Source organism: Schistocerca nitens, chromosome 1 (assembly GCF_023898315.1).
Source record: "Schistocerca nitens isolate TAMUIC-IGC-003100 chromosome 1, iqSchNite1.1, whole genome shotgun sequence".
Taxonomy (NCBI): Eukaryota; Metazoa; Arthropoda; class Insecta; order Orthoptera; family Acrididae; genus Schistocerca; species Schistocerca nitens.
The window spans coordinates 1105048674-1105120762 of NC_064614.1; the positions used below are offsets into that span (position 1 = coordinate 1105048674).

At 42.9% G+C, this 72089-nt stretch overlaps 1 non-coding gene across 1 annotated transcript; it reads left to right on the forward strand.

The window, feature by feature from the left end:
• The first annotated feature begins 32773 nt into the window (after positions 1 to 32773).
• Trnat-cgu (transfer RNA threonine (anticodon CGU)) lies at positions 32774 to 32848 on the forward strand. The gene has a single exon. It is a non-coding gene; the product is annotated as a tRNA-Thr (tRNA).
• The last annotated feature ends 39241 nt before the right edge of the window (positions 32849 to 72089 follow it).

Sequence of the window (72089 nt, forward strand, 5' to 3'; positions counted from 1 at the left end):
TAGGACACAGATATCAGGAGGTACGACGGCATAAACATCGAGCTTCGTGCAAATGAAACTGCAGGGTGAAATTCAATAGAGATGGAGTGAAATATGTGTACAAAAACATGGTAAAAATGTTAAATGCAGGTGAAATATATTTGAGACGTGCGTACGCAGACAAAACAAAGGGTAAAAAGCTAGTTCCAAACCCGTGGAACGACTTCAACCAAATTTGGTATACAAATTAGTTACGATCTATAAAGGAATACAGTGATAGTGAGAAGCACAAGCTTCCTATTGGAGCGGGGATACGGTGGAAGAGAAGGGAAGATGGGGAGACGGACAGGGAGAGAGGAGAGGAGTGGGCAGACAGAAAAAGGAAAGAAGAAGAGATGGACAGAGAGGGAGTAGATGAACAGGGAGGGGGGAGGAAGCGATGGACAGGGAGAGGGGGAAGAGGATATGGACAAGGAAAGTGGGAACGAGATCGACAGAGAGCAGGACTGGAGGAGGTGGTCAGAGAAAGTATGCGAAGGTAATGAACAGAGAGAGGGGATGGTGGAGACGGACTATCAGAAAACTGTAATAAATACATACCGGTGCGTTTCTGTGAATAAATGTTCGACTGCTAGTGACACAGCAGAGCGTAGCTACTCCCCACATAAAATAACAGTGCTCCATACAGTTATCGATCAGCAGAAAGAAGACAGGCTTCCGCTTGCTTCCTGGGTAATGCAGAGGCAGGGACAATTCCTGCACAACTTCTGTTAGTCTGACGAGTCATACATCCTTGTTAATAGAGTGTTCAGTAAACAAAATATGCGGTTTTGGCTTACTGAACATCCAGTGACGTTTCATGAAAGGGGCAATTACGATGGAAAAGTGTCTGTTTGGGCTGTCATCAAGCGACGTATTAACCGGATCTTTGTTTTTCGAAGAAATGGTCAATTTCGAACAGCAGATAGGCATGCCCCGAAACTATTTCCTTTCTACTCTTTATGCCACTCCACTTCCGAGCGGTGGGTTATGTAGGTTGGAACCCGCATACACACAGGCACACAGCCAGCGTCGTTTTCGACTTTCTTGCGTAATAGCAGGAGCGACCCTGACGATGCGGAAAGACAGTGTATAGATTAACAACAAAATATGAAACTCACGACAGTATTTTAAAGAAAAACGATCTCGTACGGACACAATCCGTGCTTTCGAGAACATCGAGACTGTGGGAGTGGCTTTGACACGATGTCCTAGGAAACACACGAGGCGAACTTCAACCGAATTGGGCACCTGACGTCATTTTCTTCTGAGGATACTTCATGTTAACGTGAAATCAATCGCCTGCAAAATGACAGTGTTGCACAAACCGTCGAAAAATTACGGGCTATTCCAGCTCATCATGATGCCGTGGTTGATAACACACAGTTCTCTGATGAAGCGTACTTTCATCTGCACGATAGTGCCAACAGCTAGGATATCAGATTTTGGGCACAAGAAGCTCCTGATGTTGTACACAAGATTTTCTGCATGAAACGTTTGGAGGAAGAGTGCTATTTCACCGCTTTCCTCGGCATCTTCTGTATGGTCAAATTTGGGTACCTCATAGCCTCAACGTTTATCAGTGTAATTATTATCTGTGGGGATATTTAAAACAAGAAGTCTGTGTTCTGTAAAAATCCTTGAGATCTAGTGCACTGAGAGTGTGCAACACAATCGACGAAGATCAATTCTGGCGAGTAGGGCGGAACGTGGGAGCAAAATTGTGGGTTTTGTCGTAGTTTTCAATTAAATATACCAGGTAGCTCGTGAAATGCAATACATTGAAAATTGTTCATATAACTATAATAAACAAAACTTGCCGATTGTTTCTTTTTACATTTATCACTAGAAAGTGCACGTTCAGTGAGCGTGCAGTATACGTTCAGTATGTCCAGGTTGTTGACGTATCACCACTTCGAGACTAACATGTTTCTGACCACCCTACGACACAAGTCTTCGGTGACTCCCTAGAAAATTGTTATGATAACCGCTCGCAGTTGCATTAGATTGCGTGGTTTATGGCTGTATACTTTCTTCTTCAAATGACCCCATTAAGAAATAATCACAGGTATTAATCTCCAATCACAGGTATTAATCTCCCCCTCCCCCCATGAACCACGGACCTTGCCGTTGGTGGGGAGGCTTGTGTGCCTCAACGGTACAGATAGCCGTACTGAAGGTGCAACCACAATGGAGGGGTATCTGTTGAGAGGCCAGACAAACGTGTGGTTCCTGAAGAGGGGCAGCAGCCTTTCCAGTAGTTGCAGGGGCAACAGTCTGGATGATTGACTGATCTGGCCTTGTAACACTAACCAAAACGGCCTTGCTGTGCTGGTACTGCGAACGGCTGAAAGCAAGGGGAAACTACAGCCGTAATTTTTCCCGAGGGCATGCAGCTTTACTGTATGGTTAAATGATGATGACGTCCTCTTGGGTAAAATATTCCGGAGGTAAAACAGTCCCCCATTCGGATCTCCGGGCGGGGACTACTCAAGAGGACGTCGTTATCAGGAGAAAGAAAACTGGCATTCTACGGATCGGAGCGTGCAATGTCAGATCCCTTAATCGGGCAGGTAGGTTAGAAAATTTAAAAAGGGAAATGGATAGGTTAAAGTTAGATATAGTGGGAATTAGTGAAGTTCGGTGGAAGGAGGAACAAGACTTTTGGTCAGGTGATTACAGGGTTATAAATACAAAATCAAATATGGGTAATGCAGGAGTAGGTTTAATAATGAATAAAAAATAGGAGTGCGGGTAAGCTACGACAAACAGCATAGTGAACGTATGATAGTGGCCAAGATAGACACGAAGCCCATGCCTACTACAGTAGTACAAGTTTATATGCCAACTAGCTCTGCAGATGATGAAGAAATTGAAGAAATGTATGATGAGATAAAAGAAATTATTCAGGTAGTGAAGGGGGACGAAAATTTAATAGTCATGGGTGACTGGAATTCGTCAGTAGGAAAAGGGAGAGAAGGAAACATAGTAGGTGAATATGGATTGGGGCTAAGAAATGAAAGAGGAAGCCGCCTTGTAGAATTTTGCACAGAGCATAACTTAATCATAGCTAACACTTGGTTCAAGAATCATAAAAGAAGGTTGTATACCTGGAAGAATCCTGCAGATACTAATAGGTATCAGATAGATTATATAATGGTAAGACAGAGATTTAGGAACCAGGTTTTAAATTGTAAGACATTTCCAGGGGCAGATGTGGATTCCGACCACAATCTATTGGTTATGAACTGCAGATTGAAACTGAAGAAACTGCAAAAAGGTGAGAATTTAAGGAGATGGGACCTGGATAAATTGACTAAACCAGAGGTTGTAGAGAGTTTAAGGGAGAGCATAAGGGAACAATTGACAGGAATGGGGGAAAGAAATACAGTAGAAGATGAATGGGTAGCTCTGAGGGATGAAGTGGTGAAGGCAACAGAGGATCAAGTAGGTAAAAAGACGAGGGCTAGTAGAAATCCTTGGGTAACAGAAGAAATATTGAATTTAATTGATGAAAGGAGAAAATATAAAAATGCAGTAAATGAAGCAGGCAAAAAGGAATACAAACATCTCAAAAATGCGACCGACAGGAAGTGCAAAATGGCTAAGCAGGCATGGCTAGAGGACAAATATAAGGATGTAGAGGCTTATCTCACTAGGGGTAAGGTAGATACAGCCTACAGGAAAATTAAAGAGGGAAAAGAGAGAAAAGAGAGCCACTTTTCTGATAATAAAAAGATTAAATACAGCTGAAGCGGTTTCTTAATCCCCAATATGATTAGTCACAGCTGTGGTTGCCCTCTCTACAAGGTTCACTAAAATCATGGAAGCAAATGGCTCAGTATCGGATTATACATAAATTATGAAGGAAATAAGATAATTGTAATTAATAATATAAATCCTATCAGTAATAAAGGAAGTAAAGCTTTGAGGGCTGAAATACTCAGATATGTATCTGTGATTCGAAAACAATAATTAGTTTTAAGGAAATGAAGGAAAATCTGGATACGATTCAGGAACAATTGAATGTACACATTCGGGAATAAAAAATAGAAAAGGAGTTCATCAACAAGCAAGTAGCTAATTTTAAAGAGGAACTATTAATAAAGATAGATAAGAATATGGAAAAACTTGATATGAATGTTTTAGAAGCCAAAATAGGTTAAGAACCAATGAATTGTAACATAAAGCAATTGGCAGCAGATGCAATCACTTTAAGGGATGGGTCAAAAGAAGAGGTCGGGAAACGGGTTAGGGAGATTCGTCAGAGCTTTGACAATACAGATGAGCAGTTTAGGGAAGACATGTGTATTTCTTTGGGAGGAAACAAAATAACACAGGAGGAGGTAGAAAAACACAATACGATAGGAATGGGGGAAAGTATAGAGGGTTGCTAGGATAAACTGATGACCTTAAATCACAAACGGAAACTGTTCATAAAGATAATTTTTATATTGGCTGGAGCCACAGCCATGGTAAATCTTTTGAATGGATGCTGCATCCTTCTGACTGTAATAACTTTTATTTTATTGTTATACCGCCCAATTTCGGCCTAAGGCTATTTTCAAGTGCAAAACCTTATTTGTAGCCGGGCGCGGTGGTCTAGCGGTTCTAGGCGCGCAGTCCGGAACCGCGCGACTGCTACGGTCGCAGGTTCGAATCCTGCCTCGGGCGTGGATGTGTGTGGTGTCCTTAGGTTAGTTAGGTTTAAGTAGTTCTAAGTTCTAGGGGACTGATGACCACAGATGTTAAGTCCCATAGTGCTCAGAACCATTTGAACCTTATTTGTACATCAAAATACATCACACTCGTACGAATTACAAGTCCTTGTCAAAAAAGCATATGTAGTTATAGAGGCCAGATCTGTCATTAGTAAAAGTTAGAACATCTCTAAAACACCTAAATATTTTGCAGATTTTCATCTGTGCACCCTACAGCACTGCTGTTATATGAAACTGTTAACCAATAAATATACCTGCTGCATACCTGTCTATCTGTTAGAGATTCATATAAATATATTTAGGCATTGTAAAGATGTTCACACTTTTACTAGTGATAGATCTGGCGTATATGACCAGATGTGCTTTTTCGACAAGGGCTCGTATTTCATGCAAGTCTGATGCCTTTGACATATAAATAATGTTTTTGCACTTGCAAATGGCCTAATGCCGATATTTGGATCGTATAACAATAAAATAAAAATTATTGCAGTCAAATGGCGGCTACAGGAAGACGCTGCGGTGAAGCGTATAGGTGATCCCCAAGAGAGTAATACGAATAGTAATTCCGGGATATTTCTAGAAAAAAGCAGAAAAGACTCAGCCTTTCTCCCAAGGGAATTTTTAGATATATAGAGGTTAGAAAATGGGACCGGATGATCAAAAACGATACCATCGTTTAGGCCAGGGAATGGAGTGCACACAGCTTTATTCCTGATGTCATCTGAAAGAGTGTTACCAGCTAGATGCAGTGAAAAAAGGAGGCAGCGTGTGCAACAGGAATACTGAAGGATAGTGCACAAAACGCAGAATACTTAACGTGAGAAAACTGACTACTAGGAAAGAATTTTGCTGCCTATTGAAAGAGGAGCAGTGGAATGAGAGGAATCAAGAAACGTTGGCACTGGGACTATTAGATCCTTAATCATACTGCTAAAAATGGGAAGATTGAAAGAAATATTTTAAATGGCACTTCCAATGTGCGAAATTCTTAAAGGAATCTACTGACGAAGAGCAATTAATCAGGGTTCTAACAAACAGATTCCCTATATGCTTACAGGTTAAACGGCTCGCAAACAGATGTACAAAGAATTTGGCGACTATTTAAGTTACATAGGACAATTAGATACACTCCTGGAAATTGAAATAAGAACACCGTGAATTCATTGTCCCAGGAAGGGGAAACTTTATTGACACATTCCTGGGGTCAGATACATCACATGATCACACTGACAGAACCACAGGCACATAGACACAGGCAACAGAGCATGCACAATGTCGGCACTAGTACAGTGTATATCCACCTTTCGCAGCAATGCAGGCTGCTATTCTCCCATGGAGACGATCGTAGAGATGCTGGATGTAGTCCTGTGGAACGGCTTGCCATGCCATTTCCACCTGGCGCCTCAGTTGGACCAGCGTTCGTGCTGGACGTGCAGACCGCGTGAGACGACGCTTCATCCAGTCCCAAACATGCTCAATGGGGGACAGATCTGGAGATCTTGCTGGCCAGGGTAGTTGACTTACACCTTCTAGAGCACGTTGGGTGGCACGGGATACATGCGGACGTGCATTGTCCTGTTGGAACAGCAAGTTCCCTTGCCGGTCTAGGAATGGTAGAACGATGGGTTCGATGACGGTTTGGATGTACCGTGCACTATTCAGTGTCCCCTCGACGATCACCAGTGGTGTACGGCCAGTGTAGGATCGCTCCCCACACCATGATGCCGGGTGTTGGCCCTGTGTGCCTCGGTCGTATGCAGTCCTGATTGTGGCGCTCACCTGCACGGCGCCAAACACGCATACGACCATCACTGGCACCAAGGCAGAAGCGACTCTCATCGCTGAAGACGACACGTCTCCATTCACGCCTGTCGCGACACCACTGGAGGCGGGCTGCACGATGTTGGGGCGTGAGCGGAAGACGGCCTAACGGTGTGCGGGACCGTAGCCCAGCTTCATGGAGACGGTTGCGAATGGTCCTCGCCGATACCCCAGGAGCAACAGTGTCCCTAATTTGCTGGGAAGTGGCGGTGCGGTCCCCTACGGCACTGCGTAGGATCCTACGGTCTTGGCGTGCATCCGTGCGTCGCTGCGGTCCGGTCCCAGGTCGACGGGCACGTGCACCTTCCGCCGACCACTGGCGACAACATCGACGTACTGTGGAGACCTCACGCCCCACGTGTTGAGCAATTCGGCGGTACGTCCACCCGGCCTCCCGCATGCCCACTATACGCCCTCGCTCAAAGTCCGTCAACTGCACATACGGTTCACGTCCACGCTGTCGCGGCATGCTACCAGTGTTAAAGACTGCGATGGAGCTCCGTATGCCACGGCAAACTGGCTGACACTGACGGCGGCGGTGCACAAATGCTGCGCAGCTAGCGCCATTCGACGGCCAACACCGCGGTTCCTGGTGTGTCCGCTGTGCCGTGCGTGTGATCAATGCTTGTACAGCCCTCTCGCAGTGTCCGGAGCAAGTATGGTGGGTCTGACACACCGGTGTCAGTGTTCTTTTTTCCATTTCCAGGGGTGTACTTTACACGAAAAAGAAGAATGAGAGTGGTCGCAACGTGGTCGAAATGGTGATATTGTCAGGAGCCAGTATCGTGAAACAAAACGAATAAAATTTACCAACAGATGACAAAAATCGCAGAAGGAACAAAACCTATTTTAATTGACTTAGTAAAACGACAGAAAACGCATACTATCTTAGAATCGAGCAGCGACCTAAGTGTCCTTAGCAAGGAATTCTACCAAAAGATATGAGCTCAAGGTAGTTATCCTACTCATAGAGTGAGAGGAGTGCAAGTTATTGCAGTTACTAGAATAAAAAGTAAACCGATAAAGTAAGAAATACTGCATATACGACCATCGGTCATTGATTAAAAAAACTGTGTTCGCTTTTCCATATTAAACCTATGAATACTGTGCAGGTTTAGTTCTAACTATTAAAGCGTGCCGGCCGGGGTGGCCGAGCGGTTCTAGGCGCTACAGTGTGGAACCGCGCGACCGCTATGGTCGCACGTTCGAATCCTGCTTCGGGCATGGATGTGTGTGATGTCCTTAGGTTAGTTAGGTTTAAGTACTTCTAAGTTCTAGGGGACTGATGACCTTAGAAGTTACGTCCCATAGTGCTCAGAGCCATTTGAATCTTTGTTTTATTGAAGCCTAATAGAATAAAATTTGTCTGAAATCTTTTTCCCCAAATGGGGCATTAAAAACTACAGTGTGTGTGCCAGTGCTATATACATGAATGTATACTGGTTGGAGACTAGCTGTATTTTTTCCTGCGACTCCGTACGTACTCAGAATCACAGACCACAAAGTATGTTGTTCATTGTTCCAGTTGTTCTGTCTTCAAAAAGTATCAAGCTACATTTTTAACTCAACAGTACACCGGGTTCCAGCAACACCTAATCAATTACATCACACTAAAAATTCAGCGTATACTGTTAACGCGATGTGAATGTTCTAATCGAACATTGTCTTAAGAAGGTAGCAATTTTATTCACGTCATCCAGAAATAAATACCTCAACGCCTCCGTATCTCATGAGCGCTGCAGACCAGCTGTGTATGATTAAAATTTTATGCACAGTACGAACGACGACTATAATTAACGAAACATTGTCGTCAGTCACGGACATGTTTCTACCATCACCCGCTCACCTGGCTATCCAAGCCACATGCATATTACTTATTTAACGGTTTCCAAGGCATAGGCCGGCACGGTAGCTCAGCGTGTTCGGTCAGAGAGCCGGTTGGCCTCTGTAATAAAAAACTGAGTGGAAGGATCAACCACCGAACTTGAACAGGACGTCTTGCGACGTCCGCAACGACCAAACACAACGATCAAAAACGAAAAAAAAGGGACAAAAAGATTTTACTTGCAGTATTTCATATGATTATTGACCTACTCTACCGGCCATTAAAATTGCTACCTCACGAAGGTGATGTGCTACAGACGCGAAGTTTAACCGACAGGAAGAAGATGCTGTGATATGCAAATGATTAGCTTTTCGGAGAATTCACACAAGGTTGGCACCGGTGGCGACACCTACAACGTGCTGACATGAGGAAATTTTCCAACCGATTTCTCATACACAAACAGCAGTTGACCGGCGTTGCCTGGTGAAACGTAGTTGTAATGCTTTGTGTAAGGAGGAGAAATGCGTACCATCACGTTTCCGATTTTGATGAACGTCGGATTGTAGCCTATCGCAACTGCGGTTTATCGTATCACGACATTGCTGCTCGCGTTGGTCGAGATCCAATGACTGTAAGCAGAATATGGGATCGGTGGGTTCAGGAGGGTAATACGGAAAACCGTGCTGGCTCCCAACGGCCTCGTATCGCTAGCAGTCGAGATGACAGGCATCTTATCCGCATGGCTGTAACGGATCGCGCAGCCACGTCTCGATCCCTGAGTCAACAGTTGGGGACGTTTGCAAAACAACAACCATCTCCACGAACAGTTTGACGACGTTTGCAGCAGCAGGGCCTATCAGCTCGGAGACCACGGTTGCGGTTACCCTTGACGCTGCATCACAGACGTTGTCGAACTGTTCGTGCAGTTGGTTGTTGTCTCGCAAACGTCCCCATCTGTTGACTCAGGGATCGAGACGTGGCTGCACGATCCCTTACAGCCGTGCGGATAAGATGCCTGTCATCTCGACTGCTAGTGATACGAGGCCGTCGGGATCCTGCACGGCGTTCCGTATTACCCTCCTGAACCCACCGATTCCATATCCTGCTAACAGTCATTGGATCTCGACCAACGCGAGCAGCATTGTCACGGTACGATAAACCGTAATCGCGATAGGCTACAATCCGACCTTTATCAAAGTCGGAAACGTGATGGTACGCATTTCTCCTCCTTGCACGAGACATCACAACAACGTTTCACCAGGCAACGCCGATCAACTGCTGTTTGTGTATGAGAAATCGGTTCGAAACTTTCCTCATGTCAGCACGTTGTAGGTGTCGCCACCGGCACCAGCCTTGTGTGAATGCTCTGAAAAGCTAATCATAACCATTTCCATATAACAGCATCTTCTTCCTGTCGGTTACATTTCGCGTCTGTAGCACGTCGTCTTCGTGGTGTAGAAATTTTAATGGCGAGTAGTGTATTTGCTACTAATCATATACGGAATACATTTTGTAGACAGTATCGATACATACCACTCCATTCACACGAAAAATTGTACTGTGCTACCTGATAAACATTAAGATGTTTGAGAAACTAGCTATTCTTAAAACGAAGGGCAAATTACCCACATTTTACTCATCCACAAAGTATCAGGGGTGGATGGTGTTACTGTTGCAAAAGAATAAGCTGAAGAGATGTAGAAAACACTGTAAGAAACAGCGACGTGTAAGGATACAGGAAATTCATAAACTCCTATACGGAATGAAAGGAGACTACTACATAGACTCGTCGAATTTAAAACTGAAAAGAGTATGTTTATTTCTGGAGGTTTTGTTGTTGCTGTGAGCAGATTACTGGAAGTTAAATTACGAAATTGTGCTTTAAACAAGAATTAAAATAGTGAGAAACGCCTAACACGAAAACTCTTAACACGAAAAATCAGTTAACATAAACAATACCACGGCCTCGACAGAATAATATGTCGTTTCAAACATTGCTTTCTTTTAATATGAATCACAAATTGCTTAATACGAAAGTATTTCGATAGCAGCACGAACAAACGTACAAGCTTTCAGCAGCCGCGACGTCTCCCACATTTACTGACTTATTTTTCATTAGAATCGCCTAGGTGCTGCCATTATCATAACACTCTAGCCAGTTTTCGAATCCAGTGATGGATGTATCGAATTCGGTGGACTGCTGTGGAGAATAACGGTGCTTCGTGACAAACTAGTATCGCGTTTTTTATTTCTGTATGCTGCAAGCTTAAGACAGCGTTCTGAGGCTGAATTCCTTCCTGCAGCGGGTGAAATGACCAGTAATATTCTTGAAAAGCTAGAGAAGGTGTATATAGTGTAGTGGTTCGCTGTTCTAGGGAATCTGAAGCGTCCCGAGCGGGGTAGCCGCGTGGTCCAGGGCGCATTGTCACGGTTCACACGGCTATCCCCATCGGAGGTCATCAGTTCCCTAGACTTAGAACTACTTAAACGTAACTTAACCTACGGACATTACACACATCCATGCCCGAGGTAGGATTCGAACCTGCAACCGTAGCGGTCGCGCGGTTCCAGACTGAAGCGCCTAGAACCGCTCGGCCACATCGGCCGGCCAGTGATCTCATCTCAATGTCTGCACTGTCAGATTGCATACTGAGGCAACTGGGTGCGGTCAACTCCCACTCCCCTCCCACCCATGGACACCCCCCCCCCCCCCGTCCATCCATTCATCTGAGACAGTTGTGCGACGTCACACAAGAGAATCGCCGCCCTACCTACACACCTGAGGCAGTTCTATGCGGTAGAAGATACAACTCAATGCTCCACCCATGGATTACAGACAAAATATATGGGAAAAATGAAAGTCATCCTCCACCTATCTCTGTTGACCAATCGGAACACGAACAATTGGCGGTAAAACCCTCCCCCTACGTCCTGGACCGATAAGATTCAAGTTCCCCTCCTGCTCATCAGCCTTTACAGCTAGAGCACTTGTCTGGAAGGCGTCAGCTTGTACAGAGCACCAGAGAGAGAGTATCAGGTTTGGTACAAACAAATTATTGAATCTTTTCTCTATAGTTCAGTAGTGAAATCATTTGGAAATAATAACAATGTTATAAATAATTAGCCTATGGCTTATTAATAACAACTGTTTGCAATACAAAATTTTTAGAAAGCTTTTTGTTCTGTATTAACAAACTTTCTCTTTTATGGATTTATTTACAAAGCTGTTTTACAATAAATAATATTCTTCTAAGGACATATGCACTTTTGAAACTATCATGTATATTTACAAACTAAAAGCTGACATAGAGAAGGAGCTAATAATTGCGCTTCCCATTGAATCCGTACTTGTGAGTGTTTTTTTCCCACTCTGAATACAATAATTACATTTTTAATTATTTCATTTTGATCATTTCTGTATTCAGGATGAGGGAAATGGTGACTAGCAACAGCAGGTTAATAAACATCAATCACACAAACACACACACACACACACACACACAGACACGACACAGGTCACTCCCCATGGTCAAGGTTTAAGTCTCTCTTCGGCAGTGGTGAGTCGAGCACGTCTTGTTTGCGACTCGTCTGCTGTGTTGCTTTGTTTACTTCCACGTAGAGCCTTGTCTTCGTGTCCAGATTCACCGGGCATCATGGTGTTTTGCTGCCAGCAAGCCATAATTAAACGAACTTTTCATTTGGGTTTTGAGGGACCAAAAGCGTCGCAATACGGACTCGGAATTCATTTTCCGATCCTTAGTACCACTGTTTCCATGAAGCTGGCGAATAAAGAGCTCTGCACCGACTTCGTGCAACACCACGCTAACGATCTCAAGTTCCGATACTTTCATGCTTATGTAGGAGATTTTGCAGTTGACCACACTGGTTTTGGCCTCTGTAAGTTGAAGATTTTCGAACTTCCATTTGAGCTGCAGGGAAGCTGCCTTCCAACCTAACGACAATATCATCAGTCACGTTGCTGAAACGCGGGAGATGTTCGAAACCTACCGTGCCCGCAATGGTGTCAATTGGATAAAAACTGAACTGAGGAAACACGTGCCACCTCACTTGGTTATTGCCAGCTGCAGGGCTGTCGTCGTGTGTGACGGCCAGCAGCACACTTGTTCAGGCTGTGGCCAGGAAAGTCATGTCCTGAATGTCTCCGACACTGACTGGTTCAGACGCCGATTGGAGACGTCCCTTTCCAGGCGGCGCCCACTGTGTTACCTCTATCACACGCGTCTGCAGCGAGGCTGCCTGCTGCAGCATCCGCTCTGAATCAGTGGGTACCGACGTCGACTCCTCTCGACGAAGCGATGGACGTTCTGCCTGTCTCTCAACTGACGATGATTGTTGATTACAAAGATATGCCGACCCCCGCTTTTCTGCCGTCTGGCCGCATTTCGGACGGCAGCTATCCGCAATCGGACACCATCGGACACCATCGGACACGGAATGACATATTAAGAAGCATCTGTCACCGAGAAAACAGAAGAGACAGCGTCGTACCCCTTCTGATGACTGCCTCCATAAGATGTATGCACAGGATAACGACGCACTCTTCTCCAACGCCATAACAGTAGACGACACGACGTTTTTCCTGACGTCTATCTCCAATCAGCATCCACCTAAGGACACTGACCTGTCTCCACCTGGGTCTGATTCGGTTGCCCCCTTTTCTGTGTCTGACACTACCTGTGGTCGCACATCTGATAGTGTTCCACTGAACTGACCGGTGGTGTCACCGCCAGACACCACACTTGCTAGGTGGTAGCCTTTAAATCGGCCGCGGTCCGTTAGTATACGTCGGACCCGCGTGTCGCCACTGTCAGTAATTGCAGACCGAGCGCCACCACACGGCAGGTCTAGATAGACGTCCTGGCACTCGCCCCAGTTGTACAGCAGACTTTGCTAGTGAAGCCACACTGACAAATACGCTCTCATTTGCCGAGACGATAGCATAGCCTTCAGCTACGTCATTTGCTACGACCTAGCAAGGCGCCACAGCCTTTGATAATTAATATTGTGAAGCATGTATCATCAAGAGCGATGTTCTACAAATGTGGATTAAAGTTAAGTATTACAGCAGCTGCATCCATTTTCTAAGTTCTCATTTCCTTTTAACTGTTCCAGACCTCACGCCAATCTGCGTGAGCTTAATGCGTGCCTTTCGGCTTCCTCTCGTTGTGACTTGGCTGTCTTGCTAAGTCACAACATATTTGGCGACGACGATTTAACGGTCGTATTGCTCTAATTTACTTGTGTCATGGCTTCGCCACAATCTCCAGATGTACTGTCCGAATTTTATCGCTTGCAGAATCAGCAGACGCAGGCGTTATTGGATGCCCTTGGACAGCTCGTCCAGGGTCAACGTGCAATGCAAAACGATGCGGCAGCCGCCGCTCCACCGCTACCGCAGCCACAACACGCAGTTGCACCACCTTTTCGTCAATTTGATGTGGCACTGGAAAGCTGGACGGAGTGGTCACGCCAATTTGGATTCCATCTCGCCGCCTACAGAATTCAAGGTAATGAGCGGCAGCCTCACTTATTATCGTGTGTTGGCGTCCAGATGTGCAGAGTGATAGTGAAATTGTTTCCCCGACGCGACGTAGCAACTCTGTCCTACGAAGAAATTTTGTCGGCATTAGATGCCTATTTCAAGGAATCCGTCAATGTAGTTGCAAAAAGGTATACTTTCTTTTGTACCAAACGTACGGCCGGTCAAACTAATAGGGAGTGGGTTGCAACTTGGCAAGGCCTTACAAGGGATTGTGGTTTTGAGTGTGAATGTGGACTCCCTTATTCAGATACTATGGTGCGTGATGCAATTGCACAGAACGTTTCTGATGTTCGTATACGGGAGCAAATTTTGAAACTAGTCAATCCCTCCCTTCAACAAGTGATAGACATATTGGATAGGCAAGACACACTTGACTTTGCTCAGGAATCATTTGAAACTTCGCCAGCTGTGTGTCACGTTAACCGGCCCACCGGGCGAGCTGCACGGAACAGTAAACAGCCCTCGCGCTCGTCCGCGCAGCTGCCGCCAAGCTTTCAACCACGTGTCCCGTGGCAGCAAGCAAATGCAGTGCTAAAATCATGCCCGCGGTGTGCAACCAGACTTTCGCGTGAGAATTGCCCGTCACGCCAAGCTATTTGCTTTTTCTGTAATAAAAAAGGACATGTTCAGAGTTTTTGCCAGAAAAAGCTTAGGACGGACACTAAAAACCATTCCAGGCCCTTTTCTTCGCGCCGGAATCGAATCAAGAATACTCAGGCTCGTGAACCTTCGCCCATGGACATTCATGTAGTTAATTCCACTCCGCCCAGTGCCACTCTCTCTAAAAGTGACTGTGTGCGTCCCACAAAAAGTGTGCGTCGACGTCGCCGGAAATCACGTCAATTAGCCAGTGATTCTGTACCAGTGTCTGTTCATGTTGCACGAGACTGTCGCTCTTGTCGTCAGCAGGACAATAAACTTTTTGTCGACTTGGACATTAATGTCGACTTGGACATTAATGGCAATGTGTTCCCCTTCCAGCTCGATACCGGAGCTGCTGTTTCATTGATCAATACAGACACGTACAAACAACTGGGCACACCTCCGTTGCGTGCCGCAAATGTTACGCTAACTACATATTCAGGTCACAAGATCCCTGTGTTAGGACAATGCAGCCTTCTTGCAACATACAGGTGACAAACAAAACTTGTGTCTTTTTACGTCTTTCGTTCTTCTTCTGCAGTGAACTTGTTTGGTTTGGATTTATTTCAGTTGTTTAACTTGTCTATAGTCAATCAGGTCCTCTCAGTGAACCAGACTGTGCCTTCAGACAGTGTTTCTCGTCTATGTGAAGAATTTGCGGACATTTTTGCACCGGGCCTTGGTTGCGCTAAGAACTATACAGCACATTTGGAACTGAAAGTAAACGCGCAACCGACATTTTTCAGAGCGCGCAATGTTCCCCACGCATTGCGTGATGAGGTCGCAAGAACATTACACGAATTGGAATCACAAGGAGTGATTGAACGTGTGCAGGTTTCTCTCTGGGCATCACCCTTAGTAATTTTGCCGAAACCTTCCAGAAAATTGAGAATTTGTGTAGACTTCAAGGCAACGGTGAATCCACAACTAGTGATTGCAACTTTTCCTTTACCCCGCCCGGAAGATCTTTTTGACAAACTGTGCCCGGGTAAATATTTATCGAAGATGGACCTAGCAGATGCGTACTTGCAAATACCAGTGGACGCCGAATCCCAAAGCGTCTTGGTGGTTAACACGCATCTTGGTTTGTACCGATTCAAGAGACTGCCATTCGGGTGTGCATCCGCCCCTGCATTGTTTCAGCAATATCTGCAAACTGTTTGTGCGTCGGTCGCTACTGCAGCAAACTATCTGGACGATATTGTGATCTCCAGAAAGACGGCCGAAGAACATTTAGCCAATCTCAGAACATTATTTCAGGTCTTGCGACAAAATGGTCTTCGCTTGCGGAAGGACAAATGTGTGTTTTTTGCTCGTGACTTACCATATTTGGGACATGTAATCCATGCCCAAGGCATACATCCGAGCCCCGAGCACCTCCGTGCCATACAGGACTTGTCTTCGCCGTGGAATTTGAAGCAGCTACAGAGTGTGTTGGGAAAAATTAATTACTATCATCGTTATGTTCCCCATGCCTCTTCCATTTCAGCTCCGCTTCATTGCTTACGCCGTAAAGGTGTTCCGTTCGTCTGGACGACGGAATGCGAACGCGCCTTTCGCCAGTTGAAATCGGCGTTGCTTTCAAATACTTACCTTACGCCATTCGATCCCCAGAAGCCCCTTTTGTTGATGGTAGATGCATCGGATTTCGGGATCGGTGCTGTGCTTGTACACAAAGATGGATCGCATGATCGCCCTATTGCCTTTGCGTCCAAATTGCTCTCGTCTGTGCAAAGAAATTATTCACAGATAGAGAAAGAAGCCTTGGCTCTCGTATTTGGTGTTACTAAGTTTCACGATTTCTTGTATGGTCGTCACTTTACCATCATCACAGACCACAAACCTTTGACATCGCTTTTTCATCCGAACAAACCTGTACCTCCACGTACATTCATTCGCTGGTCTATTTTCCTCTCGCAGTACCGCTACGATATCTTGTATCGGTCCACTGCTAAGCACGGAAACGCCGATGCGTTGTCCCGTTTGCCTGTTGCTGAGGATAGAGCATTCGATTCTTCCGAACTTGCTTGCATGTTCATTAATGTGGAAACCGATGACGTGTTCGAATCGTTTCCGATTGATTTTCGTCGTGTAGCTACAGCCACAGCTGCTGACCCTGTCCTTGCTACCGTTTTGCGTTTTGTTGCTATGCAATGGCCCTTGTCGAAATCACGGATCGAGGATCCGTTGGTTCACCGATTTTTTGCTCACAAGGAGAGACTTTTTGTTCGACGTGGTGTTTTGCAGTTGCGTTCTGATAATGATCAGTCCCGGGTCGTGGTCCCACGTTCGTTACAGTCGTCTGTCTTACGGCTTCTCCACCAAGGACATTGGGGTATAGTGCGCACGAAACAACTTGCTCGTCAGCACTGTACTTGGTTCGGAATCGATGCTGCGATTACGAATCTGTGCTCTTCTTGCATGGCGTGTGCCGAACAACAATCCACACCACCGCGGAAATTCTTTGCATGGCCAAAAGCCACTTCCCCTTGGCAACGCTTACACATCGATTGTGCTGGTCCATTCTGGAATGCTCGATGGTTGGTTGTGGTCGATTCTTTCAGTAATTTTCCTTTTGTTGTCCGGATGTCTTCCACGACGTCATCTGCCACCATCCAAGCGTTATCCGCTATCTTTTGCATTGAAGGTCTTCCACAGACTATTGTTTCCGACAATGGCCCACAATTCATGTCCGCAGAATTTCAGTCATTCTGCAAGGCCAATGGTATTCAACATCTGACATCCGCGCTGTTTTCGCCTCAGTCAAAGGGTGCCGCTGAACGATTGGTCCGGACTTTCAAGTCACAGATGTTGAAGTTGAAAGAGTCGCATTCTCGGGAGGACGCGTTTTTGCTCTTTTTGTCTTCGTATCGCTCTCAGCCCCGAGATGGTCGCTCGCCGGCTGAGTTGTTGCACGGTCGTCCTCATCGAACCTTGATGTCTTTGCTGCATCCGCCGCATCAGGTTCCTGTGCAGCGGCAGACGCCTGCTTTTGCTCCAGGCGACGTTGTATACTATCGCAACTATCGAGGTTCACGGCGTTGGCTCGCAGGGCGCATTCTTGGCTGTCTCGGCCGCGCTATGTATTTGGTTTTGGGGGCCTCTGGTGAGGTGCGGCGGCATCTCAATCAGCTGCGCCTATGTAGTCGCACGGGTTCTGCCGCTCCCCGTCTGCTTTCAGCGACGGTGCCGTCCGGTCAGCGCCCTGGGGACCCATCTACTGGCTCGCCTCATCCCCAGGTGTTACCGACGCTGCCTTCCATTTTGCCCCATCGCGACGCGCCGCCGCCGCCGCCGCCGCCGCCGCCGCCTGTTCTCCCGCCGGCGACGCCCGCAGTGGACGCTTCGCTGCAACCGCCAGGCGCCTCCCTGGGTCACGCGCTGCCGATCGCTTCCCGTGACCAGCTGTCCTGCGACATGGAACTCTTGCCCGCTCCGGACCACATGTCGTCTACGCCCGTCGGGTACCCCGACGCGATGGAGGTCGACCCTACGGCCCCTCCTGTCTCTTTACGGGCGCATACACCGCATGTTGGCGTGCACCCTGGACTAGGTTTTCAGGCGTTTCCTAGCTCCCCTCGGAGCGAATGGCCGGGTGCGGGTGGCGCAGCCTCGCCTGTTGTTAGGCTCCCCACCTCATCGCATACGTCAACATGGGGTCCTCCCCACGGCGGGCGGAAGCCTTATAACACGACCGTTCGCCGATTTGCGGAGGAGGAATGTGGTGTCACCGCCAGACACCACACTTGCTAGGTGGTAGCCTTTAAATCGGCCGCGGTCCGTTAGTATACGTCGGACCCGCGTGTCGCCACTGTCAGTAATTGCAGACCGAGCGCCACCACACGGCAGGTCTAGATAGACGTCCTGGCACTCGCCCCAGTTGTACTGCAGACTTTGCTAGCGAAGCCACGCTGACAAATACGCTCTCATTTGCCGAGACGATAGTTAGCATAGCCTTCAGCTACGTCATTTGCTACGACCTAGCAAGGTGCCATAGCCTTTGATAATTAATATTGTGAAGCATGTATCATCAAGAGCGATGTTCTACAAATGTGTATTAAAGTTAAGTATTACAGCAACTGCGTCCATTTTCTAAGTTCTCATTTCCTTTTAACTGTTCCAGACCTCGCGCCAATCTGCGTGAGCTTAACGCGTGCCTTTCGGCTTCCTCTGTCTGCTAAGTCACAACATGACCCAGTGATACATCTGTCTCCTGAGCGGACTACATTGGTGCTTTGGATGGACGTTCTGGAGGTGTACAGGGCGATGGAACCCCTTGGTGGGATCGACTCTCTCCCCTCCACAGTGATATTTCCTTCCACAGGGGCCTAACAGTGAGCCGATTTCCATCGCCCGCCCTTCTGGCTATGACAGCTCTTTTCAAACTTATGACATAGCCACTGTCGGGGGCGACGAACTCAGGATTTCTATTTCCCCGTTTTTCGAGAATGTACTGCGATACCGTATAAGAAGACAGAGCGTCAGACGACGGTGAATCGTGCAGAGGCACTGCTCACTGGCCTCTCTCGACGTCGCGTTGAAAATTCTACAGTCAGGGCGGGCACATATGACAGATTAGTGCAGTAGCGTCCGTCTACATACCACGTGATAGCGGGACGGCGCCATTTTCAGAGAACTTTGATTAATTTTCTTACCAATGTTGATGGGAGGGGCTTAGGTACCCAACATTATGTTACGCTGTACTCTGCACAACGTCACCATCCTGCCAACATTACTGCGGCCTCCTGGCTATTCTTTGGCTCACTGCTGCGAATGCAACCTTGGATCTGTTGGCTGACGTCACGGAAGACATAGTCCTTGATGCTGTCCAAGCAGGTTTTACAAACAAGTCGCCCACGCCTGACGGCCTCCCACTGGAGTTTTATCGGACATTTCGTCCCCTAATGGCGCCGTTGTTAAGCGGAATTTGTCGGGAAGTTATGTCGCCTGTCGTGCATATTTCAGATGTTTTCCTCAATGGTCTCATCATTCCCATCCACAAACCGTAGGGTACATCACGAATATGCGATAATCGCACCGTGACATGGCTCAAGACCGACACAAAGGTCTTCATCCGGCTGATGTGAGGCTTCAACGGGCGGCGCAGTACGTGGTTCCCCTGATCAAAACTCCGCTCCCTTTCGCTATCGAGACATAATCGCTCTTGCTCACGTCGTGTACCTGTGCTTTTAGCCTCTTTTGACTTCAGCCAGGCATTCAGAGAGCGATGCCTCGTGTACTCCACAATGGCCTTCTCATTCCTTCCATCATGATCCGTCATTTGGTCTGCTCTCTCCACTGTTGTATTCTTTTTTCGTGGAACTGTTGCTCCGAGGCCTTCGTCAATACCTTTCTGTGATGTCTCTCGGTGAACATGTATTTTGCTGCATTGCTTATGCAGACTATCTCGTCCTCGTTTTTCGTAGCACAGTGCTGAGGTCAGGGAATCATTGGTAAGGGGTAGCACCAATGGCAAAGCTTCTGGTAGCTGCTTTAAGGGGAGCCGGAGGTGGTCAAATCCAAAAAATTACGATTTTTTTTTTTTGCCACCGAAAATTAATTGGAACATACCTCCTTAATGTGAACTTTGAATTATTGTTCTACTCGCCCTAGAAGTGGAGTTATTACCGTTTTCCCCCACGCCTGCAGAGGAAATGGGCGGCCGCTGAATGCACCTAACACCCTCTCGTGACTTCCTGGCGAACTGCTTGGGATTTTCTCGGCCTGTTATGCATACAGCGCCTTATGTTACGCATACAGCGAGTGTGCAAGGGTTGGCTACATTGTTTTCTGTGACAAATGAAGCGCTAAGAGCGCGGAACATCGTCTCTTTGCTGTTTACCGTTTCGAATTAGTTCAGTGTTGCGCCTGTTGTTGGTAGTATTATACTTCTTGTGTAAAGGGTTGTTCTGGTTACGATGCCACGTTTTAGTAACCGTGTATATAAGAAGAGGAAGAACGTAGGGATAAGAAAATTAACACTAATACCGTTGCGATGCTACAATTACTGAAACAGTGCGTTCTTCTGCTAAGCAACATATGGCCGGCCATAGCCCTGTGACATCTTCTAGCAAATACTACCTTGGGGATGGTAACTCCAAAGGTTTCAAGACTATAGAAGAACTGAAACCATATGGAAATGAATTTGTAGTTGAAAAGTTGGAATGCATTGGGCATGTGCAAAAGCGTATGGGTGCACGGCTTCGGAGGCTCAAACAAACTTTCGGTTCAAGTAAGCTCAGTGATGGAAAGACAATAGGAGGGAGAGGCAGGCTTACTGATGAGGTGATTGAACGTCTACAGAGATACTATGGGTATGCTATAAGGCAAAATACTAGTAATATTAGTGACCTGCGAAAAGCAGTGTGGGCATTGTTCCTTCATACTGCCTCTTCCAATGAATACCCTCAACACAACCTGTGCCCAAAAGATTCCTGGTGCAAATGTAATGCAAAAAAGGACTATGATCACAAACATGGTTTGCCAGCAGCTGTGATAAATGCAATAAAACCAATTTTTCATGACTTTGTACAGCCATAATTGTTACACAAATGTCTACACGGAAAGATGCAAAATCCTAATGAGAGCGTAAACAATTTGATTTGGAAAGTGATTCCTAAAAGGGTGTTTGTAAGCATAAAAGCACTGCACTTTGGCATTTATGATGCAATAGCAACCTACAACCAAGGGAACAGTGTGAAGTTCTGAAGGCATTAGGATTTACAGCTGGGGTGAACACTGTACGAGCACTAAGAAATATTGACAGAGAAAGGATAAGAGGAGCAGAAAGAAGAGAAAGGCATATGAAGTATGATGGAACAACAGGCCAGAAAAGAAGACAGAAGAGTAAGCTTTTGGAGGATGAAGAAGAAGACCCTGATAATCCATACTATGGTGCAGGAATGTATTGAGAAACTTTGATAGCCATTTCCCGCAAATTAGAATTTTTCGAATATAAGAAACATTTTCTCAAAATCCACTCAAGCTAGAGAGATGAAATTTTTATACAGCACTCCTAGTGGTCAAACTTACATTGTAACACAGCCATTTGGCAATATGTTCAGTAGTTTCATTTCAGTTTAATTATAAAGCAATTATTTGTAAAAAAATTTGGGTCATTAATAAAAAAAAATAATTGGAAGGAAACTAGAAAAGATACTCCAAAATCCCTCTGTCATAACTGCAATACTAAACCACTCTATATGTAAAAAAAAATTCAAATTTTTCTATTTGGTAGTTTATTCATAAATGTTCCTCAAACTTAGTGATTTTAACATGGGCAGCATAGGCACCTCCGGCTGCCCTTAACGTCCGCAAATTGAGCCCTATAGTATAGGCGAGGCTTCCTACAGAGAGCGCTGCTCCACTGCGTATAGCTGCTACTATCCGATGCTTAGAACTCTATTTCGCAAGTGATCTGCAAAGCACGATGAGCCGTGTATCGACTCGTGCTACACCTTGTGTTTAGGTTGCATTGGTTTTCCGTTTCTTCCCCTGACATGTTTGCTTGATATGTTGTCTGTCATTAAGCGGCTGCTTGGTTGTCTTTTCCCTCTGCTATCGATATCAGCGTTTTTGCTTCCGGGAAACTGCTATGGAGGAAGTGAGATCTTTGACCGGTTGTAACCTCGTGTGGACACGGGAGGTCAGTGTGTCTCTGCAGCGCGAAGCAGGCGTGCTCAATTGTACAGAGTCCCCACGTGATGTATGTTGGTTATGTGTAACGAGCGGGTCGAGTTGACGGAAGAGCTCCCCGCGTGTCGGTTGTATACAGAATCGCCCCACGAGTAGTTGCTGTTCATTTCGCCTTGGTGGGGCGTTAACAAGCTTCTTTAAATCCTCCGTTTCAACACTGGAGTTTAAAAGGAGACACCTAATATGAAGGAGCTGCACTACCCGTCAACGTTGCAGAGAAGACGTGAACTCCGGTGACCGAGCGTGTTGTCGCGTGACCGTGGCGTGTTGGGTACGCTGGCGACGCGTGCGCGATCGGATGTGTGGATCCTTTCCATCGGAGGTCGTGTACTGCCTGTTCGAGTATAATTGCAAGTTACGTTCGTGGAAGGTTTAATCACTAAGTAATAATTTTGTGTAACCAGCGTCTCTTCTGCCTTGTGGCCTCCGGCGACCGGGTTTCCCGTCCCTGGCACCGGTATAATTGAAGACAGTGATCTTTCCTCCTCCTCTCGTTACTGTCCGATGGAAGGTGTAGTTTTGGCAGTTTAATTGTTTCGCTATTTGTCGTGGGTTATGAGTAAATTTGTGGTGTCACCGCTAGACACCACACTTGCTAGGTGGTAACTTAATTCGGCCGCGGTCCTTAGTACATGTCGGACCCGCGTGTCGCCACTGTGTGATCGCAAACCTAGCGCCACCACATGGCAGGTCACAAGACACGGACTAGACCTCGTCCCCAGTTGTACGGACGACATAGCTTGCGACCAGACCTACCAAGTCTTCCTCTCAATTGCCGAGAGACAGATAGAATAGCCTTCAGCTTAGTGCATAGCTACTACCTAGCAAGGCGCCATTTGTATCAGTGCTTATAGCTTACTAGTATTCAAGAGAGATGTATTCCAACAAGAGAATTAAAGATAAGTATTAAAACGCTACGTACTTTTCTTCTTATTCATTAATAAGTCTCATGTTCCAGAACTTCAAGCCCGTCTGCGTTAGTTTAGCGTGCACCTAGCTACCTCATTGTGTCTATGCTGTATGAACTAGACACAACAAAATTCATGCTTCTTGTTGGTTGATCATGTGGTCACTCATTCAGGACTGTGTGGTGTAATGTTTCTTTGCACGAGGTTAGCTCTAATTCTGTCAGCAAGTTAAGCCATCTTGTAAGAAGTTTTCGCTGGCTAAAAGTCGGTGCAGTCACCAGCCTGAGAGCGGCAATTGTGTTTACGGGCGTATCTAAATTGGTCAGTATTGTGTCTAGCCTGAGGATCCCTGAGTGGGTGATTTGTGGCCGCCTTACACGGGTCCGTCATATCTGTTATGTTCTAATGATATTCCAGGACACTTTTGTTTAAAATTTTTTTTTAATTCCTGCAAGTTTGTAAATTCTTTTATTGCCATTAATCGTGTGTTTGCTGAGATCTGTTTAATTTTTTTAATGGCGGTGTTGGAAGCTTCACTACCTCGCCGTACTTTATTAACAAAGTTCTGTATTTACTTTAGTAGCCTGTTTACTAATGTTCTTTAATTTTTTTAAATTGCTGTATTGCTATAAATTACTTGATTGCCGTTAGTGGCGTGTTTAAAAAGCTGTTTATTGCCGTCCTGCTAGTTTCTGTAAGATACGAGTAAAACATTTGTGAAAATCTGAACTCGACAGTAAACTACTAGAAATTTAGCCCCGTTTCCCAACTTGTGGTGTGGTTGTAGTAACCGTAACCACTGTGTGTGTCACGCGATTGCCCTCAATTATGCTAACTAGTGGCTGGGCTCCTAGATTAACGTTTACGTGCCCTCGATATTCTGTAATGGACGCAATATGTAAATGCATATTTGGCATCACCTAACCCCCACGTGGCACAGACACTCCCCATCTCGACATCCATGGCCCGCTGAATGCTAGCGCTATTGGGGGCGGGGGCGGGGGACGGGGGGGGGGGGGGTTCATACGTTTGCTATAGCTTGCTGTTGAAGGTAAGGTACAAGACCCTCATCCGCGCTGCAGTGGTGGTTTAGTTCTGTATCATATCCCTGACAAAGTGACACCGCTTTTCTTCAGCTCTCAGATGGTGCTGTGGCACCATTGTCCCACCTGCCTTACCATCTGCTGCTAGAGGCCCTTGGAACTCGCTCTCTTGCGTGTCAGCCCGCATCCAGCTCTGTCGTCCCGCCGCCCTTCTTTTAGTTTCGCCATTTTTTTCCTCTAGCTGAGCTTCTTCCGTACTGCGATATTTCCAACGCACTTTATGTCCACGAATACGTCACCAAATGTGGTTGAGGGAATGCATTCCAATGTCGACTGCCGCGCCGTCTGGCGATCGTTGTGCGCTCCTCGTCTTGCCACTGACGTCTAGTGGGCAAAGCACCTTATGGTCAATGGAAAGCAAGTATGCCTCTCACGCCTTCAAGTGATTCACCTTGCAGACACCCCGCTGTGTGTCGCCTAAGAAGTTCTGGACACAGACGAGCGTCGGCTGGTCTGCGGATCGGCGACAGGTATCCGGTTCTTGGTGTGATAGGCGTTTACCTTAATTACCCGAACAACTCCCAATCACCTACCTCCTGACCTTATCCTCTTTCCGGTCCCTGGATTCGTCCCACGAAAACGAACACCGTGAAGTGGATTTGTGAACACACAGTTCACTATTTATTTGCTGACAGCGAGAAAAATGTCCATGATTTTTGGCACTTTCTTCATGAATGACAGTGTGCAGTTGTCAGCAGTCCCAACTGCAGACAAATTTTCTCCAGTTTTCTTTGTATTGTCTTTCTTAAACAGCCCTGGAGTTGGTGCGTTTCTGCAATGAGGTGTTGATTCACGCATTTTACACTCTTCGTACTGGATATTCTTTGGTCTCTGGTCATGGGAATGACCGAAAAACTACCCGTCTGATAGTCCCGCCGATTGTGGCGAATTGCCTATCTCTCCTCCTCGCGACGTCGATTTCCTGACACGCTCGGTGGTGTACTTCAAGAAAAAATAACAAAACTTAAAAATAAATAAAAGTAAAATAAATAAAGATTAAAAACAGAAACATAAGATAAGATAAAAAATCTTATTTCATTGATATGCTTTGTACCTCTACTCAATGAGCCTCGCGGCTTAGTGTAAGTTAGTTTAAGTTAGGTTACGCAGTGCGTAAGCTTAGGGACCGATGACCTCAACAGTTTGGCCCCATAAGACCTTACAATAAATTTCCAAATTTTCTACTCCATGTTCCCTACGCTTTCCTTGGTTCCCGGAGAGGGCCACAGGTTACGACCCCTGCCCACTTTGCCCCAGCCCTCCCTTTGGGTGCCAGGAAGGTTCCATTTGGAAAAAAAAGTGGTAAGCTATGCTGTGTAAAAGAAAAAGAGGGAAGGGGTTCGCGTTTTTGATTAGCAATTAAAATGTCCTCGGTCCCGTGTTCGAACCACTCCACTGCTTAAATTTTGAAAATAAATTGGTAGCAGCGGCCGAGGACTTACGGCATAAGAAGTCCCCCTCGTTCTGCCAACGGCCTTGCAAAAGAGGTCGGAGCAGCGAACAGAGTTTCAGAGCATTCTCTTACCCTTAGGGTCGCAAACTGCCCCTAAAGGCGGAAAAATCGGCAATGATCAACGGCTTGAGAAAGCAGAAGGCAATGGAAACAACTGCATTAAACACACATGACGTGTATTCTCAGGACATGTAGCATATCATCAAAAAATTGTATCTCCACTGTCAAAAGATGACTAGAACCCCATTCGGAACTCCAGCAGTGGACTGCAAAGGAGGAGTTGACCACGAGAAAAAGGTTTAATAACCAACGAAACTGCCGGCCGGTGTGGCTGAGCGGTTCTAGGCGATTGTCTGGAACCGCGCGACCGCTGCCGTCGCAGGTTCGAATCCTGCCTCGGGCATGGATGTGTGTGATGTCCTTAGCTTAGTTAGCTTTAAGTAGTTCTAAGTTCTAGGGGACTGATGACCTCAGAAGTTAAGCCCCACAGTGCTAAGAGCCATTTGAACCATTTGAGGAGGTGTAGTTCGAAAAGTCCAGGAAATACGGCAAGATTCCAGTTAGCAAACATCATGGTCAGACAGATTACGAATTAAGATATTGGACTGTAAGGAGTACCCAGAAGTAGATATAGACCCAGGCCACGATTTAGTTATGGTGAAAAGCTCGAGTTTAAGAGACTAGTCAGGGAGAAGCAGCGCGCAAGGATATGAGATACGGAAGTACATAGGAATGAAGAGATACACTTGATGTTCTCTGAGGCTATGGACACAGTGATAATGAATAGCTCAGTAGGCAGTTCAGTTGAAGAGAAATGGCCATCTCCAAATAGCGCCATAACAGAAGTTGGGAGAAAAGGTAACTGCGGAGGAACCATGGATATCAGAGGAAATACTTCAGTCGGTCAGCCAAAGAAGAAAGTACAAAAATGTTCAAGGAACTTCAGGAATCCAGAAATATAATCCCTTAGGAACGCAATGAACAGTAAGTGCAAGGAAGTTAAGGCGAAATGGCTGCTGGAAAAAATGAAGAAGTCGGAAAAGAAATGATTGTCGGCAGAACTGACTCTGCGTACAGAAAAGCCAAAACAACCTTCGGTGAAATTAAAAGCAAGTATGATAACATTAAGAGTACGATGACACTTCCACTGTTAAATGCAGAGGAGAGACCGGATAGGTAGAATGAGTAAATTGAATTCCTCTACGAAGGAGAGGACTTGTCCGTTGACGCGATAGACAAAGAAACAAGGATCAGTAGGGAAGAAATAGGGGGGCCAGTACTAGAGTTTAAAAGAGCTTTGGAGGACTTAAAACCAAATGAGGCAGCAGGTTGTAGATAACATTTCGTCGGAATTTCTAAAATGATTGGGTTGGTTGGTTGGTTGTTTGAGGGAAGAGACCAAACAGCGAGGTTATCGGTCTCATAGGATTAGGGAAGAATGGGGAAGGAAGTCGGCCGTGTCCTTTCAAAGGAACCATCCCGGCATTTGCCTGGAGTGATTTAGGGAAATCACGGAAAACCTAAATCAGGATGGCCGGACACGGGATTGAACCGTCGTCCTTCCGAATGCGAGTCCAGTGTGCTAACCACTGCGCCACCTCGCTCGGTAATGATTGGGTGAAATGCAACAAAACGACTATACTTGTTGGTGGGTAGAATATGTGAGTCTGGCGATATACCACCAGACTTCCGGAAAAAACATCATCCACACAATCCTGAAGACTGCAAGAGCTGACAGGTGCGGGGTTTATCGCACAATCAGCTTAACAGCTCGTGCGTCCAAGGTGTGGCTGTCTGTTGTGTTTTCTGATGAAAGCTGGTTCTCCTCAGTGCCAGTGATAGACTTGTGTTGGATAAAAGGAGACCAGGTGAGCGCCTGCAACCAAGCTGTGTGTGGCCAAGCCGGCTGGAGCGGCCGAGCGGTTCTAGGCTCTACAGTCTGGAACCTCGCGACTGCTACGATCGCAGGTTCGAATCCTGCCTCGGACATGGATGTGTGTGATGTCCTTAGGTTAGTTAGATTTAAGTAGTTCTAAGTTCTAGGGGACTGATGACCTCAGAAGTTGAGTCCCATAGTGCTCAGAGCCATTTGAACCATTTGCGTGGCCAAGACACACTGGACCTAAAGCTGGAGTTATGGTCTGGGATGCGGTTTCGTATGACGGCAGGAGCACTCTTGTGGCTACCCCACGCATCCTGACTGCAGATTTGTAGATAAATCTCGTGATTCGATCAGTTGTGTTGCCATTCATTAACAGTGTTCCAGGGTTTGTTTTCCAACAGGAATCCGCTCGCCCCCATACCGATGTTGTCGCCCAACGTGGTCTACATTGTGTCGACATGTCGCCTTAGCCTACTCAGTCACAAGATCTGCCTCCAGTCAAGAATGTGGGATATAACACGACAACACCAGCGACATCAACAAACAGCATTAACTATCCCTGTAGTGACCGACCAATTGCAACAGGCATGGAACTTCATCCCTCGAGTAGACATACGGCAAACACAGTGCATGCACGTTTGCATGCATGCATTCAACATTCTAGCGGTTGCACCAGTTATTAATGTACCATAATTTCACATTTGCAATGGCTTATTCCGGACTTGCTTCAACTTGTGATGTTGCAATGTTAATCACTTAAATATGTTTCCTACACAAATCTATTTCCGAAATTTCATTGCTCTAGATTCATTTTTTCTTTTTTCTTTTCATTAATTTTAATTAATTTAATGTTTTAATTTTTCTTATATATACACTGACGGAAAAGAATGGTAACACCAAAGAAAAATTAATGTAGAGTAATGAAATTTCGGAAATACATTTGTCTAGGATATATATATATATATATATATATATATATATATATATATATATATATATATATATATATAGGGTGAAGAAAAATCCGTGCATTCGGCCTTCGCTGCGCGATTCCTCACATACTCGAGTACAAAAATGAATGTCTCTCACAAAATTTCGTCCTGTGCATATTTCGGGCAGTAAATGAACGTTAAAGATTGTCAACCTGACAACACTGTAATCACATGTACGATAACTACGATTGTCAGCAGATCCAACGCTGCTGTGCGGATGGTGCAGTGGATAGCGTTTAAGGTTCACCACCGGCAATCGAGGGTGAAGCTTTGACAATGCCAGCCACTCGTGCTGGCGAAACGTCAGAAAAATCATTAGATGAACGTCGGCCGAAGAACCCGAGACAGAAGCCAATAGGCAGTTTGTCAACAAGTGGCCACGAAAGCCTCAACAATTTTGTTTAAGGTTAGCATGCAGGAGATCGAGAGTTTGATTCTGGGTCGAAACTTATTTGTTTTTATTTGCGAAAACTAGTATTCGTGGTATGGTATCTGCCCTCTTAATCGTCATTCAGCGGTTACACTGGATCTTCTACAAAACAACTGCAGTTACATACTATGAAAACAGAAACAGAAGTACAATCGTTTTCATTGGGCAGCTTTCAAAGAGGCATTTTGCACGTCGTGGACGCGACATATTTCGCGCCGCTGCATCTACCTGATTAGAAATCTGTTTTATGTGTACCCTCCCCCAATAATTCCACCAATATTATTTGCGAAGCGTATTGATAGCCCTACTGGTGATGGAAGGCCCTAACGAAATGTAATGGACCTGAACGTGGCAAGAATAAGAGTTGGTATTAATGTATGAGACAACGGAGGGAGGATACACAGGAAACAAGTGTGTTATCTAGTAGATACAATGGTGCGAAACAATACGCTTCCACGACATGAAAATGGTTTCTTTAAATGCTGACCGATGAAAACGATTGTAGTATTTCCATTTCTGTATTCATAGTGTATAACTGCAAATGTTCTGTAGAAGACCTACTGTACTCGCTGTAACACAAAAAGCTAATAAGCTTCCACCAAGAATCGAACCATGGACCTCCTGCATGCTAACTCAAAATGCTATCCACTATACCAACTGTACACACCTGTCGCCTGCTCCTTACATTGGTAGTTACCGTACACGTTATTGCAATGAAACTTCCTGGCAGATTAAAACTGTGTGCCCGACCGAGACTCGAACTCGGGACCTTTGCCTTTCGCGGGCAAGTGCTCTACCATCTGAGCTACCGAAGCACGACTCACGCCCGGTACTCACAGCTTTACTTCTGCCAGTATCTCGTCTCCCACCTTCCAAACTTTACAGAAGCTCTCCTGCGAACCTTGCAGAACTAGCACTCCTGAAAGAAAGGATATTGCGGAGACATGGCTTAGCCACAGCCTGGGGGATGTTTCCAGAATTCTCATTCTGGAGACGTTATTGCAATGTTGCCAGATTGTCAGTCTTTAAACGTCCACTTACTGCCCGAAATATGCGCAGATCCACTTACTGCCCGAAATATGCGCAGGACGATATTTCGTGAAAGGCATCTTTTTATGGCTGGTATGTGAGGAAGCATGCTGCGAATTCCGAGTGCGTTAATTTTTCTTCACCCATATTGGTGACAGAGGATAGTGTACTAAACAACATTACATTATTATTTACTTCATTAGTAGATCAATAACTATAGCTATTAGGAGCAGTACATTTTTAGGTTGGTCAATACCTCCAATTACATGTGGCAAGAGTAAGCCATTAATGCTTATTTACTCTTGGGCAACAGGTCAGGTCTCGATGTGTGGACGCAAACTGGTTGATACTGGCAGGCATAATCCACTTAGTGGTGCAATTATGACTGTGCAGAAAACATGCGGTAGTAAAGTGTGTGACGTGTTTGTGGTAAGATCATTAGACGCAGAGAAGAAACAACTAACATACCGAAGTGGGTACATATTAAGGTACCAATTATCATAATATCTGCACTTATATTCCTAACACCCTGTATATTTACTGTGAAACTCTTATAATACGGGATAATTCAAAATAAATATAGCGATTACAAACAGCTATAACAAGTTAATTCATAGAGATACAAGAAATACGAATTACAGAATCTGTAAGAGAAAGTTCAGAATTTCGATGTTTGCCAACATGCAGCCCCGAATCTTCGATAGATATTTCCGAACCGGGACAAAAACGTGATAGTGACGCTCCCCTCCCCTGCTCCCTTGCGCGTTCAAAATAGGACGTTAAATTTTTTTAAAAAAAATCAGTTCATTTGGTAGCGTACATCTATCTCAAGAGTTTAAATCATAAGACACATACATATGTACGACGTAAAATAAGACATGTCATTCGGTCTTTCAGAGTGCCAAAGTGCAGTGCCACGGCCTTTCAGACAGCATTCTTCTATCGCACGTCACTGTATTTTGCTCTGTGGAATTCAAGCGTGTACATATTGTAATGGTAGCCATCAAGCCTATATTCAGATCAGGGGAAATTAAAATGTCCCTTGGTGCCTCTCCTGCTCCCAGTCCTCTGGTTTGACATCATTTCCCCTTAATAATAAATTAATACTGGGCAGGATTATTTGTGACCGGGAGAATAAGAACTCTTCAGAAAAAATGCACTCTTTATTGCCTATTAGCTAATAACTTTGCTTTTGTGTGGCATAAAATTAAATATAGGAAACATAAAACCAGTAAAGACTATAGACAAGCAAGGCAGTAAACGTTTTTCTTCAGTCCTTAGGTCCCAACCATTTTTTCTGTCTAATCGTGCATCAGCCTTACACGGCGCGCTTTCGTTTCTGCGAAAGAATCTATTAATTCATCAGAATGTCGTTCTGTAATACTGAAAAAGCTGTTAATACGAATATTACCCAAGACTGCCGCGGTTTCTCGATTTTATTACATCTATTTTGTCACTGTATGCTAGATAAAACTAAATAGGCCTTTCTAATATTGTAACAGTTGTAACACACGCCAAATAAGCGAAACTGTTTTAGAACAAATGGTCATTTTTATCTACATAAATAACACGACAGAATATAATTCCCGAAGTACCAAAATCAAAGCAAAAAATATTATGTTAGGAAATAGTTCACATTTCATTCATACGCTCTAGTTTCTCAAGCATGAGATCGAAAAGTATTAGTAGTAGTAGTAATAAGAAATTTTTATATAAATTTGGAATCTTCATATTCTTCCATATTGTTTGTGTGATGTCCCCATTTCTTCTCCTTCCCCGTTCTAAAAAAAATCCTGTCATTACAAACCCTGCAACTACAAGTGCCATGGTCAAAACTTATTCTCCGGTTAACTTTATTCACTCTGCCAGAATCACCGGTTAAATTATTCCTCGTTTGTCCTCCGGTTCGGTGGTATTGCGTGTTCGTACAACGCGTTTTCAGCGCTAGTTCTATAATAGAACCAAGAGGCTGCTAGCTGGGGACTGTACAACTGCCCCTATGTAATGTTGCGATCTGGAAAAACTTTTCTGTAAAAATTTTATTTTCTTGGATACACTGAGAAAATACACTTCTGGAAATTGAAATAAGAACACCGTGAATTCATTGTCCCAGGAAGGGGAAACTTTATTGACACATTCCTGGGGTCAGATACATCACATGATCACACTGACAGAACCACAGGCACATAGACACAGGCAACAGAGCATGCACAATGTCGGCTCTAGTACAGTGTATATCCACCTTTCGCAGCAATGCAGGCTGCTATTCTCCCATGGAGACGATCGTAGAGATGCTGGATGTAGTCCTGTGGAACGGCTTGCCATGCCATTTCCACCTGGCGCCTCAGTTGGACCAGCGTTCGTGCTGGACGTGCAGACCGCGTGAGACGACGCTTCATCCAGTTCCAAACATGCTCAATGGGGCGAAACTTCCTGGCAGATTAAAACTGTGTGCCCGACCGAGACTCGAACTCGGGACCTTTGCCTTTCGCGGGCAAGTGCTCTACCAACTGAGCTACCGAAGCACGACTCACGGCCGGTACTCACAGCTTTACTTCTGCCAGTACCTCGTCTCCTACCTTCCAAACTTTACAGAAGCTCTCCTGGTTCGCAGGAGAGCTTCTGTAAAGTTTGGAAGGTAGGAGACGAGGTACTGGCAGAAGTAAAGCTGTGAGTACCGGCCGTGAGTCGTGCTTCGGTAGCTCAGTTGGTAGAGCACTTGCCCGCGTAAGGCAAAGGTCCCGAGTTCGAGTCTCGGTCGGGCACACAGTTTTAATCTGCCAGGAAGTTTCATATCAGCGCACACTCCGCTGCAGAGTGAAAATCTCATTCTGGATGCTCAATGGGGGACAGATCCCGAGATCTTGCTGGCCAGGGTAGTTGACTTACACCTTCTAGAGCACGTTGGGTGGCACGGGATACATGCGGACGTGCATTGTCCTGTTGGAACAGCAAGTTCCCTTGCCGGTCTAGGAATGGTAGAACGATGGGTTCGATGACGGTGTGGATGTACCGTGCACTATTCAGTGTCCCCTCGACGATCACCAGTGGTGTACGGCCAGTGTAGGAGATCGCTCCCCACACCATGATGCCGGGTGTTGGCCCTGTGTGCCTCGGTCGTATGCAGTCCTGATTGTGGCGCTCACCAGCACGGCGCCAAACACGCATACGACCATCATTGGCACCAAGGCAGAAGCGACTCTCATCGCTGAAGACGACACGTCTCCATTCGTCCCTCCATTCACGCCTGTCGCGACACCACTGGAGGCGGGCTGCACGATGTTGGGGCGTGAGCGGAAGACGGCCTAACGGTGTGCGGGACCGTAGCCCAGCTTCATGGAGACGGTTGCGAATGGTCCTCGCCGATACCCCAGGAGCAACAGTGTCCCTAATTTGCTAGGAAGTGGCGGTGCGGTCCCCTACGGCACTGCGTAGGATCCTACGGTCTTGGCGTGCATCCGTGCGTCGCTGCGGTCCGGTCCCAGGTCGACGGGCACGTGCACCTTCCGCCGACCACTGGCGACAACATCGATGTACTGTGGAGACCTCACGCCCCACGTGTTGAGCAATTCGGCGGTACGTCCACCCGGCCTCCCGCATGCCCACTATACGCCCTCGCTCAAAGTCCGTCAACTGCACATACGGTTCACGTCCACGCTGTCGCGGCATGCTACCAGTGTTAAAGACTGCGATGGAGCTCCGTATGCCACGGCAAACTGGCTGACACTGACGGCGGCGGTGCACAAATGCTGCGCAGCTAGCGCCATTCGACGGCCAACACCGCGGTTCCTGGTGTGTCCGCTGTGCCGTGCGTGTGATCATTGCTTGTACAGCCCTCTCGCAGTGTCCGGAGCAAGTATGGTGGGTCTGACACACCGGTGTCAATGTGTCCTTTTTTCCATTTCCAGGAGTGTAATATGTAATCTTTCTTACTTGCTATTGCTGTTGGTCGCTTATTTCCAGTCCGGTGTCCGAATCTATGGATTTCGCTAATAATTATAAAAACGCTTATCATTCGCACACCCTGTCAACCACATAAACAAACAATGATTGGCATTCACCCACTCAAGTTTACTTGGCTCAACTCGTATAGCCCCGTCCCCTTCTGTCTGCGGGAAAGTTTTTTTATTCCTAAATGTGACGGGGATTTCCCTGGCGGAGACATCACGTACACGCATTCAAAAAAAAATTTATGATTCGTTCAGAAATCAGCTTAGAATGTGTTCAAAGATGTTCAAAAACCAACAAGGATTCGTTTCAAAATCATATGAATAATCGATAGACCAACGTGCGCTGGATGCAACAATATGAATTTGGCATCCCCTGAAACTGCAGCCCGGGGCAGATACCCCCGGCCTCCAGTTGCCCCACTCCCTCCCCCCCCCCCCCCCCCCACGTTTAGATCCGTGACTGCCAAAACGCAGTGAATGAAACGTTCGAAGCATCTGTTGGGAGCACTACAGGTAGAAACATTTGCTGCACGTCTCATTTTAAAGGACGGGGCAACCTTACACATATGTGGGAAAGTTAACCAGAACAACATTCGAGTATGGGGCACAGAAGAGCCTTAATGTGTAACTGAACTTCGGCGTGACTCATCGGAAGTTAATGCAATTAAGTGAACGTGCTTCAGCATTGGCTGATGCCACAGCTTGACACGCTTTCCATAAATTACAACTTTCGCAAGGTAGAGCACTCCCCCAATGGGGTTGGATGTTCGCACTTTTTTAAAATATCTTCCAAATCATTGGGTGGTAGTACTGGACATGAAGACGCTATGTGCTGCTCATGGCCACCTAGATTTCCAGAAGGCACCAAAGGATTTCTTTGACTTCTTTGCCGCAAGTAATTTCAGAAGTCAAAATCTCGTTTCTGATGCGCCCTTGTGGGTGATTCCAACTATGCATTAGAATATTAAAGGGGCAAGTAAACGATAATTAGGCATGTGGAATAAGATAAGTGAACTGTTCATTATTTCAGACATAGTCGCCTAACTGTTAATACATTTATCTGACTGTAAGACGACATAACGGTCAATGACTTCATGGAAAAAAATTTCTGATTGCCCACAGAACCATGATTGTACTCGCGTGTGACACCTAGTCGTTGAGAGAAAATCGGAGACCACGAACCTCTTTCTTCAGTGACGGAAAAACGTGAAAACGCGAGGAGGATATGTAAGGGCTTCCCAGCGAAATTTATGAAGCGTATTCCAAACAGTCTTGGCAACATGTGGGTCCGACGTTACACATTCTCCATACATTCCTGATCTCTTCCCCCGCAGTTTATATATTTTTGGACCCCTGAACAAAGACATTAATGCCCGTCGATTTGCTTCGGACGAAGAGCCGCATGTCTGGGTATAACAATGGTTCAGTAGGAAACAGCATACTTTTTTCCATGAAGCAAATGCTCGTCTTGTGTCACAGTGCAATAAATGTATTAACAGTTATGCTTATTACTTTCAATATAAAAAACCGTTTACTTATATTTTTTCCATTTCTATCGGTTTTATCTGACTGCCCCGTGTACAAGAGATATTCAAATGAAACCCGGTCACTTGCGTAAAGTAACGGTAACGATTTTATTAACTCAAAAATGTAGTTATACACAGTACACATACTAAAAAAGTAGTCGCCAAAACTGTTGGCACATTTATCCGATTGCGACACTAGCCGGTCGATTCCATCCTTGAAGAAGCTAGTAGGTTGCTGTCGGATCCAGGCCTGGACCAGTCACACATATCGTCGTGCGTTGCGAACCGATGTCCGCGAATAGCTTCTTTTTTAGAGGTCGAAACACATAAAAGTCACACGATGAATGGTCGGGACTATATGGTGGATGTTCCAGCGTTTCCCGCCGAAACTACTGCAATGTCTTCTTCACTACATTGGCCGTGTGTGTGTGCGGGCATTATCATGCAGGAGGATAACGCCACTGGACAACATACCTCGGCGTTTCGAGTTGATGGCTCATCTATGGTCCTGTAAAGTGGCTTGATGACGCAGGGCATTGATCGTGGTTCCCCGTTCCAGGAACTCGTCGAGCAGTGGTCAAAGAAGAAGAACATCATGACCTTCCCAGAACTGGTGTGCACGGCCTTTGATTTCTTTGGAGGTGGTGAAGTCGGATGTATCCTCTGGTTGCTCTGACGCTTGCTTTCCTGTTCAAATTGGTGACACCATGTTTCGTCACCTGTGACAATTCGCGACAGAAAGCCATATTCCTCCTCACGATAACGTGGCAGATGACTCAAAGACAGCACTATTCGAGTACTGCGTTGTTCAGCGGTCAGTTGGTGGGGAACCCCTGCGCACAGATTTGGCGAGAGTTCAAGTGTTGCTGCAGTAAGGTGTGGGCGGTGCCCACGCTAATACCCAGTAACCGGTGGATCTCGTCCACGGTGATTCTGTGGTTTCCAAGACTAAAGCATCCACTTCTGCAACCATTTCTGGTGTGATGACACGGTGAGACTGTCCAGGACGAGCATCGTCTTCCAGTGACTCGCGTCCCTCATGGAATCGTTTGCGACATTCTACACAACCTGAACGACTGAGACTGTACTCACCGTACACAACCTTCATCCGTCGACACATTTCACGGCCTCCAACTCCCTCCACCGCCAAAAGTCGAATAAGCACTCCTCGTTGTTGCTGCTTACTCCCCTGTATGTTCTGTTGTGAACGATAACTTGTCTGACCGCCTTCTCTTCGGCGTGATACCACAAGCGCTATGCAACATCAAACGGTGCGCACGCGCCAGTCTCTATACCAGTAGATAGCGCCACCATAGCCGCAGTTACGTGATACCACTTTACGTATAAGGCAAAGGCAGACATACTGGCTAGGTTACATTTGATGAGTCTCATATACACTCCTGGAAATGGAAAAAAGAACACATTGACACCGGTGTGTCAGACCCACCATACTTGCTCCGGACACTGCGAGAGGGCTGTACAAGCATTGATCACACGCACGGCACAGCGGACACACCAGGAACCGTGGTGCTGGCCGTCGAATGGCGCTAGCTGCGCAGCATTTGTGCACCGTCGCCGTCAGTGTCAGCCAGTTTGCCGTGGCATACGGAGCTCCATCGCAGTCTTTAACACTGGTAGCATGCCGCGACAGCGTGGACGTGAACCGTATGTGCAGTTGACGGACTTTGAGCGAGGGCGTATAGTGGGCATGCGGGAGGCCGGGTGGACGTACCGCCGAATTGCTCAACACGTGGGGCGTGAGATCTCCACAGTACATCGATGTTGTCGCCAGTGGTCGGCGGAAGGTGCACGTGCCCGTCGACCTGGGACCGGACCGCAGCGACGCACGGATGCACACCAAGACCGTAGGATCCTACGCAGTGCCGTAGGGGACCGCACCGCCACTTCCCAGCAAATTAGGGACACTGTTGCTCCTGGGGTATCGGCGAGGACCATTCGCAACCGTCTCCATGAAGCTGGGCTACGGTCCCGCACACCGTTAGGCCGTCTTCCGCTCACGCCCCAACATCGTGCAGCCCGCCTCCAGTGGTGTCGCGACAGGCGTGAATGGAGGGACGAATGGAGACGTGTCGTCTTCAGCGATGAGAGTCGCTTCTGCCTTGGTGCCAATGATGGTCGTATGCGTGTTTGGCGCCGTGCAGGTGAGCGCCACAATCAGGACTGCTTACGACCGAGGCACATAGGGCCAACACCCGACATCATGGTGTGGGGAGCGATCTCCTACACTGGCCGTACACCACTGGTGATCGTCGAGGGGACACTGAATAGTGCACGGTACATCCAAACCGTCATCGAACCCATCGTTCTACCATTCCTAGACCGGCAAGGGAACTTGCTGTTCCAACAGGACAATGCACGTCCGCATGTATCCCGTGCCACCCAACGTGCTCTAGAAGGTGTAAGTCAACTACCCTGGCCAGCAAGATCTCCGGATCTGTCCCCCATTGAGCATGTTTGGGACTGGATGAAGCGTCGTCTCACGCGGTCTGCACGTCCAGCACGAACGCTGGTCCAACTGAGGCGCCAGGTGGAAATGGCATGGCAAGCCGTTCCACAGGACTACATCCAGCATCTCTACGATCGTCTCCATGGGAGAATAGCAGCCTGCATTGCTGCGAAAGGTGGATATACACTGTACTAGTGCCGACATTGTGCATGCTCTGTTGCCTGTGTCTATGTGCCTGTGGTTCTGTCAGTGTGATCATGTGATGTATCTGACCCCAGGAATGTGTCAATAAAGTTTCCCCTTCCTGGGACAATGAATTCACGGTGTTCTTATTTCAATTTCCAGGAGTGTATTTTGGAGTGAGGTATCACTTATATATTGTCCGTGTGACAAAGAGAAGTAGTACAGAACACCTTTAAAGTATGCAAAAGAAAACTGAGTTCTCTTTTGCATTCGCTACAACGTCATAAGTGTATCGCTATGTATTAGATAGTTGCAGCCGTTTGCAAGAGCTATTCTCATTTTAAACTGACGCGCATAGTGCACCAGCACGCTGCTAGCACGCCACAAGTGTTGTGACCCATTAGGACAATGATCGGACAGCGTGGGCTGCGTGCGACCTGCGAAACCATCTCATGTGGCCCATATAACCATCAGACTTCTCGTCTCGATGCACGGAATAGAATTACCAGGTATTTTATGCGTTTTTTTATACAAGAAAATGCATTTCAAAACAGCCAGTTAAAAACAGAAGCCACAAGTTCCAACACTGTCAGCATGTTTCCGTATTAACAATTAGGCAATGTTTACACTAATGATCGCGCCGCAGTGTTGGGACGTATGTATGTTGTATGTTAACCGGGGACATAGAAACGGCTGAGAGGCTCCGTTCCCGCCGCAGCCGCAGCCGCAGTGGTCCACAACCCCACGACGACTACCGCAGTCCACTTCACCCCTCCGCTGCCCCACACCGAACCCAGGGTTATCGTGTGGTTCGGCCCCCGATGGACAACCCCCCCCCTGCCCGCCCCCCAGGGAACGTCGCACACCAGACGAGTGTAGCCCCCATGTTTGTGTGGTAGAGTAATGGTGGTGTACGCGTACGTGGAGAACTTGTTTGCGCAGCAATCGTCGACATAGTGTAGCTGAGGCAGAATAAGGGGAACCAACCCGCATTCGCCGACGCAGATGGAAAACCGCCTAAAAACCATCCACAGACTGGGCAGCTCACCGGACCTCGACACAAGTCCGCCGGGCTGATTCGTGCCAGGTGCCAGGGACCAGGTGCTCCTTCCTGCTCCGGAAAGTTGGGACGTAAGTCTTGTCGTGTATCGAGTACGTGAGTTGGGTCGGCACTCTGTTCAGAATTTGTTATGCAGTGCACCGTGTTGGAGGCGTGGGAACTTATATACATATACGTTTGAAACTTTGTAGTCAGTTTCAATTATATCACTACAAATAGTAGGAATATGCGCTTCAGGTTATGCAAAAAAGCGACGTCCCTATCAATGCTTTCTAACATGTGGAAAATAGGGTATGAGTGCAGTATCTTTAATGAACAGTGGAGAGGGAAATAGTATTTTATACAACATTAGAATAATTAGCTTTGTTTTAAATTGTGGAAGAAGCGATACTATTCTAGTAGAATACAACTTGGAGAGATATTACGAATATTTTTATATGTTGAAGAATTCGTTTGTTACAAGTATAATACTAGAGGGCATGTAAACTATCTCTCCTTTATAGCTATAAAAATTTGTGTCTATTGTTTTCAATTTTTTATTTCTTCCATAAAACTATGCTTTAAAATATTTAGCATGTCTCTGTCACTAAATTACTGTAAACATTTCATTTTGAGGCATTGCCAACAGTGTTACTAGTGAAACGAGACAGTTGTAGATTTTGTGTTTTGCTCTTCGACGCCTTTAACAAATTAAGCTGGAAACATATGTGGCTCATAGGATATTTAAGTTCTTACAGTGTGATCCAGTGTACTACAAAGTTAAAGAACTCGGTCTTAAGTAGAGGTTTCTGGTTGCAATTAATTTGATGAAGATGGTATGTGTATATGACTTTCTGCAAGCGAAAATTCTTAACTATTCAAAGAGTGGAAAACTTTACAAAAGAAATAGCTAACGTGTAACTGTAAATGCGATACAGTAGATCGAAACTGGAGTATTTGGATTAGATGTATCTCAGAGTTATGATTCGTCTTTTGTTCTGTTTTTCCAGTGGAAATACTTTTCTTTCTTTGAAGTAGCTAACAGCAAATATACACACTAAGAAAATACCTCATAAACATGATGTTAACGAGATAACGTGCAGAAAGTAATCAGAGGAAAGCAGCTTCTACACTTAACGCAGTAGATACAGTTAACACACAATAAATGTAGGGTACATTCTAATTTCTGTTCCTCAAAAAGCGTAACAGATAATTCCATGCAGTTTATAGTGTGAAGAAATATGTGTGCAGGCAATGAGAATGACTGACATGTGGGTAATAAGTAGTTCCCAAACGTCTTAATTAACAATTAATGTTTAGCCTTGTAGCAATGTTTATATTCTTGGTTTGCTTGATAACTCAAAAACTATTACAAATTTTACATTCATTCAAACTGAATTTTATACCTATAATACACGGGTAAAACATTCACCAGAATCATCACGTCACACTTCGAAGAAATTGTTTTATAATAAATTGAGTTTCCTAACCACTTACTGTACCGTTTTTACATAAATTTAAAATATTTATGACTTAAAAAGCTTTAAATCTTCAGCAGAAAATTTAGTGTATTTTGTTTACCGTCATAAGTAGAGTGTCGCCTGAAAATAACGAGATGATTCATGCATTAGACGATAAGTAAATATGCAGACAGAGAAAATCAGCTTAGAAATTTGAAAAATGCTTTCATGTACCTTAGGATGGCGTCTGTGAACTAAAATTCCCCATGTGAGCTGTGTATTCTTACCATACTCCCTTTTTTCACTTGATTTTGCATTTTCGGTCTTCTACCTTGGTGGATCATTCTACCCTTTTTTGGAAGATTTTATTTTCCAGATGTCTTCGTTCTTCAGTTTATCATAATCTTCCCCACAGCTTTTAAGTTTCTCATTAACTTTTAATCTGCCATCCACTCTATCATTGAAAGTTGTTCCAGAAGAACTTGTCTTTGGTATGTCCTCCACTTTTTGGAATAAAATGACTCATTAGCGTTTTGACTGAATCCACCCACAACCTTTTCATTTTCTTAAGTTTATATCGCAAATCACACTTGCACTGTTCGTTGTAGACTCTTAAGCTGAAATGTTTTTTTTTTTTTTTCATACAACTTGGCGTATGGTTACGAGTACTAACATTCCCCTGTAAAATACTATATCTGTTTCATTTAGCATTTTATAAGACGATTTGATCTTTCCCACATCTAAATCAAGGGGAGTTACCTCAGAAATCGCGTTAAAATTGGGTTCATTGTGCCCCTGGATAACTGTATCGATCCCATTAAAATAATGAAGTAAGGAAGGCCGGTTTCATGTTACTAGCTTTAAGGGGCTCCACCCTGAACGGGCTGCGTTTTAGCATTCTCATTCTCCTCGTACTATTACTGATCTACAATGCACAGATAGCTCAAAATCTGCACAAACAATTAGGGTTTCTGTCAAAGTATTTCTGAGCTGAGAAAATCAATTAGATATTTATTACATTGTTATGCTGGCAACAATACTGTATTTATAAAAGGGTGAAAACCAGAACAAACAGAACACTGTTCAACTGAGGTACCATTTTCTTTGGTACCACTGACTGTAGAGCTTAGGCTACAGACAACATGAATGGAAGTATGTTATCCATCCAATTTCCTCTTCTGAAGCTCGTCTGTGAAAAATACACAATATTTATTTTACTACAAGAAGTAAATTTAAAAATTTAGATCAGCAAGCAAACACATCATCTTCAAATTGTAGAAATGGTAGGCAAGGTAGGTGGAGAAGGTCGTTCTAATTATGTGGGCCAATTATGATGAATTGAAATTCAGTTATTTAGGAGAAAAGTGTACTTAATTGTGAAAATTCAGGTTTATGGTAACCGCAAAAGCAAGTTCACGAACTTTTTAGCTGTAGCGTTGCTCTTGGGGGACGAAAATAAAAAGAATTGTTATTTTATTTTTTATTTTTTTTGAAAAATGTCGAAAAAGTGAATATTTTGGTGGGCCACTTGGCAACAGAATCAGGGATTTATTACACTATTATAATAGCATACGTTGACCATTAAATACCTGAATAAGAGCAGCATACTGATATATATATATATATATATATATATATATATATATATATATATGAGATCGTTCGGAAGAAACATTATCATTTCTGTGTATTTTTATAGTCGCGATGTAGTCATACCCGGATCAACACTAAGGGACCAGAAGATTTATAGACTTTAAAATAAATGCAACACTACACAAAAAAAGTTGGTTCAGAAATAATAGGAAAACGATAATGTTCCTTCTGCCTCATGCTGCGTTCGGCCCATCAGCGTGATCGTAATTTCTGGTGATGAAGTAACACAAAATAATTAATATTCAACTTAATAAGGAGATGGAATTATCAAGGTTAATTTACGAAAATAAGCACACTTATCTTTAACACACGTTTTTTTTTAATGCTACGTACCTTTTCATACTGAATTACAATAGATGACCATTGTGGTTAAATACTTTATACATAACAGTCAAAATATCCTCTTGACGCTGTCTGTTCGATATCAGTTACAAGAAACTACATGCTTTCTGATTGAAAAAGAAATAACATTTAGCATTTTCACTCAATATTTACGCATAGAATATAAAATACAGTTGCGGAACGCAGCAAGTCCGCGTCCGCCTCTCATGGAATACAGACAGTAAAAGGTGAGGCGCCAAAAGCCTCATTTGTCTTGAAACAACAGAATTCTTTTTTTTACACCATTAATCGATACATGTACATAGAGATTTACTGGCACCGCGCAAGAACGGCAAAGATAAAGAATAATAGATCCTGTCGCTGCTATGCGATGGTTCATTTCTTTTACTTTACAATTGTTCGATAACTTTAGGCCTTCAGGCGTTTACTATTGTGCGTATATTAATGTTTGTGAGGCGAAAATTACTAATATTACACTGCCTCCCATGAGGAGGGAAGGAATACCGAAGGTATTACTTTCATCCTCATGCCCATTGGAATATTTGTAATTTTCGGGTGTAACATACAGGTTATTAAAAAAATTTCATTTCACATTCATTCCATAATAATAGAATTAACGCTTCAATTTGTAATTACTGACGGTGGATCATTGTGAATTTGTTCTGTGTGTCTATCAGTGTTTGCATGGATTCAGTCTTTCTTGATGATTCTTAAAATTAAGGCTATAAGTACACATATTTACAAACTTTATAAGGAAATAAAGTCACACTTCATTTTTTCAACGTTGCAAAAGTAATTTGACTATCACAACTGGTACACAACTTTCTGTTTTGACTGTATTCATTATATTGTCATCGTCTTGTCGATTGATTGCCTTGTCCGTTATCGCACTTAATTATACATTTATTTTCGTCGCACATACACTATTTATGATAGACTTGGATTGCAGAGCGGCCAGTGGTGATGGCTTCGACAAGGAAGTCCATATCTTTCACTTTCAGGGCTGGAGTGTGGCTCTCCGAATTATTTCACATATGAAACAGATAAAATATCTTATATTAGAATAGCTTACAAAACTAATTTTATATACTTGTGGGATGGGATATAGGAAGGATCGGATCCTTTGACGTATTTTCGTGTGCTTATTTTCATTCGAATCGTGACCTCTCGTTAAAGTTTACATTTCAACATTGTTTAGAGGTGACCTTGTGACTTGTCTCTGTGTACAATCCAGTCATTATACTAATTACGTTAACTTCTCTTTCTTAGAGTCTCTCGGAAGGTTTATGATACATACAAAATGTTTTCAGTACTGGGTGTGAATGTTTTTGCTACAGAATGTAGCGCACAGCAACCGTGTTGGCGGTTGAACGTTTACATTATTTCGTCACGTGGTGGCTGTCAGCCTCCACTGTTGCGAGCAGTCTTGAAATTCAGTCTGTGCGCGCGCACGTGACCGGAGCTTTCTTGCAGAGCGTTGATTTCGCACTTGAGGTGCCGTGCGTCGCTTTTGTTCGGCGGATCGTGGCTTTGTGCTTTTTAAATTGCTGGAGGGAGCCTCTGCCACCGAAACTGCCTCACATCACTTCCTGTCCACTATCCAGTTACGGATTCACAGGTAAGTGGTAGCTACCGCTGCAGCTGCATGTGTGGAATGACACTGATTATTACACACTGCACACATCAACGAAGTTTTCACACATATGGTGCAGTAGAATACTGCCACTGAAAATCGTCGAACTTTAAAAGTTCATTTGCACTGTGGTGAGCGTCTGCGTGAACGGTGTATTAAAAGAAATTCTCGCTTCATAACATCACACGGTGTTTACAAGTTGATTTACATACTAATATTTACAAGAGTTCATTTAAATCGAGAAATAATCTAATTGATCACTTTGAATAAAAACAATTGTTTCTTAATTAGTCCTTTTTTTTATTTATGCCTACGGTCACAGGTAGGCTATTATAAGTCCTTTTTCTTTGACCAAATTCATTCCAATCTCCTTTACAAATTAATTTCATTCATAGTAATCTTTATCACGCTTGCTTATTCATTTTGTAGGCCCAATACATTTTTTTTTTATTGCTCGTCTTATTAAGTGACTTGTGAGGGGAGCTTCATGTATGTCAAAAGTTTTTTCTCGTATGTGCTTGTCTTTAAAGAAAGTTCGAGGACAGATTTGAAAATAGCAATTCCGCCTCTGAATTTCGTGTAGAAATACAAACAGTCGAAAAAGAAAAATGGGCAAAGCGGGCCTACTCGCGAATCGTCGACAGAATTTAAATTACTCCTCAACCAGGTCGAAAATTTAATTTACATTGCGCATTACAAAAGCAATATGCGCGTCGCGAACGTACTCATTTTTATATGTAGTGCCTCACTTCCTAAGCACACGTGCATCTTTACAAGTTGATCCTGAGGAGTGGATAGGATCAAGGATCTTAAAGGATTTGCACTTAGGAAAGGGATTCAACAATCAGATAATCACAGAGAAAACAATAAATATTGCAGTGCGCACTTAAAATAAAATCTATCACTTCTAGCATTTATATCTAATACGCATCTTGCTGCAGCTTGCTTACTACTCTTCGCTCATTTCTTAGACTAAGTCAAGTTTATGCATTACGCATTTGGGTATTAATTATCATTTGTATATATAAGCGTCTCATTAGAGTGTTGTTGTTTGCCGCTGTCGCGACCTGTGAAGCTTGGGCGAGATCCTTATTCTATTTGCTGCTAGCTTGTGAATTTGCAGTATCGCTAATGCTCAATAGTACCGTGAAGTTGGCATAATAAATCATGTTACTCATATGTTCTTTTACTCAGCTTGTTTATAGTCTGAACTCATCTTACTTTGCGTTATATAATAAAATTCCTTTTTATTCCATCACGCTTTTACTTAAGGTTAACGTCAGGCCTTTTTTAGAACAATTGCACTGCGTTATCAATCTGTTCATGCTTAATCCTAGGTATCTGTTTACTTCAAAGAGATGTTATTTCATCGCTGGCACAGCACTGTGCTGGAAGTTACAAGTTAAACCTACCGACTGTTTTGCGCTAACAGGTGGTGCCTTATTTACGTCACATTTGAAAATAGGGAATAACCTCATGGAATCGAATCTTTTCTTTTGTCTGGACGTTTAAGTATTTCCTTTTAAAACAGGTCATTAATTTGTCCTCGATTAAATTTCACTTACTAATACTAAGCACATATAATCATCATTTTCATATTACTATTTAGTGAGAGAAGTGCATCATTCGCTCCTTCCTGCTCATTCTCAAATTACTATTTAGCGAGAGAAGTGCATTATTCGCTCCTTCCTCTTTCCTCATTTTAGTACCTCGGGGCTAATTAATACCTCTCGAGTACATCATTTTTCTTACATACTAACTTATAACTAAAATTGAAAATCGCCTCTAGGACATGTCCTCCTGTTTACATAAAGATTATTCATGTAAATACTTGTCTACAACTTATTCTGTATTTTATTTTCCAGACACGTTGTTTTGATACATAAGGTTTCCTTTTAGCACCGGTTAACGTCCGTAGCCAGTTCAGTTCCGTTCTTGTTACTCATTGGTTAATCCTGATCTCCAATACCTTAGAATTTTCTTACAGCTTAAATTAACTTAATTCCTGGCGTTATAAAATTTTCTTAAATCATGATGGTGGAACAATCCTTTGATTTTATTCGTGGCAGGGTCAGATAACAAATAGCAACCAATGTGTGGTTTCCTCATTATCACAAAGGGACCTTCATAAATGTGTTGCCACTTACGATTCTTCTTTAACAACAGGGATTGTTTAAAGTGAGTCCTGACTAATACCTTTTCTCCTTCTTTGAAATCTATAACTCTGTTTACCTTCTTATCAAATGCCTTTTTTCGGAGGTTAGCATACGTTGTCAATGATATGAGAGCTTGCCTGATTTTTGCGTCTAGGTCCAATTCGTTGTCTTGTAACTTTGGAAGGGGGTCTATCCATTCATTCCTTTCTTTTGATCTTGACATTAACTCATGTGGCGTGAATCCGGTCGACAGATGAGGAAGGTGGTTTACAATCTCTTCGAAAGGTGTTACGAAGTCTACCCACTTAGATTGCTTATTCGGAATGTACGTCCTTATAAATCTGTTAAATTCTTTGAAGATTCTTTCTGTCGGATTCGATTGCGGTCGAAACAGGGATATCAAAATTTGTTTGATTCCATGGCGAGCAAGAAATGCACGCCACGGGCGTGATGTGAAATTTGAAGCAATATCAGACAAGATTGATTCTGGAACCCCGAATCGTGGGAAATAATCATTTTCAATGCGACGAATTATTGGATTTGCACAAGAAGATTTCACTGCGTACAGTCTTATGTGCTTAGAAAAATTGTCCAGGATTGCTACTAAGTATTTAGCGCCTCCCCTACCGGTGGGTAGTGGACCTGCCAAATCAATACTAAGAAGCTGGTTTGGCCTTTCAGCAATTATTGGATTTAGTGGGATTGAAGTGGAAATGTTTAAGGATTTTGCCTTTTGACAGATGACACAGTTTCTCAATAATTTATGGATTCTCTGGTGTAGATTCGGAACATAACAGTAAGTCGAGATTTTCCTTTTACATTTTTCTGGTCTGTAGTGACCCCATGAAATGTGAGTGTACCACAGAAGATGTTCAATGAAATTTCGAGGGATGCAAACACACCACCTCTCAGATGACTCAGACGTCTTATGAAATAGCACTTGGTTATGAACTTTATAAAACTTGGACAACTTGTGGGCTGGATTTTCGTGAAGAATTTTTATAACCTTTTTCCATTTTGGATCTGTATTTTGAAGAATCTGAATCTGCCTACATAACTGAAGAAAATACTTTCTGTGAATTGGATCTTTCATTAACAAAACTTTATAATTAGACATTTGTTCCACCAGTTCGCTGGTTTCTGGTAAGCCCTCAGGTGAGCGAGAAAGTGCGTCTGCTATAACATTATCTTTACCTTTTATATATACAATGTCAAAGCCATATTCCTGCAGGAATAAGCACCATCGAGTAAGACGAGGGTGTTGCAACTTGCATGTAAGGAGGAATGATAAGGCTTGATGGTCTGAATAGACTTTAATTTTCCTTCCATAGATATAATAGTTAAATCGCCTAAAAGCCCATATTACGGCAAGTGCCTCCAACTCCGTAACCGAATAAGACTTCTCACACTCTGATAACACTCGACTCGCAAAGCTAATCACTTGGATTTGCTCGTGTCCATCTACTAATTGAATCTGAAAAAGACAAGCGCCGATACCCACAAAGGAAGCGTCTGCAGTAATACAAAATTCCTTATCCATCTGAGGATGATGGAGAATGTTACTGTTAACCAGACTGTCTTTAATTTACTTAAATCCGTCTTGGCATTCCGGCGTCCAATTCCAATGGGAATTCTTTTTTAAAAGGTTGTGAAGAACGGGATTGTTCAATACCTGATTGGGAACAAAACGTCTGAAAAATGACGTAAGACCAATAAATCCTCTCAGTTGCCTTTTTGTAACAGGGGTTGGAAAGTTTTTTATAGCAGACAATTTTTCTGGGTCGGGTTTAATTCCTTCAGGGTTGATGATGTGTCCTAAAAATTTAATTTCACTTTTTCCAAACTTGGATTTCTTAAGATTTGCTGTAACACCATACTCTCTGAATCGTTGAAATATCTTTTGCAGAAGGGCCACATGATCTTCCCAATTTTTCGATGCTACAAGAACGTCATCCACATAGACTGTTACCTCATCTAAAAGTTCAGGACCTAGTACATAGTCAAGGGCAGAAATAAAAATTCTGGAACTCACATTTAGTCCAAACGGTACAACTTTGAAATGGTAAGATCTACCTGCAAATATAAATGCAGTGTACTTCCTAGACTCCTGCGCAAGTTTTACTTGCCAGTAACTGCTTTTCAAATCAAGGGTGCTCAAATACTTAACCCCATGAAACTTCTGCAGATGCTCTTCAAGAGCCTCTGGTCTCGTTCTTATGGGTATTATAATTTTATTGATTAATCTTGCATCTAGGACTAGCCTTACGCTACCATCTGATTTTAGTACAGACAATAAAGGACTCGAATAAGGTGAATGAGATACTTCTATCACATTCCAGCGTAACATTTTCCTGATCTCGCACTTGACAGCTTCTCGTCTCGCATATGGAATGGAATAGCTTGTTCTACAGTAGGTTGAATGGGGCAGGACATCCATTCGATATTCAAAGCCTTTTATTAGTCCAGGTTTCTTAGAAAATACTTGAACGTAATCTGTTAACAAATTGTAAAGATCATTCTTCTGTTGTTTGGATAATTCAGTGGGCTCACTAGCTTTACCGTATAATTCATTCTGACCGGGAATTAGGTCTTTATACTCATCGTCATTAACACTTTCAGGATCTGTCACGTCTTCTGTCTGACTGTACTGTTGTCTTTTAGTCCATGGCCGTACTGCTATCTGACGCACCCCAAAGTTTGTCTTCACCTTACTTCTTAACAAATTTACAATTACTTGTTGCTGGCTCACTACTAGAGTACAGATTCCACACTCGATGTCAATTTTAGCTTTCGTCTGCCTCAAGAATTCCATACTCAGGATACATGGCACTGATAAGTTTTTAACAATAAGAAAAATGCACGTTACTGAAATAGACTCTATCTGGATTTGAAGCTGAGTCTGAAGATTTACATGTTGTGTTAGTGGACCAATTGCTCCTGATACGGTGCAACCTTGAATTGGAAGTGATAAAACTTTGCATACAGAGGATATTTGCTTAAATAAACATAAAGATAAGACATTTATATTAGCTCCTGTATCTACAATAGCTGTTACTGGTATGTTGGCAATTGATACTCTTATGGAAGCTTGAACTTGTTCGTCCCATACCTCATCATTGTCTTTCGTCTCAGTGTCTGCTACTAGATCATCCCGTAAGTTTGTCTCTTTGTCATACCTAATTGCTTTAATTTCGTGTGGACTAAGGGACATGGTGCCCCCATTCAAACCTGCAGCATCCTCTAGGAGACTCAAAGGTGCTGCTTTTAATTTTCCGCTCGACGCTTACTTTCCTGCTGATTTATATTTCTTAAAGTTTCTTCCGTCTGGAACTGGTGTTGGTTTTGTGGTACGAACTCGGTTGGAAATGGATCTTGTTGTCCTGGCGTATTCGCTTGCGCATAATAAATTTGCGTATTATGCGGGCGTTTAGGCTTCAGACTTCCCGAAGGTCCGTTCGCTTGTTGCGTGAAGTGTATATTTTGTGGCTGAAAGGTATTTTGCTGTGGCTTGTGTTGATTGTAACCGTTACTGAAAGGTGTACATTGGTCTCCACCTTGATTATGCCATTTATTTCTTTTCCACTGACGATTTGAATCGTAAGACTGATCGTTTTGATAATTACCGTTGATCGGTTGCGTGTTTCCATATTGCTGATGCTGTGTATTATAAAGTGCATTTCCGTACTGAGGTGGTGACGAATTATATATTGGATTGTATCTCTGGCCGTTATTGTACTTATTTTTGTATTTGCTGTTGAAGTACGTAGTGTGTTTATTTTTGAAACCGTTGTGGGGTTGGTACTGGCTGTCGCTGTGACGCGCTTTCGCTCGGCCACCATTGTTGCCTGCATATTCTGTATTGTGCTGGCCGCCTGCACTGAAGTGAGCGTTGCCAACATCAACTCTAGCGTCCTCGTAAATCAGATCTAACGAGTCTAACACAGATAGGAAAGTGTCCGTATCGTCCTCAGACACGTTTACTAACTTTTCTCTGATCGCAATCGGTAGCTTAGTTTTTAGAATCATAATAACGTCTTTGGCGGTGATCGGCGAATCCCAGAACTTGATTTTCGCTAAATACTTTTCAAAATATCTTCTCAAACTACCGCGCTTACTGTTAAACACTTCGGCGTTGTAAACCTCTTTTCTCAGGCGCTGCTGCACACCAGAACTCCAGAATTTAGCTAAAAACATCTGTTCAAACTCTTTGTAACTTTTACAAGAGTCGACCATTTCGGTTCCCCATAAGGCAGCATCGCCTACGATAAATCCACTAACGAATTGAATTCGCTGGCGGTCACTCCAGCTACTCGGGAAAATTCCTGAAAAATTTCGGAGGAACACTATAGGATGAATTTCTCTTTTCTGTGGGTGAAAGGTCGGAAAAATACGATGTTTGATCACGCTTTCCTCCTGCATCAAACTGACAAAAGTGGGTGGGCTGGTACTCTGGTTAACTTGTGCTTCTATAGAACTATGAGCTTGAGCATTATCAAATGGTGAACGGTAATGTACCTGCTGTTGTTCATTACATCGTGGTGAATTATTCCACTCTCCTGACACGGAAGGTGGGGAATTTTCAACTTGACATTTTAGTGTACGAACTTCATCAACTATCTGTTGACGCCATTCAGGTAAATCTTGAGCTAACGTTCGTCTTATCTGGCCTAATTCTGACATCACCGTGTCTCCTGCTTTTTCCAGGGGCTGCCAATATTTCAAACGTCACGTTTTTGACCGTTTCCCTGAGTTCGTTCTTGACCTTGTTTTCTATGAATCCGTCTTTGTTTTTAATCCACTCTTGGTAGTGGTCGGACAATGCTTCAGCATGTGCCTTAACAGTATTCTTTATTTGATCCTCTACATTAAGAGTCTCAATCTGTTTGGAAAGATCATCAACAACATTCTCGATCGTGTCAACTGCGGTTTTAACTCCTTTGACCTCATCAGAGATTGCAGTATAATCTTCTTTTAAGGTCGCAGCTTGTTTTTGATATTCCATCACTTTTGAATTTATTTCTCCTTTGGCTGCTTCGAATTCTTCATCTAACCGTTTTGAAATATCCTCTATTTTTGACTCTACTTGTGTGTCAATTTCTAGCCTCATGGTCGTGATCTGGCTACTGATTTGGCTTTGGACATTACCCAACAGGGTATTTAAATCAGCTGTTATGTCTGCCTTTAGTTCGGCCTTTACCGAATTTAACCGTGTATTTAGGTCATTTATCTCCGTTTGCAGATCTATTTTTACTGAATTTATGTCTGTTTTTACTGAATTTATGTCTGTTTTTACTGCTTTTACTGAGTTACACAGATTTGTAAGGACCTGATTTTTATTATGCCGTCTTTCGGCCTTCTCTTTTTCTTCGCGGGCCTTTTCATCTAATTTTTCCTGCTTTTCACGTTCCTGTCTTTGCGCTTCTCTCTGTCTTTGACTTTCGAACTTGCGTTCCATTATTGCTTCGATCATTGCAGCCAAGTCATTTTTTTCAAAAGCGGGAATAGTTTGCACACTAGGACCAGCTTCAAAAACTTCGGTCGAGGCTGTTTCTGCCTTCGCTCGTGTACCTGTCGCGCGTGATCGTAATGGATAGTGAGGTCCATTCGCATCACCGCTGTCGTCTGGTTTTGTTTGTGTCCGCTGTTTACCGTCAGCCATGTTCATGAATTATTTGTCAAACGTCAAAATGCTACAGATATTGTTTGTCACTGCCGTCAGTCGTTTGTCTGTGACGTAGTGCTATGGCTTACTGGGACCTAAGATGAAATTTAAACTCTGGGTAACAACTGACGTTCATGTACGCCAAGAAGACAAGATGGTTCCTACTAATTACAAACAAATGAATTATCACACGTTTTACCAGTTTTGAGCGTAGTTATCCGCCATATCGTAATTTTTTTTTATGCACTGACAACAATGATACACTTTCACTGAATTTAACTACATAAGAATGGACTATGGACAAATTGAAATAAAGCTGTTTCAAGGCAAGGAAAGACAGGTTTACGTTCTGATCAACTCGAAAGATGCAACGTCACTACGAAAGCTTGGCTACTGCGTATAAAAATTTGACTTACTATGGCTGTCTTGATGATGATACGGCTGGATACTCGCGTTTTTTTTTGTAATTTCATCAATCGTTCTCCTGGATTAATTAAAAGGCTTTCCCACTTCGCTTTCTCGGTTGAATTGCATCCACATGAAAAATGAAACAATTATTAGAACAAGCACTGAAAAAATTTTAAACACATACATGAAATGATTTTTTGATCAAGTCCCTGTTCGGGCGCCAAGTGTAGCGTTGCTCTTGGGGGACGAAAATAAAAAGAATTGTTATTTTATTTTTTTTGAAAAATGTCGAAAAAGTGAATATTTTGGTGGGCCACTTGGCAACAGAATCAGGGATTTATTACACTATTATAATAGCATACGTTGACCATTAAATACCTGAATAAGAGCAGCATACTGATATATATATATATATGAGATCGTTCGGAAGAAACATTATCATTTCTGTGTATTTTTATAGTCGCGATGTAGTCATACCCGGATCAACACTAAGGGACCAGAAGATTTATAGACTTTAAAATAAATGAAACACTACACAAAAAAAAGTTGGTTCAGAAATAATAGGAAAACGATAATGTTCCTTCTGCCTCATGCTGCGTTCGGCCCATCAGCGTGATCGTAATTTCTGGTGATGAAGTAACACAAAATAATTAATATTCAACTTAATAAGGAGATGGAATTATCAAGGTTAATTTACGAAAATAAGCACACTTATCTTTAACACACGTTTTTTTTAATGCTACGTACCTTTTCATATTAAATTACAATAGATGACCATTGTGGTTAAATACTTTATACATAACAGTCAAAATATCCTCTTGACGCTGTCTGTTCGATATCAGTTACAAGAAACTACATGCTTTCTGATTGAAAAAGAAATAACATTTAGCATTTTCACTCAATATTTACGCATAGAATATAAAATACAGTTGCGGAACGCAGCAAGTCCGCGTCCGCCTCTCATGGAATACAAACAGTAAAAGGTGAGGCGCCAAAAGCCTCATTTATCTTGAAACAACAGAATTCTTTTTTTTACACCATTAATCGATACATGTACATAGAGATTTACTGGCACCGCGCAAGAACGGCAAAGATAAAGAATAATAGATCCTGTCGCTGCTATGCGATGGTTCATTTCTTTTACTTTACAATTGTTCGATAACTTTAGGCCTTCAGGCGTTTACTATTGTGCGTATATTAATGTTTGTGAGGCGAAAATTACTAATATTACATAGCTTACCACTATCTAGTTTTAGAACATTCAGGTTGCACATTCCTGTTGATCACCCTTTTCATTATCGTCCATACTCTTTCTTTTCATTCTTTTATCTACCCTAGCCAGCTGCTTCTGTACCTCTCTCTGCTTCAGTTACTCGTAGCCGATCAATAACAGAGCTGAAACTATATTCCTTTTAAATCGACATATTTATTTTTCCGGAACATAAGTGCCAAAAATTGCATTATCATTGAAAGTTATTGCTGCATCCATTACCCTTATCTTCAACACTGTCAGCCAGACAAATATTTTCCGGTATTCGCTCTCCTATGTAGCTGTTGGAGCTTTCGTTGAGATTCAGTCAGAGACCATAGAGATATCGCATCAGAAGATTTGTATTTACCAGATCCCTCTTTTAGGCTTAATAGTATCCATAACAGAAAGGAATGGATAACTGCAGTGCTAATGAACTCGGAAACGGCGTAACATATGGAATTTTTTTCTTAACAATTATTTCTCAGAACAACCTATCCTGCAACACATTGACAGGCTTTTCAGGCCGTTTCTGATCACAGTGTAAATTGTTACTCGTTTACTTTCAAGGAAAGTTAACAATATGCATTACGTGATTAGCCCCTCACGCCTGTAGCACATTATATTGTACAAAAATTTGAAACCAAATAAACTTGCCCTTTATTGATAAAAATTAGAGCCCTCTGCACAACTATTTTTGGCAAAGTGTTGGTATTTTTTCTCTGTCTTATGGCATGTTTTAGACCAAATTTTGAATTTGAAGCCATTATTTGGCCCAAAACCACCTAAAAATTCATTTTCTTCAGGAAAGATATGGTGTGCAAATTCGTTTCCGTCATTGTCCATATGGCAGTGTACATTACTTTTGTAGCTAACGATGAGTTCAAAGTGGATTTATTTAGCTATGTCAGGTAATTTGTTGGCATTACTATTCTTTAAGGCATTTAGCTAATCATATGTATTCACAGCAATTTCAGCTATTTTCATTTCTAGCAGCAGCAGCAGGGTTAACATGTGCTGTAGTCGTAGGTTTTTGTTGCTACAGTGACGTCAGCTGTCAGCTGGAATTTTAGGGCTGCCAACTGCAAACTGGTAACGTCTGTAGGCATTTACGGCTCTCATATAAAAAAGGACTGCTTGTCTTATCTGGCATTATTGTGTTAATAAAACATTCTTCTTCTATACAGAGTTTTTCTGAATTCCTTAAAATGGCTATGAAATTTAGGAAACACTATTTAGTGAAGCATTGGATACACAGCTACAAGATTCAGAAACAGGATCTCTTGTCAGGTTCATGTTCCCCAAAGCGAAAAGAGCTCTTTCTTCTGAAGACTTTGATTGCTTTTAATGATAATATTGACTCCTTTGGATTCAAATAAAATTCAAATCGATGCGAGCATGTACAGAATGGATTAAATTAGTCTAATATACAAAAACCAAAATAGATATTTTAGACTTTGACGTAGTTTTATGCTTGTACTGAAAATTTTACTACTCCGACTACCGGTCCCTTTCCGCTTTCCGTCACACAAATGTAGAAAGTATGCTTACAATGTAAGTGTGAGCATGTATACTACGAAGATTTGGAATCCTTTCAAGCAGATTACGTCCATCTCAATGTAAGTGTAGAGGATACTGAAATGGCAATACTGGGTGTATTCTCTATATACATAAATGATTTGGCGGAGAGGGTGGGCAGTAATCTGTGGTTGTTTGCTGGAGATGCCGTGGTGTACGTCAAGGTGTTGAAGATGAGTGACTGGAGAAAGGTGAAAGTCGACCTACACAAAATTTCCAGTTGGTGTGATGAATGGCAGATAGCCCTAAATGTCGAAAAAATGTAAGTTAATGCGGATGAGTAGGAAGAGCAAATCTGCTATTTTCGGATATAGTGTTACTAGTGTCCTGCTTGACACAGTCGAGTCGTTTACATTTAAACCTTCCCGTCTCCTCTATATCTCTTTTGTTACGTAACCTTCCTTTCTACAATACCCTATGAAACCTTCCCTTAGGATTTCTATCTCTTACTAAATAATAACAAATGAAATCTTCCCTTTTAAATTAATTCTCTTTCTCAATAATAATAAGTGCAATCTTCGCATAAAAATTTAAATGCTGCTTATTAAAAGTGATTTGATGATTTCTTGTTTATATAAATGATATGCCTTCTAGTATTACAGGTGATTCAAAAATATTTCTGTTTGCTGATGACACCACCTTGGTAGTGAAGGATCTTATGTGTAATATTGAAACATTATCAAATAATGTAGTTCATGATATAAGTTCGTGGCTTGTGGAAAATAATTTGATGCTAAATCACAGTAAGACTCAGTTTTTACAGTTTCTAACTCACAATTCAACAAGAACTGACATTTTAATCAGACAGAATGGGCATGTTATAAGCGAGACGGAACAGTTCAAGTTCCTAGGCGTACGGATAGATAGTAAGCTGTCGTGGAAAGCCCATGTTCAGGATCTTGTTCAGAAACTAAATGCCGCTTTATTTACCATTAGAACAGTATCTGAAATAAGTGACATTTCAACACGAAAAGTAGTATACTTCGCATATTTTCATACGCTTATGTCATATGGTATTATTTTTTGGGGTAATTCTTCTGATTCAAAAAGGGTATTTTTGGCTCAAAAACGGGCTGTTCGAGCTATGTATGGTGTAAGTTCGAAAACCTCTTGTCGACCCCTATTCAATAGTCTGGGAATTTTGACGTTGCCCTCACAGTATGTATTTTCTTTAATGTCGTTTGTCGTTAGCAATATTAGCTTATTCCCAAGAGTTAGCAGCTTTCACTCAGTTAATACTAGGCAGAAATCAAATCTGCATGTGGAATGCACTTCCTTGACTCTTGTGCAGAAAGGAGTGCAGTATTCTGCTGCATCCATTTTCAATAAGTTACCACAAGAACTCAAAAATCTTAGCAGTAGCCCAAACACTTTTAAGTCTAAACTGAAGAGTTTCCTCATGGCTCACTCCTTCTATTCTGTCGAGGAGCTCCTGGAAGAGCTAAAAAATTAAGCAAATTCCAGTGTTACATTCTTGATTTTCTTTATTTAAACTAACGACTTGTCGCCTGAATATGTTTCTTATATTTCATTTTATCTGTTTCTACAATCGTGTTATAATTTCATGTATTGACTCGTTCCATGACCGTGGAGACTTCTCCTAAATGTGGTCCCACGGAACAATAAATAAATAAATTTCGACGAAACATAGAATGTGTCGTCGTCGTGGAGCTCAGTCGTTATCTGCAATAACCCAAAACTGTTTCTTGCCTTTTTTACTGTTACTGGATCGCCATCTGACTGCTACATCGAACTGCGACATGAATATACTTACCCTGTTTTACTATACTCTATTAGCTGCTGGTGGGCTGTCGTAATAAGTGGCTGTATTTATTCCCAAAGCTGACGTTATTATTTAATTAATTTGTCTGAAGTTACGTAATTCATAGTTAAACTTTTCTTGACAACAATAAAATTTTGCAAAGTTTTGCATTTATGGTTTCTGGGATGGATTATAATCAGTAATGCAATATTGCTGGCAAAAATTAATTATATTCTGAAAAAGATTCTTCAAATATTTACTGTTGGTAATTAAATGATTTTACAAACGTTCAAATGGGACTTACTTTTTACAATAATCTTACAACTAGCATTGCGCAAACATACCTTCAGTAGTCTTGAGTTTCTCAAAACAAATAATTCAATAATATTAGTTCAGCTTATGATAATAGTTAGCTGATGTCTCTTTACATCCGTTTATAATCCATTGTAAATCATAGCTGGTGGCTGGCAGGCACACCGCTCCTCTCAACCTCTCGCTTCAGACCTGCTACCGACTCGCTTCACTTCTCGCTTACTACTGACTTCCTACGAACGCTAAAGTGCGGTCTCTCCCGCCAACAATGCTTTGTGGTGCAGACAATCCCTGCTACCATTACAAAATGTATCAATGCGCGGTCTCTCCCGCCCTTTTTAAAAATATATCAATGTGCGGTCTCTCGTGCCAACAATACTTTAGTGCAGACATTCGCTGCTACCACAATTATTTCCAAAATGACAAATATTAATTATTCCTACTTAATACTATTAATGAAATATAAACATCTTTCATAAATAGTGGTTTGACAATAGACAGAAATATAAACGTCTTACAACATATATGGGCGTAACGTTGCAAAGCGGTATGACGTGGAATGAGCATGTGAGTATTGTGGTACTGAAGGCGAATCGTCGACTCTGGGAGAAATTTAGGAAAGAGTGGTTCACCTGTAAAGGAAATAGCAAATAGGACGCTGGTGGGAGCTATTCTCAAGTAGTACTGCTCGAGTGTTTAGGGTCCATACCAGGTCGACATCGAAGCAACCCAGAAGCGGGCTGCTAGATTTGTTACCGTTAGGTTCGAACAATACGTGTTACGGAGATGCTTCGGGAACTCAAATGGGAATTCCAGGAGGAAAGGCGTCCGCATATCGTGGTCTAGTCGCTAGCGTTTCTGCCTCTGGATCACGGGGTCGCGAGATTCCCAGCCGGGTTGGGGATTTTCTCTGCCTGGGGACTAAGTGTTGGTGTTGTCCTCATCATTTCATCATCATCATCATTCGTGACTTTGGCTGGAATGTACTGTGTACAAAACTTGGGCTGTGCAAAAATCGGAACTTTGTATAGGCGCTGATGACCGCGCAATTGAACACCCCACAAACCAACCATCATCAAACATCTGCAGGGAAGACGACTTTCTTTTCGACAAACACTGTTGGGAAAATTTAGAGAACCGGTATTTGGAGCTGACTGCAGAATTATTTTACTGCCACCAACGTACCAGGTGATCAAAAAGTCAGTATAAATTTGAAAACTTAATAAACCACGGAATAATGTAGATAGAGAGGTAAAAATTGACACACATGCTTTGAATGACATGGGTTTTATTAGAACCAAAAAAAGTCCAAAAAATGTCCGACAGATGGCGCTGGACAGCAAAACGTCAGTGACTGCGCATGACAATCGTGTATAAAAGGAGCTGTAATGAGAGAGAGAATCAGATGCGCCAGCAGGCGCAGCATGTTGACGTTAACTGAAAAGGCGCTTTTAGTGAAGCTGTATTATCAGAATGGGGAATGTGCTAGTTCAGCGTTACGATCCTATCGCCATAGGAAGGGGATTCGAACGGGTAAAGGTTCGTTGAGAAATACAGCTGTGGCGAGAATGATTTTGAAGTTCGAAGCCACGGGTTGTTTAGACGATAGACCCCGTAGTGGCCGACCGAGCACAAGGCGTTATGCTGCTGCGACAGTTCAGGAAGAAATGGAGACTGTATCTGGTTCGTGCACGGGGAAGTCAGCGCTCGTGCGATCGCACGTCGCACCGGCATTCCATACACTAATGATTGGTTGGCACTTAGGCGTGCCCTCCGGTGCTATCCGTACAAAATCCATCGGCATCATGAACTGTTTCCTGGCGATTTAGTGAAGCGGAGGGCATTTGCGGCGTGGGCGTTTCAAAAGATGGCGGAAGATGACGATTGCTTGAGTAACGTCTTGTGGACCGACGAAGCTCATTTCACGCTCCGAGGGTCTGTCAACGCCCGCAACTGCAGAATTTGAGCCACCGAAAATCCTAGAACTGTCGAGGAAACTCCATTGCACGACGAGAAAGTCACGGTATGGGTTGGATTTACCACATGTACCGTTACCGGGCCTTTTTTCTTCGAGAAAATGCGTGATTCTGATTTTGTAACTGCTACGTGACGGGTGAGAGGTACGCCGATACGTTACAGAATCGCATCATCCCCAGCCTGGCTGATAAACACCTGCTGGAACGTACGATGTTTATGCAGGATGGCGCTCCACCCCATATTGCTAGACGCGTGAAAGATCTCTTGCGCGCGTCGTTTGGTGATGATCGTGTGCTCAGCCGCCACTTCCGTCATGCTTGGCCTCCCAGGTCCCCAGACCTCAGTCCGTGCGATTGTTGGCTTTGGGGTTACCTGAAGTCTCAAGTGTATCGTGATCGACCGACATCTCTAGGGATGCTGAAAGACAACATCCGACGCCAATGCCTCACCATAACTCCGGACATGCTTTACAGTGCTGTTCACAACATTGTTCCTCGACTACAGCTATTGTTGAGGAATGATGGTGGACATATTGAGCATTTCCTGTAAAGAACATCATCTTTGCTTTGTCATACTTTGATATACTAATTGTTGCTATTCTGATCAGATGAAGCGCCATCTGTCGGACATTTTTTGAACTTTTGTATTTTTTTCGGTTCTAATAAAACCCCATGTCATTCTAAGCCTGTGTGTCAATTTGTACCTCTCTATCTACATTATTCCGTGATTTATTCAGTTTTCAAATTTATACTGACATTTTGATCACCCGGTGCATTGCGCTTAAGGACCACGAAGATAAGGTTCGAGAAATTAGGGCTCGTATGGAGGCACATAGACTACTGTTTTTCTGTCACTTTATTTGCGAGTGGAACAGAAAGGAAATGACAAGTAGTGGTACAGGGTGCCCTCCGCCGCGCACAATTCCGCTTGCGGAATTTCTATATAGACAGATGTAGATTTCCAATTTTGGTATACCATTCGGTCCGACTGTTGTGTGTGCAATAACTCGCCGGTCAGCAAGCTGCTGACTTCCGCCGCACGTAGAGGTCAGTGACCTCGCTTAGCTGCCGATCCTTCCCCAGTGGCCAGCAGTGGTACCCGGCGCTCGGCTGCTCCGTCCGTTTCCGGGAACTTGCCTGGCCGCCTTATCCATAATGCACGCGGGGGCGACGTCAATTATTATCGAGCGCGCCACGTCACCGTGCTACCCCCACCACCCTATCATTCCTTTACCCCCACTCCACTAGTCTCTCATTAGAATAGCTGGCTGGCTTCGCTTTGTCTCGCCTTCACGCAAGCCTCGTCCTTCGTGCCCTCCTGCATTATTTGTCTCGGAACGAGGTCGCCTTTACATATTGGACTCCCGATCGGACAGCGGAAGAAAACTTTTGATTAAATTTTCCCTCTGCCGCAGCTTTTGCTTACGTAACGGCCGACTGCTTTCTATGCACCGAACGGCGCGGAGGATTACGTCGAGCCCGAGCAGTCGCACGAAATCGACTATCGGCTTTGCTAACTGCTAACTTGTGGTATGTCATTTCCTGTGCTAACTTCACGGAAACTGATGCTCCACGAAAAACTCACGTCCGTAACGATTAGTTCTGTTCTGTTCATTACACAAGGGATCGGTATTCAAGTGAGACGGAGCCGTACCAATAATTAAAGAGCATCGAGAATGAAAGAATGTTAGTCACGCAAAATATTGCAAGGAATAACATGACTTATACATGCACAGAACGAAGATTATAATGTTTGGTTCCGTTTGTTATACTGCTTATAATGTAGTCAATTATCAGAAAATAAGGAAGAAGAAAACATTAGACTGCAATGAACCTTCAACGTGAAGGTTGCGATTAGAGACCTACTACTAATTCGAAGAGACAAGCAATCGCCGCTGAACACATAAGTGTGTGCCATGGTAATGTTAAATTAAAGCAGGCGGGGGTAATACAAATCTTTCTCCAAGCGAACAATCCATTGCTTTCTGGTCCGCACACACAAGGACAAACGAAAGACAAAAGTCCCTTTTCTAGTAGAGACGGCCAACGCGCTACAACGTAGGGATTCAAGTCCGGTAGACAGTGGGATGTTGACTGTCAGCTTGTGGATGGCAGGAGAAGGACGTGGTATTGTGAAATTAATTATTTTCACAAATGACGTCTCAAACCTTTCTGTAGCATATCATTATTTCCTTAGGGTGTAAATTCCGTCTTTATCTGATTGTGCAAACGTTTGCTTCTTTTACCTTCAAAACGTTTTCAGTGACGTATGATACATACTTTCTGTCTTATTAGATTTATATGGCAGATAGACGATGAAACGATTGTGAACTTGTTGCGATAGCTCAGTCTTCCGGATTATTTTAGAGTAGGTTTCTAGCACTCTCTTCTTCCACTTAGGATTTCTTGTGGTCTTTTTCACATATGTGTCACAATGGAACTGTATTTGTTTGTTCTCTACAGTGCAGGATGTCATATGTCCTTTTCTTGACATCTGCATGCAGAGTGGACATTTGTTTTCACCTATGTATTTTTAAAAGCGAGTGTTTATACTGTGTGTTTATTACTTGTAGGGTTTCCCCGTCGTCTCTTGTTTGCGATGTAGTGGCTGTATGCAGTTCATTTTCTTGTCTGGTTTTTTGCTTTTGTGTGTGTGTGTGTGTGTGTGTGTGTGTGTGTGTGTGTGTGTATGTGTGTATGCATGTGTGAGTCTGTACGTTTGATTTCTGTAGTAATCTCGTATTTTTATATGAGGATGGAAGAGGTGAAAGCCTGTGGCGGCGAGCTTGTGTGTGTTATAGTTCCGCATAGATTGCATCTGTTTCTTGATGCGTTAGTGCATCTATGGCTAACATTATCAGTGAGCTGTTACTTATGTTAGTTTTTTGTTAATTATTTTCTTATTATTTGCAAGGAATTGTCCTGTAATGTTCCAGTTTCCTGTTGGTTGGTCACTTCACTAATATTCATATCTTGTTCCATGATGCATAGTTCATATTCATGATTTCTTAAATATTCAGCACAGGTACAATGGCTATATTAATATTTACAACTTTTTATATAAGTTCCGTGTCTGTCATTCTCAGATATACATATTTTCTATGCTGAGTCTTATCGAAGGTGCTCACGATTTTTCTGTTACATAAAAATTTGGAGTCGCTTACATGATTGTTTATAAATCTGTCTCGCCAAGTTTCAGTAAAATTCAGCTTGTACAGCGAAGGCACACTATTTATTGAACCTGCAGTATGCAAATGAGGTAAAACTGATTTTTAGACTTCTAAAATCTAAGAAAATATAGAAGGAAGAACCAGGCAGAAACTCATAGAAGACATTAAATAAACTTATTTTTTGCGTTTAATTCATATTTTTAAATTCTTCAGTATTTTCCAGTATAATTGAGTATTCACAATGGTGCCTGGCTTGCTCTAAGCAAGAATGCAGTTTGCTTTTGTGTGTGTGTGTGTGTGTGTGTGTGTGTGTGTGTGTGTGTGTGTGTGTGTGTGTTTGATATGTCGATCCATTTCAGAAGTCTCCTCCTCCTTTTGACGAAAAATGAAAATGAGGTGGCAGGAGAGATGTCACCCAAGTGAACTGCTAATCGATTGTAAAACAATCAAGGGCAATAACATAAAATATACAGTGAATCGCGAAAGTAAGTGGATTAATTCACGTCCCAGCCAGGGGGAGGGCATTGTGGAAAGTAGTCATTAACATCGCACTGTACAGCAGATAGGTTGACGCAGATGTAGACATAATTGGTGGTACTCTAGAGGAGTAGGTCCCCAGCTTCACCCTCGATTTTCCCTTCATTGCCATGGTCAGTCGAAATAACACTGACATGCAGCACATATGCACTTCCGTCGGCGTGCTGAGGAATGGAGTGTGATCCTGTCTCAGTATTTCAATAAATAACACGAACACACATCTAGAGGGGTCTAAACGCTTGTAAACAATGAAGAAAATATCTAAGGTGTAGTACATTATTATGATTTATGTGAATTTACATCGATGAACACATGTTCAACTAGTGTAATAATGGAAGCACATACGTAAGTAATCCGAGGTGTGACTAATAAATGAATGAAACTAACCAAACTAAACGAGAATAATATGGCGACCGTTTCACATTTCCGACAAATACGTTCATCTACTTAATGGGACTCCTCATAAAAAATGAGCAGAAATTTGAAAAAAGTTCTGGTCTATAGAAAATAATACTTTATGCCAGTTACCTAAATGTATAGTTTATGGAGATTTTCGTTTTTCATTCTTTCGTAAATTTAATTTGAAAGTTATGTTGCAGAGGTGGCACTACCCTCTGTCATTTTAAAGTGATCGGTATATCTGATGTATCCTTTTTCTTTTTTTTTTCAACTTTTTTGTTATGCGTCGTTAACATATGTGTATTCTAGAAGGCTCTGATTACCGGACCCTAATTACAGGCGTATCTAGAAGGCTGTGGCTTAGTTGCAACCAAACATCTTATGATGTATTTGCTTACGTCTTGCTTTCGCTATCTGGAACAAGGGTACTTCGTAGTTATTGCTGTGTTGTTCAGTTTCAGTGTTTGTATATTCTGTGTCAGAAATGCCGAGGATAAAGAAATTTAACTCTGAATGGAGGTTTCGAGGCAAGCAGTTCAAAGCAACAATACACATAATTTGGTTCAACAATTATCTTCTGTAATTCGGTGTACAGTGTATAGGTATACAATACACTCCTTTGAATCGGACTGCCAGATGTAGTCCGTTGCTCTCAACGTGTAGATGCCGTCCTGCGTCCAATTTTTCTACTCGGTTTTAGGAAATCAAAGGATGCACACGTTTTGTGGCGCCGTCTCTGGCGGGCCGCTTGAATATACGCGCGCTATGATCTGGTTGGCAAACTTCAATGCTAATTAATTCGGAAACGGAGAAACATACCACATTTTTTTCTTAAGAATTATTTCTCAGCACAGTCTACTCTTCAACATTCTTACAAGCTTTCCAGACTGTTTCTGACCACCGTGTGTATCTGTTGTATTGATCAAAATTAGAAATATGTGAAAGAGCTGATGGTTTGTGTTACTTACTTTCATGGTTTCTATAATTATATGCCTGACGATCATTGTTATTTATGAGGTTCTTGATGTAATAACCGAATGAATAAAAACTGTTTTCTTCTGACCACACTCTCTATTCTCTAATAAATCATGTATATTTTATCAAGTAGGCTATGAGACAGGTTTTATATATAGTTCAACTTTCGTCAAACATAGTTTGTTGAGATTATATTTCATATAAGTGCTTAAATAAAAGCCTTTAAGTGCTTCGCATTTGTCACTGTTATTGAAATGCGATACAATTACTAACATTAAAATCATCAGATGCTCATAACCAGAGTGTAAATGCTAGCCTTTCTTCAGGTTATGGGGATCGTCGGGACTTGGTATTCTGCTTTTACATTTCCTCCTTCATTCTAATTTGAAGCAATTGAACAGCGTCAACTCACGTAAGTATAAAGTTCTGGAATAATTCTAAGAAGGAATAGAGCTGCAGTTCAGTATTAAGAGCACTACATCTCCACGCTTCATGCCTTACGTAAAATTCAGTCATCTACATACTTGTTTTCCTACAACTTATAGCTTGCTTCATCAAAAATAGCGTGTTCACCATTGTTATAAATCAAGCCCTGTCGGAATTTCTCCTTACAAACTGAAATCTATGATACCACTTTGCTTTTGGCTGTGTTGACGTTCTTTTTGTTTATAAACTATTTTAATTCCCGATTCTGGGCATTTATAACATTTTCTGTTACTCAGACGAAATTTTGACGTATATATATATTTTTCCATTTATATATCAATAGTTAGTTACGCTAGTATATTATTCCATATCAAATTTATAAATATTTGTCTATTTTGTTATTATAACAATTCTCTAAAATGATTTGCATTTCTGAATTATAGCCATCAATTTGAAACTACGAGTATGTTAATCATAAAAAGTGAAAGTTAAGAGTTCACACAGAATACTATGACTGGTAAATGTGCAGACAGCATGGTACACATGGGGAGAGGGTAGCGGTGGGGGTTGTGGGAAGGCGTTGAAGGGGAAATGCTGAGCGCTGAAGGGGAAGTAAGTGCCTTACTAAACTGAAGCCTACATTCACATTTTTTTGTAAATACTAAATGGGGCCCCTCCACACCCACGCTTGCATGGTGAACATTAAAAAAAAACTGTCTCCCCAGCTTTGGTTAGTATTTAAAATGAATTGCGGCGGAAATGCAGCGATTTATTTTTGTCTGGCTTGTTAACTATTTGCAGCTTTCAGACAAGTATCATGGGTGGGGAATTTTGAGTAAAACCTACAAATTTCTCTTGCTTCCATGTTAAAACTTGCTTCTTTTGCAAAAGACACAGCAGTGTTTGCACAGTCCCATCTCAATAATATGTTGTGCAGACGCAACTGAAAGAGAATTTTGAAACAGTGGTTTATTAAGTTTATTAAATGAGGAAGAGAGGAAAAGTAAGGTCAGTATCTTATGAAATCTCACATCCTCGTTCAAAATGTGTAATGTCTTCATTTCCGTTGTTGCAAAACCCATAGCATTTCTCGTTTCATCAGCTATCTATATCCCTTAAAAATTATAAAAATTACATTCTTTCAACGAAAAAGTCTGTAGTTAGTGGAATAACACGTTAGATAATGAAGTTTTACATAATAAACCATACGGCAAAATACGCTGCTCTTTGCATGCTACCATTTGTCAAAATCTCATTTCGATATCTCAAACCGTTTGTGAAATATGAGGAATGTTGTGGAGATTTCACACTGGCTTTATCGCTGGCCCGGAGCGATCGCAAATGAGTGTGCTAATAACTCTCACTTGTTTTGCACCTGAATGAATGAACATGATGTGAAAGTCTTTGATTTGTATGGTTAGAAAGACAATGGATCGCTTCTTTTGTTTTATGTGCTTTCAGAGTTTACATTTTCCTTGTAATTTTAGACATTGTTGGTGACTGTGGAATGATTAACTTTCAATAATAATAAAACATCAGATTCTACGAACAGGTAGTTATCCTTCAGGCTTGTAATTTACGGGTCTCACTAGGCAGTTATGAAGAGCCCTGGACACTGCAGCCGTTCGTAGATTAAGTAAATAATTAGCAATGTGTGTGAAGTTTCCTCTCTTGAACTTCATTAACAAATTCTGCTACCAATGAGATTATAGCTCATGTACAATGACATCAACTTTTTATATTGTCAGTATAAATAATACAGGGAGGATCTCTGCACCATGCACACCTTTGTGTTGATCTTGAGCTCCAGCAGCGTCAATACGGTTGGCACGTAACGCTACGCTCTGTCTCATTCTCTGCCGTTCCCAGCAGTGTAAACGCATGTCAACAGGTATAGGCGAATGGCACTGAACACCGGCGAATTGTCTGCGAACGCTCATCCTTTTGTGTTCGTTTCCATTCGCTTCGATGTAATTGAGGTTTTCAACAGCAATTCGATCAGTTGTGCGCGCTATAGTAACTGTCACAATGAGGCCCTGTGAAAAGTGGATGGTTTGCACGCCATTGCTGTCGCGCGGAAACTACCTTCTCACTCATTTGATAGCAGCAGTTACAGAAGGCAAGCGTCTCCCCTCCCCTCCAGCAGTTTACGACCAACTGTCACCCCCCCACCCCCCACCCCGCGCTCAACTATCAATGTTTAGACACCACTGGTAGATAGGCTGAAGTTTTCGTCCCAGCCATCCACGGATCCAGGAATCAGTCCTGGGGGAGGGGAGTTGCAGTTTGGGACGGCCAGCTTACGCTCGCCACCACTTTTAACGCTACAACAATAATGATAACAATAAAGTATTTCAAGTATTTTAATATTATAATAATAATAATGAATTTAAAAATTCAAGTCCATCACTGTTAGCAAAAATAAAAAAAAGTCCTGTGGCTAGTTCTGTTTAAGCAGAATGGATATTTCTAAAGGCAAGACTCATACTGAAAAAGTAGCGGAACACTAAGTGGAATTATTGTTGTAAAGTATGTTCTCTTAGACAATAATAGTGTGCCTCAGTCTCCATTTCTCTTTCAATAAATTGGATTTCTACTTTTACATTGTTAAAAAGTCGTGTATTCGAATGTACACACAACAAATTACTCATAACAAATACATAAACGTATGTATTCTCTTTTCTTGATTTTATTTTAACACAGAGTTCTTAATGGTGCTGACAGATACTTGATTTCTTAATTTGGAAGACAACAGTTTCAGATATGACCATTTCATTTGTTATCTTGCAGTTTAATGTGATTTTGCATGTACTTCGGATGTTTAGTTATATGACATGAGTATTAAGTGACTCATCTCTTCAATGTTCTCGGAAGCTGGCAGAAAACCCAAAGAGATTCTGGTCATACATAAAGCAAACCAGTGGCTTCAAGCAAACAATACCTTCTCTGCGTTATAACAACGGTGAAGTCACTGATGACAGTGCCACTAAAGCATAGTTATTAAACATGGTTTTCCGAAACTCCTTCACCCAAGAAGACGAAGTAAATATTCCTGAATTCCAATCAAGAACAACTGCCAAGATCAGAAACACAGAAGTAGATATCCTCGGAGTAACGAAGCAGCTTAAATCACTTAACAAAGGCAAGGCCTCCGGTCCAGATTGTATATCAGTCAGGTTCCTCTCAGAGTATGCTGACACAATAGCTCCATATTTAGCAATTATATATAACCGTTCGCTCACAGAAAGTTCCGTACCTAAAGACTGGAAAATTGCTCAAGTCACACCAATACCCAAAAAGGGAAGTAGGAGTAATCCGTTGAATTCAGGCCCATATCACTAACGTCAATTGTCAGTAGGATTTTGGAAAATATGCTGTGTTCGAACATTATGAAGTACATCGAAGAAAACGATTTATTGACACACAGTCAACACGGATTGAGAAAATATCGTTCTTTTGAAACACAGCTAGCTGTTTATAATCATTAAGTTATTAGTGCTATCGACAGGGGATGTGAAATTGGTTCCAAATTTTTAGATTTCCAGAAGGCCTTCGACACCGGTCCGCACAAGTGTCTTCGAATCAAATTGCGTGCCCAAGGAGTATCGCTTCACTTGTGCGACTGGATTCGTGTAGTACCGTGAGGCTGGGCAATGACCGAAACCGGTAGTAGTAAACAAGAATTAAGGAGAGAGCATTGTCACGCATTTTCACAAGTTTCCAAGTTGGCTGTTAGCGTTATTTTTAAGCACCAGAGCGTCATTTCCAAATGGAAGGTCCGAACTTGATTACAGGTCAAATATTTTCGGCATGCTCTAGAATATTTAAATATTCATAGCGGTTTTAAATTAAAAATAACAGTCAAAGGCAAACAGCGTTTTTCTTTCAAAAAATACTACTGGACAGTTAACTCAGAACAAGAAGAACCAGGAGCTGTTACTGGTCCAGATGAACCTTGCTGAGTCCTGTTCGGTCGACAACACTCAGAGGAACGAGGAGTAATCTGAAGATGTCCATCGTAGCTCTCGACGAAACGTCAGAAACAAACAAGTGTCATGGACCACGACCAAGCTACCCGGAAGATTCATTTACCAAGTGGGTTCCAAATGAATATTTCGATCCCTCTTCATACATTGGAATAATATGCAGAGAGATGCCAACTTTTAGTCTGGTTGGAAACAAGACGAAAACAGTTGGATGTTTGAAGACAACTAATTAGAAGTTAAATGACTGATAAATTTGATAAAACGCAGAGTATTACACAGATCTGTAACTAAGATCGCGAGTACAAATTACAGCGTAAGAGCCATTGTTGAATTAGTTCCAAGAGACTTCGTTAGGTTGAGGGACGGGTCAAAGTCAAGCTGGAGATTTTCCTGGCCTGGCGACGACTGCTCGAGCCTTTCGAGGTCTGCTCAAAGATAAAAATTCATTTTTATAGCCGTTAAAAAAGATATCAGCTCTCTCTGCGAAGACTCTGAAAGACGACGATAGCCAGTGATGACTCGCTGGCGAGTGTGATATCAAAGTTATTCTTGTGATCTGAATAGAGCTGTATATCCGCACTACAAACCTATATCAGCTTATCAATTTCCCCTCTCTCCTCTCCCAGACTGACAATCTTCGGATATCCTACACTTCCTCCTAAAACTGATACCATTCACCGCATCCTTTCACCCCTGGTTGTTAATCCTGGCACTAGGCCACACTTGTACTAACACATCCCTCCAACGTTACAACTGCATACTCTCCATGTCCTATTCCAATTAATCACATCCCGCTACCTTACCATTATGTCCTGTCAGAGATCTACCCATCACTCCAGCATTAACACTTGCAGTACTAAGGAGGGGGAGGGGGGATTCTTTAAGCCCACCTTTTGAAAGTATTGTAATCTAGTCAGCTGTCACCGACTTTATATTTTAAAATTATGAAAAAAGTATCTCTTGTTTTTAATGAAATCTTCTACTGGATTCCATACATTTTTTAAATCTCTCAGTTAGCCCAAATATTTAAGTCTCAGTGGCAGATGTAACTTTCGCCAATGAATGTTTTATTCAATATTTCCTGGTTCAGGGCCTTACTTACACAACACTCTTTAAAAAGTATGTTGAGAGAAGAGTCAACAACAATGAACGAAATATGTTGTTTTTTAAATTTTTGTGTGAGTTATAAAGTTGGTAATACACATTACATTCTACAATTGCTAACAGAGTGCTTAATGGTATTTTCAGCTTCTGGACTCTACTTACAAAACTGTACTTCTTTAAAGAGTATACTGTTAACACAATTCAACAACAATTAACGAATTTTGCTTTTTTAATCTTTTTATGGTACACATGAAGTGTTGTCCCCTCCACCCTACTTTCCGCCGATTTACTGCATCTTTCTCTACACGATTCGTTCGGGGTATTCTTCTACAATTTTCAAAACGCTCTAAAACTCCAACAACCTTTTTCACCCACTGATGCTGTACCTTCAATAAAGAGGCGTGTTCCGGTGTTGTAAAGACAGCCGACAAGAAACTATACTATTAAAAATGAAAGCATATTTCACTCGTAATGTTGAATGTAGAACCGTCTGTTGTAAGAAATTTAGAAACACTTACTCATTTTATACACTTAAATTTTGATTAATTACATTGTATTAGATAAATGCTCTCAGCTGAATAGCAGAAATTTAATGTTTCCTACCATTCTCAGGCTGACGGGCGAGAGAGTGCAATAATAAAAAAGACAAAGAACTTTGTTAAGGTATCTCTGATGCAACTCCTATGTGTTTTCAAAAAATTTGTTGTGACAGCCAAAATCTTTACCTATAACGACATTTTGTTAGTTTTGATATCCGTATTGACAAAGACATTTGGAGTAGCTTGGCAGCATGCAGCGAGTGTTCCTACAGTGTTACGCTGTAATGCAATTTCTACATACGTGTATAAATATGTAAAACGTCTTTCAGTTGTTTAACTAACGTTAGCGTGTTACCGACAGTGGTGGACCTCACAGCCCCCTTACAACTGCTGGCTGCCAAAAAACATGTCACGTGTGCAATCAGAATATCTAAATGAGAAACATTAACAGAATGATCATCTAAACGCTGCGTGAACATGCAGTGGCAGATATAGAAAGTCCAAAACGACGGAAACCGCGATGGAACGCTTCCAAGCAAGTACTTCAATATTTTCCTACCGCTGGGACTCGTTCATTAAAATTTCATCCTCATACGAGGTTATTTTCAGTACAGAACAAAGCAATACTTGCAGATGAAGAATGCTATGAACGCTTAATAGCTACTGGATGTCTGTGACATTAGTGAAACTCTTCATGTGGAGATCGACAGCATGGGCAGAGGAAGCACATGCGCAGTTTATGGTCTTCTTTCAGAGTTTGAGGAAGGTCGAATCACTGTCATGGGGGCCATGAGGGAATCGTACCGACATTTCGCACAGACAGCTGTCTGAAGTGCAGTTCTGCAGAACGAGTGCTGCCGAGTTGGGCTCAGGGCAACAGTATGACAAGACGTCTCCTTTCAGAAGGTCCACATCACGAGAAGGTCGTAGTATTGCACCACTCGATCTGAGGAATAAACGTAAGACAACAGTTGAAATACGAGAAAAGTTTATAGGCAGAGATTACTGTGTGATAGGCTGCCATGCTTCGTTTGCCACTAACGCCACACCACAAAAGAGATGCGCGGTGCAGAGCCAGAGTCAACTGTGGCATTGTCTGGAAATTCTGCAGTCTACAACGATTCGTCTCGCTTCTGTTTGTGGCGGGCAGACCGATACCAACACGTCAGTAGGCGACCTGATTGAAGGATGCAACGACGCTCGAGAGCTACACTTGTGCAACGCCTGATATCCTGTCATGGGGGGGGGGGGGGCTAGTATCTCACATGAAGACAGAACATTTTTTTGTAACTGTGGAGATGGGGCTGCATGCTCGACAGTACGTGACAAGAATGCTACGCCCTGCCATCATATACTTGATAGCCAGTTTAACAAATGGCATATTCCAGCAGGATACTGCAAGATCTCACACTGAAGTTCATTCAACAAACGTGCATATTTACTGTACACTGAGGGGACAAAAGTCACAGGATCACTTCTAATACCGTTATCAGACCTCAATTTGCCCTGTATAGT